Source organism: Erithacus rubecula, assembly GCF_903797595.1.
Source record: "Erithacus rubecula genome assembly, chromosome: 2".
NCBI classification, from domain to species: Eukaryota; Metazoa; Chordata; class Aves; order Passeriformes; family Muscicapidae; genus Erithacus; species Erithacus rubecula.
Window position 1 is genome coordinate 2825654 of NC_136685.1, and position 70376 is coordinate 2896029.

The 70376-nt window shown below is 47.8% G+C and overlaps 3 protein-coding genes across 3 annotated transcripts in view; 2 read left to right on the plus strand and 1 right to left on the minus strand.

Moving 5' to 3' along the window:
• Positions 1–10807: 10807 nt before the first annotated feature.
• FAM167A (family with sequence similarity 167 member A) lies at positions 10808–32046 on the minus strand. The gene is made up of 3 exons (XM_079298239.1): positions 31698–32046; positions 24044–24582; positions 10808–13495 (listed from the first exon to the last, which is right to left on the minus strand). The coding sequence occupies exons 2-3, from the start codon at positions 24419–24421 to the stop codon at positions 13232–13234; spliced, it is 642 nt and encodes a 213-aa protein (XP_079154365.1). The 5' UTR covers positions 24422–24582; positions 31698–32046; the 3' UTR covers positions 10808–13231.
• A 7084-nt stretch (positions 32047–39130) lies between these two features.
• BLK (BLK proto-oncogene, Src family tyrosine kinase) overlaps positions 39131–70376 on the plus strand; it is a 47091-nt gene continuing 15845 nt past the window's right edge. The window contains exons 1-6 of the mRNA XM_079298201.1: positions 39131–39521; positions 58243–58345; positions 60624–60672; positions 66434–66527; positions 67496–67594; positions 68618–68721. Coding sequence (XP_079154327.1) covers positions 58244–58345; positions 60624–60672; positions 66434–66527; positions 67496–67594; positions 68618–68721 — 448 coding nt within the window. The 5' untranslated portion in view covers positions 39131–39521; position 58243. The remainder of the gene's footprint in view (positions 39522–58242; positions 58346–60623; positions 60673–66433; positions 66528–67495; positions 67595–68617; positions 68722–70376) is intronic.
• Positions 45476–70376, plus strand: part of LOC306798267 (gallinacin-9) — a gene marked incomplete at its 3' end in the record, with an annotated part of 229457 nt that continues 204556 nt past the window's right edge. Inside the window, exon 1 of the mRNA XM_079298243.1 lies at positions 45476–45479. The remainder of the gene's footprint in view (positions 45480–70376) is intronic.

A 70376-nucleotide genomic window follows, 5' to 3' on the forward strand; every position in this document is an offset into this window, starting at 1 on the left:
GGGAGCAGCTTTGCTCTTCTCTGCCCCTCTGGCTGGGGAACAGAAGATTCAGGTTTTTCCTTTACCTCTAAGGGACATTTTTACTCCTTTTTCTATTCTTAGGGAATTTCTGAAGAAGCCATACAAAGGATATGCCCTCAGGTTTGTCCTAGAGATGGGTAAGTACCCTGGAGTGATGCCCCTAAGGAGATGATTTCCACCTGCAAACAGCATAAGAAAAAAAGAAAAAACAGGCAGTGACAGCAAAAATCTTTTTAACAACCGCACGGTGATCACAGATCAGGGTGGTCCCCTGAGGAAGACCCTATAATAACAGTCAGGTGTGGCTTCCTTTGGGGTGAAGGGCATTCCTGCAGCAGTGGAGCAGCATTTTTTTCACCTGTGGGACTCACAGAGCATCCTGCCTTAAACCAGCCTGGAGTCTAGTCCGTGCCTTGCCTGAAATCTGGGAGTGCAGCGTGCTGAGGATAAATCAATAGGAAGAGGGGAATTTCCCTTTTCAAGAAAAGCCAGGGTAGAGGGAATTTCCCCAACCCCTCTCTGATCCCTCACCTCACACCTGAAAACCCTTTTAAAGCAGCCCTTGAGCCCACCCATTTCCCCTCCTGAGGGAATAATCCCCTGCAGTGCATGGAACCCTCCAGGTACCTGGGTGAATTGACCCTTTAAATCCCTTATTGGCAGAGATTCCTCCCATTGGCAACCACTCTGGGACACCAGGCTGAGCCCCTGAGGAATCCTGAGCTGAAAAGAGCTTCCCAAATTGTGGCTAAGCAGCCCAACATCCTCTGGTGCCAGTGAGGGATGGCAGCTGACCAGAGCAGCAGGAACATCACCCCTGTTGTTGGAGGCTGCTGGGAACCAGGGAAAAAGCAGCCTTGAGGTCTGGCTTTTCTCAGGCCTTTATAAGGTGTCCTGGTTTGAAGGACAGGTACCTGCCAATAAAGGTAGAAGCTTCTCTTTGAAATGCAGAATGTAAACCCTCTCCCTACAAATTATTATTATTTTGAAATAAAGGGGCTTTTGAAATAAGGCAAAGATATGGGAATTAGGAGTAACAGTTCTTTACTAGGAAAATTAAAATAGAAATATAGTATTACAAAGAACAATCCCAAACCCTGCCAGAGTCAGAATCCAAGCTGACACAGTCAGTCAGTCAGGGTGGTGGCACAGTCCCATTCCATGGTGCTGCATCCTCCTGCAGGGGCAGATGTGGCTCAGCTGGAGCAGTGCTCCTGGAGAAGGTGCAATTTCCTCTGAAGGTGCAGGGATGATGTGGAAAGGTCCAGTTTTCCTCTGGAATCCAGTGGGAAAGGCTGCTCTGGTGTTCCAAATCTCAGTTTTTGTCTGGGTAGGAAAGGCTTGGCTCCTGCCCTGGCTGGAGCATCTCCCAGTGGGATGATGGAATTTTATCAGTCATGTACTGGGACTCACTGGCCTTGAACAGGAGATATCTCCTGGAGGGAGGATGGGCTGTGGGAAGATAAAGATGATTGCCCAGCTGGTTTAAAGATGGCCCATTAGCAGAGAATATGTGCCAGGAGATCAGGGGCACTGCCCCAGCTGGTTTAACAGCTGGGGACAGAATTCACATTGCTGGACACATCCTGTATTGCAGCCCAAGACACAAGGTCAACAAATTATAACAATGATTATGCACCTGCAGGGTGTGTGAGAGATGTGATATTTTGCTTACAGCATGTTTTTGAGGAGATGTTGACTTCTTTGACCAATGAGTCTTTTCTATTTTGTTTTGCATGAACTACCCTATATATATGTATATATGTGTAATTATTAGCGTGGAAACACATAATCACAGGAAGATTACATGCAGGTTCTTTTATTGAAGAGCTCTGAAATCAGGGGTACTAATCCAAATCTGACTCTGACATGGATTCAGATGGACATGTTTTATACCCTTTTCATTATATAACTATATATTAATTATTAAATCCATATTGTTCTATTGTATACATTGATCTTATCCAAGCATGTATTCTTGCAATTTTCATCAGGAACCCCTAACATCCTTTTTCTTCATTCTTGTTACGATTAATCAATAATTCTATTCAATTACCAAACAATCATTATATTTAACAATCGTATTATTTATCATATGATGATTATGCAGGTGCAGACAAAGCTCAGTGTTTATTCTCAGGGCCTGGTTCCCATTCCCAGGCCTACCAGACCTTTCTTTCCACCCCTGAATCTATTGTATACAATTCCCATGTTTTAGAAACATTTTAACTCTATGCTATCATAGTGTTTCTTTAAATAAAGCTCTCTTCTTTCATTATCCTTTTCGCTGCTCTTATACCCTTAAAATGCAACACACCACCTCAGCATCACCAAAAAACACCAAAAATCAAGCAATTCTTGGCAGTGGGACTGGGGCAGGGAATTTTTTGAGTTGCTGCAGGAGGGGCTTGGGTGCCTGGCATGATGCACTCAGAGTTCAAGTGGTCCTGCTGAAGGCTGGAAAGCTGCTCTGCCCAAAAATAAGCCTGAGCCTGCAGCCAGGGCTGGCTGGAGCCCAGGCAGGCACAAAGAGGGCTTTGTGTGAGAGGGATGCTCGAGGGGATGGGGCAGAGCTGCTCTGGGGAGTATTGAGGGAGACAAAACGGGGAGAAGCTCAAAGGGGAGTTTTCTTTCTTTGCTGTCTGGAAGGGAGCTGCACATTGGGATTAAAAAGCTGCAGGTGATCAAATCCCCATGCTGCAGAGTGATGGAAGGGGAACAAAGAGGCACAGGGGGAGAGGGGAAGGCAGAGTAAACACTCCACTGATCTGCTGGGGAAAGAAAGGAGCTGGGAGGGTGAGCTGAGCTGGCAAGTGCTGGATGTGCCAGTCTGGAGCCCATTGAAAGCTGTGATTCCTCCAGGATGTGATGCCAGGCTGGAGATGATGAAGGGTGAGAGGCAGGCAGGGGGATATCAGGGAAAAGCATCTCCCTGTGTCCTGTACAGGCTGGATGGGCACAAACACAGGGTGATCAGGTGTGTCCATCTGAAAATGCCCAGCTGAAGGATTGCAGCTGGACTCCTGGCAAGTGCAGGAGCTTGATTTCACAGAGGGGTTTAGGTGGGAAGGGACACTGGAGGTCACCTAGTCCAAGGTTCCCTTAGACCACAACTTAGGATTGTGTCCAGATGGCTTTTAAAAATCTGCAGGGAAGGATAAATCCAGAACCACAGAATGGTTTGGGTTGGAAGGGACCTTAAAACTCATCCAGTTCCACCCCTGCCATGGCAGGGACACCTTCCACTATCCCAGGCTGCTCCAAGTCCTGTCCAGCCTGGCCTTGGGCACTTCCAGGATCCAGGGGCCACCACAGCTTCTCTGGACACCCTGTGCCAGAGCCTCCCCACCCTCACACTGAAGAATTCCTTCCTAATATCCAATCTAAATATCTCCTCTTCTAGTTGAACACTGTTTCCCTTGTCCTGTTACTCTCTGCCTGTGTAAAAAGTTGTTCATCCTCTTTTTTACAAGTCCCTTTAGGCTCTGCAAGGGGCTCTGAGCTCTCCCTGGATCCTTCTCTTCTCCAGGTGAGCACCCCCAGCTCTCCCAGACTGGCTCAGGGCAAAGGGGCTGCTTGTCCTTCTCTGGACCTCCTCCAATGATTCCACATCCTTATGCTGAGACTCCAGGGATGGATTCAGTTCTCCAGGTGGGATGTCACAAGAGCAGAGTCCTTGGTCAATTCCTGTCCACATCCTGTGTGTTTGACTTGCTGTTCATAAAGGAGGAGGAGCAGAGGACAATTGGGGTCAGGGGTAGCAGGTGGGGCTCTCAGAGCTGTGAAATAACTGGATTTATACCAGCAGAGATGCTTGAGAAGCTTTAGGCTGGGGGCTTTGGATTTCAGGAGAGTTGACTTCAGCTTTTTGGGGAACTCTGAGGTTATTGTGAAAGGGAGAAGGTGTCCAAGACAGCTGGCTGATTTATTTTTAAGGAAAACTCATTCAGAGCTTGGGAACAAACCCTCCCTTTGCTCATGAAAATCAGGAATTTCAGCACAAAGCCTCCTTGGCTAATTAAGACACTTTTTAGCGAGCTGAGCTGTTAAAAGGGAGCATACAAGAAATGGAAATAAGGAGGGGAAATGAAAGAAGAGTGCAAATGCAAGACTTTGGGATGAAAGCTGGAGGTCTGAGGACCAGCTGGAGCACAGAGTGGCCAGGGATGCTGAGAGTGACAAAAAGGGGGGTTGCAAGTGTTTTAATAGCACACTTCAGGGAAAATGTGTGTAGGTTTTTGGATGGGGGGACAGCCTAACAAAGGGTGATTATGGCAAAGGTTGAATGCTCTTCTTTGCCTCAGTTTCTATAGGCCAGGCTGGCTCCAAGCTTCTGCACATAACAGCAGTGTTTGGGAAGGAGAATAGCCAGCAGCTGGGGAAATAAAAGTTTAGGGGCTGTTCAGTGAAATTAAATGTTTTTTATCCATGAGGATGGATGAGAGTGCACTAATGAAAGTCTGTGGTGGAATTGTGGGGCTGCTGCCTGTCATTACAAAAAACTCCTGGTGTCTGATCTCTGCCCACCCTCAGGTGACTCCAAGATTTACACACACCTTAAAAAAGGGGAAAAGGGGGATTTGGAGAGCTCTGGAGGTCAGCCCCACCTTAGACCCTAGAAAAATCATGGAGTGTGTCCTCTGAGAAATAATTTCTGGGCATGAGAAGACCAGAACTCAAAGATTCCAAGTTTAGTTCTCTGGAGGCTGGTGCATAAGGTACCCTGCAGAAATGGGATTCTAGGTGAGAAAAAGCACACAGAGCAATCAGCCTTTCTTCTTCTCTGGCAATAGCTCTGAACTGGGGTTGGGAGCAAGGCTGGCATTCAAGGATGTGAAGAAACCCCTTAGCAATTGAGTCCTGGTGCTAAATCCTTCCCTTCCCTGCCAGAACTGTGATGAAATCAAGAACAATGATGCAAATTTCAGCTCACCCTGTGGCACATGGCAAATCTCAAGGTGCAAATCTTGCACCAAGATCAGTCCCTGTCCTTGTTCACCACAAGGCTGGGATGGGAAAAAGGGGAAAAACTCCAAAAATGGCTATTCCCAGGAAATATGGCAGGATATATATAGCCAGCCCCAGGCCTGAAGTGTTCCTCTTAGCTTAGGACAGGGACTCAGCCTGGCTGTTGTGTGACATTCTGGCTTTTCCCACCCAGAAAGATTTTTCAGTGCTTGTTTTTTTTGCCCAAAGGAAAGGATTTCCAGGAGCAGCACAACCTTCCCAGAGGTGCTGGACACTGCAGAACCCCTGGGACATCCTTCCTCTGCCATCCTCTCCTCCTGCATGGCAAAGAACTCTCTGATAAATAATTCCTTTTTTTTTTTTTTTTTTTTTTTTTGGGTGATTGCATGCTGTTACTAGGAAACCTCCTGGCATCCCTGGGACTGCAACTCAGAGCAGGCTGGCAGCTAATGGATATAATTAAGATTTTATAGCCACCTTTCTGAATGAGCTGGCCAACCCTCCCTGTAGGGGTCCCAGAGGGCTGGAGTCCTCTGTCTGTGCTGAGTGGGCTTGGAATAGATCCAGGGAAGGAAAAATCACTTTTTCAGGACTTCCTGGGGCTGTGTTGGGACTGGGAGCAAACCAAAAAGCTGAGGAGCATTCCCAGGTGGATTTTAATGGTTATCACAGTACCTGGCATGGCTTAGGCATGGGACAACAACCCCCAGGCAAACCTGGGAGCTTTCATGGGTCAGGGATATTCCTAAAATGTAGTTTGGTGTGGCTGCTGTAATGTAATTAATAATATGGGCTTGATCAGATTGGGCACTTGGTCTTAGGTCAGAGGATGGGTCCTGGCTGCTGGTGAAGACACAGCTCCTGCTGTTCTCACCCAAATCATTCATTCCACTGCTGGGGGAGAGGTTTGTGTGTCACAAGTCAAGAAAACTTTGTCCCTGCAGCTTGGGCTTAAAAATTCACTGAGAAATTGTCCCTTTGTGAGATTTCTGAGTCCTCAGTGATTGCTTTCTGTAAGAAAGGATTATTGCACTCTGTCCTGGCTGGGTTTCCTCAGCTCTGTGGGTGAGCTGAGCAGCACCAGGGTCACTCCTGTGCCCAGGATTGCAGCTGGTACAGCTCAGACAGGTTTGGATGGTTAAACCCTCATGCCCCCAAAGAAGTAGCAGCACCCAGGCTGGCAGTTTGGGATAATCCCTGGCTCCCACAAGCCCTCAACCCAACCTGCTGGTTGTTGGGGTCATTGACCCACACCATGCCAGGGACCTTGTGGAGGAGGCAGAACCCACCCTTGGCCAGCCACATGCCAAAGGCACCAAGCCTTGGATGAATTGGCAGCTTGGGAGGGGAACAGCACACTCTGGAAGGCTACTGCTCTCACAGGATGAGCTTGAGAGAATTAAGAATGTGATTCCTCTGATCTGGTTAGAAGCCTTTATCCTGGTGTGAAGGACAGGTGTCTGCCAATAGAGGCAGAAGCTTCTCTTTGAAATGGAGAATGCAAACTCCCCCTCCTCTAAATTATTATAATTGTGAAATGAAGGGGCTCTCAGGCAAACATATGGGAATTAGGAATAACAGTTCTTTACTAGGAAAATTAAAATAGAAATACAGTATTACAAAGAACAATCCCAAACCCTGCCAGAGTCAGAATCCAAGCTGACACAGTCAGTCAGTCAGGGTGGTGGCACAGTCCCATTCCATGGTGGCTGCATCCTCCTGCAGTGGCAGATGTGGTTCAGCTGGAGCAGTGCTCCTGGAGAAGGTGCAGTTTCCTCTGAAGGTGCAGGGATGATGTGGAAAGGTCCAGTTTTCCTCTGGAATCCAGTGGAAAGGCTGCTCTGGTGTTCCAAATCTCAGTTTTTCTCTGGGTAGGAAAGTCTTGGCTCCTCCCCTGGCTGGAGCATCTCCCAGTGGGATGATGGAATTTTATCAGCCATGCACTGGGACTCAGTGGCCATGAACAGGAGATATCTCCTGGAGGGAGGATGGGCTGTGGGAAGATAAAGATGATTGCCCAGCTGGTTTAAAGATGGCCCATTAGCAGAGAATATGTGCCAGGAGATCAGGGGCACTGCCCCAGCTGGTTCAACAGGATGGGGACAGAATACACATTGCTGGCCACATCAACCCAACACACCTGCAACAGGCTTTCAGTTTTAATTCACCTGCAAGAAAACATTTTCCCTAAAATCCCAGTCTCCAAGGTGGTGAGGGAGGTGCTGAGCCTGCCCAGGTGTTCCCAGCTGGGAGTGCAGGAGGTGCTGAGCAGCATCTCAGGCTGAGCACCCACAGCATGGGCCATCCCTGCTGGAGTTCAGAATGCAAGAAATCCTCAAAACATTGGGCCTGCAGATCAAAGCCTGGGAGAGAACACAGGATTTGAACTGAAGCCTTGGGAAAAGCTTCCAAGAATGCAGATTTAAAGCTTAAAGCAGAGACATGATAAGTAAAGTAGGAAAAGATTTAGCTACAATGTTTAAGATACAGAAAGAATTAAGTAGTTATAAAGGTAACAGAATTGCCTTAATAATAGATCTGTGTATTAGAACAGGATTGAATGAGAAAGGTCACACTGTAATTAGGCAGAATTTCTTAGTATTGGATTAGAAACATAAATATCCTTGTTGGCAATGTTTTATTGGTTAATAAGTCCTTAAAAGATCTTGTAACCATAAGTCTTGTGACTTGTGGTCACACTCTCAACACCTGTAACAAGAACTCAGCTTTTCTGTAGAAGGTAAGAAAAACAAACCACCCTTTCAAAGCAGCAAGAAGTCCCATCTCTCTGCTTCATCTGGAATGAGAAAGAATTAAATAATATATCATTTTTCTCCTTATAACCACAAGATAACCCCTCCAATCACCCTTCTGGAGTGGCAGGAAGGAGCTGACCTTTGCAGGTCTCCACAGGGCACTGTCAGCAGCATTCCTGCTTCCCTCTGAGCTGCCTCCTTGGATACCCAGGCTGGAGCTGAAGAAGGGGAGGGCAACTCCCTCTGCCCCCCCTGAGCATTCCCTATCCAAGAGATCCCCTGGTAGCACTTGGCATTTCTGGAGCAGCTCCCTCCTACCCCCATTGTTCCTGGGAAAAGGCAGACAATGATCTAAGAATGCAAAACTCCTGAAACCCCTCCAGAAAGCTGAAATTTATGAGCAGCCTGTTCCAACTGGCAGAGGAGAATTTGTCAGTGGAACAAAAACATTGTGTAATAACCTCCCTCCTCCCCCTCATCCCCCTCTGGAGGGGAGCTGGGACAAGGGAGAGGGGGTTAGGGAAGGAGCAGTGATGAAGCACTGAGCATCCTCATGGAATCACAGAATGGATTGAGTTGGAAGGGAAAATAAAAATAATCTCATCCCAGGTTGCTCCCAGCCCTGTGCAGCCTGGCCCTGGACACTTCCAGGGATGGGGCAGTCACAACTTTGGCACTGCAGACCCCTGTCAGTGGCTGCCCCAGAGGTTTTTAAAGCACATTTTAGGTGCTGAAGGAACAGTGACCAGAATGGTTTGACCACAAGGACTCTGCAATTCCCACCTTTTGCAGGGATGGGGCCAGTCCAGGTCTTGGCTGCTCTGAATGATGGGTGAATGAAGGTGATTTCTTGATCCTGTTCATAAAATAGATTGAAAAGATGAAAGGCTGAAATCAGCAGTTTTGCCCAAATTCAATTGTTGCTCACCTTAAAATTCCACATTCACATTCCACCCTTTGGAACCTGGTGCTCCCAGGAGTGAGTGTGACCATCCAGGGCTCAGGATTGCCCTGTGCCTGGAGAGGGGAGGGAATTGCTGGTGCCAATCAGCACCCCAGATTTCCCAGGTCACATGGAGATGAGTGAGGATTTTGGGAATGGTTTGCACATTTTTGGGTGCTGCTCCTCCTTGGAGCTGCTGTGTGGCTCCTCTGGCAGCATCTGCTCTATAAGTGATGCCAGAAGGATTTTGGGATGTCTCACTCCCACGTGTGCATCCCCCCAGACACAACACTTGGTTGTAAAACGAGTCTGGCTCTGGTTCTGGTGTGGAGCCTGCCACCTCCTCCTTGGTTTTTTTCCTTCCACCTCCTTCTGTCTGCCTTGATCTGAAGGAAAATCCACTCAGCAGACAGTGTCAGGCTGTGAAATAAACCCAGGAGGTGCTGGGAATACTCCAGCTGGGATTTCCCCTCATCTATATCCATATCTGTATCATCTATATCTATAAAAAAAAGGTTAAACTGTGACAGTTTAAATCCTCTGTAGCAGAGTCAATCTGAAAATTCAGTTTTTAAGTCCTTAAATGTGTCATTCCTTGGCTTTCCTGGTGCAAGGGGACCCAGTGTGACATTTCTGTGACTGTGTCTCCACTGAATTTAATTAAGGTTTTATGGGGGTGATTGTGGGAGACCTCCAATCACTCACTGATTATGGGATGGCACTTCCCAGTGCCAAAAGAGTGAGGAATGAGACACTTTCCTGGGAACAATGACCCTTTTCATCATTTCTGCTTTGGAGCTGTGACACAGGAGCAAGGTCCTGTCCATTACTGGGTCGTGGCAGCCCATGCCAGGGAGAGCAGCAACTGATCAGAAAATAAAATGTGCAAAATTGCTTTGTGCTTCCTCTTCATTGACCCAAAGGAAGTAAAAAGAAAAAAAAAATACCTGGGCCAATTAATTTTTAACTGATTTTTTCATGGTAAAAATGTAGAGCTTTGGACTGATTTAAACTTCAGGGATTTGGTCTAGCTGAAAAAGAGAAAGTGGAAAAGTTTTATTAAGGTTCCTTCAAGGAAAATTTTTTAACAGTTAATAGAAAAACAATGTTTGAATGAAAGTGAAGTGTTAATGTCTCAGCTGTAATTGAAAAATTTTAGAACTATTTTTGCAGAATCCCAGAATGGTTTGGGTTGGAAGGGACCTTAAAAATTATCCAGTTCCATCACCCTGCCATGGGCAGGGACACCTTCCACCATCCCAGGTTGCTCCAGTTCCCATCCAGCCTGGCCTTGGACACTTCCAGGGATCCAGGAGCAGCCACAGCTTCTCTGGGCACCCTGTCCCAGGGTCTCACCACCTTCACAGGGGAGAATTTCCTCCTAAACAAAGAATTTTAAGTGATGTATTTAAGTTAAATATATCCAATTAAAATGCAAGACTGATCCCCCTCTTTCCCCCTTTAAAATTTGCATTGAGCTTTTGGAGATGAGGAAAACTAACCTGAAATTTTATCTTCCATTTTGCCTGGAAAAACCCACAGTGCTCCAGCTTGGGTGCCTAAATTAAAAATGCAGTTAATTATTCCCAGCCTGGCTCTCCCAGCCCATGAGGAACGTGTCTCACTGCTGGGTGGCTGAGGACAACTCTTGAATGAGTGCCCAGAGGATTCCTGCTTCCAAGAGATGGAGCAGCAGCCACTGTGCTCCAGATGGAGATGCAGCTTTGATTTGTTGTTTCCACATTTTTAGGATGGACTTCAGCAGGACCCACCTTGATTTCCAGCAGTTTTTGTCTCCTGGGAAAGGGAATGTGGCTCTAAGCCACAGGAGAGGAGCCACCACTCCAGGGTTTGAATTATCTCATTGTGGACACATGAGAGACCTGCAGGCTCCTCTCTGGGAATTTTGTGGTGGGACCAATGATCTGTCCTCATGTTTCTTGAATCTGACCCAACATTTGGGTGACTTTTTATTTTAAACAAAATTCGGCAAAAATCAGACCTGTTTCTATTTATTTTTCCTCCCTAGCCTGATATATTTTTAAAGCCTGGACCCACTTTTTATTTACTGACTAACATGAAACATAAATATATATATATTTTTGCTTTCTTTCCCATGTTTTTGTCCAAATACACCTCAAGTGATCCAACCTTATTTTCCTCCCATCTCTCCTGGACTTCCAGGTGGAGGTGATGGGTGTGAGTGGATACAAAAACCTGTCAGGAAAAAAAAAACCTGGCACACCTGTAATCCTGGGACACACCATCCTGGTGCTTCCCCAATGCAGAGAGAGACCAGAGGCAGAAATCAATACAGACAGAGTTTTTATAATTAAAAAATTGTGCATTTTGACAAAACAGCTGGCAGATACACTCATCCCTCATCCCCCTTAATGCAGAAAATACATGTCTGGAGCCCAGACGTCTGATTTTCTAATGCTACGTGTAATGACCCTCTGAGATTGTGCTTGAATTAACCTCCTGCTTTTGGCTACCAGACAAACTCGACTCCAGCTGACCCTAGAGAGACCCAATCCCCCTTCCCAAGGCATTATTGTCATGGAAAAACATAATTTCTGATTGAAAACGCCTCTGAAAATCAACATGTGGGACACAAACTGATTTATTTGTATGAAAAAAGTAAACAAAGAAGAATTTCAATGAGGTGTTGGTTCTTTTTTTTCCAAGATGTCCATGGGGAAATAAGGCTGTTCCTAGTAAACTGTGGCTTGTCCAGGGGCCAAGTGACAGCCTGGTCACAACCCAAAATAAACTTTCCTCACCTGGGGAGCACAAGATTCAGCACCCAGGCATGGTGCTGATGGTACAGACAAAGCTCTGGTGCCTAAAATTGCTCCTTTAGCAGAAGGAAAAGATACTCAGGAGCTTTGGGAGGCACCATGGAGGGGTTGGGGCATCTGTGAGCCCCTGAATTTGTTCCTAACATGCAGACCTGGCACATTAATTATTTGTCTTCTCTCCACCAACTTAAAACCCCAGGTCTGGAAGCCTCCTTGCACCTTCCCAGGCACGTTGGGGTCTCACTGGACCCCAGCTCCCATCAGGGTTTTTTGGAACAAAGGCATGAACCCAGTGCGGAGTGTCGCGGGCTCAGCTGCACACACACAGAGACTGACACACACACACAGAGCTCACAAACAGCTACAGGCACATCAAACACAGCCACAGCTCCCTGAGCAGGGGCATTGCTCCTCCTGCTGCTGCCCAGGCTTTGGGCTGGAGCTGTGGGCACAGCCAGGTGTGCTCAGCCAAGGGGCTGAGATCCCAAAAAGGTTTGGGTTGGACAGGACCAGAAATACCTCCTGGTTCCAGCCCTCCTGCCATGGGCAGGGACACCTTGAGCAGGATTGTTCCACTCTGACCAGGTCAGGAGCAGTGTGGGCACAAGGCATCCACACTTGATCTGTACTGTCCTGGCTGCCAGGTGTCCCAAATTTGCCATGGCAGGACCTCTGGAGTCCCTTCTGGGCAGCACCAGAGGTCTCTGCCCCTTGTGCCAGGTACAGGCAGCCTTGTGCACTGAAAGGCAAGAAAATACATCATCCATCTCACATTCTGCTGGGCAGGCAGGGAGGGAACCCCCTGTGCTGCTGCAGGTCCAAAGCTCATCACAGCAATTTCTCCCTTAAAATTTAAGTCCTGTTTTGAGTTCATTACCCAAAAGTCCTCTTTCTCCTCTTGAAGTTCCTCTCTTTGAAGGATGTGTGTTGCTACAGAGGACCCAAGGTTTGCTGGTGCTGCTGCTGGGGGGTGTCAGCATGGGGATTTCTCTGATAGGAGATGCCTTGGGTTCAACTTTTCCTTGTTTGCAAGAGTGAGCCACAGGGTGTCTTCTGGCTGACAACAGGATCCAATAGGATCAGAAATGTGTATTGCTCTGGGTGTGACTTCCAGGGCACACAGGAGGCTTCTGGTCAGCTGGAATCTCTGAATGGGCCCACAGTGAGTCCATAATCTACACCACAGCTGAAATGAAGCCATAGTGCACTGGATTTTATGGAGCAATCCAACAAGCACATCTTCTCACCACTTCTTGGGGTTGGTACCATTGGACCCAACAGCCCCATGGATCCCGTGCTTGGAGCAGCAGAGGCTGAGGGTTGGTGCCCAAGGGGACACCCATGGAGGACAGTGACACTGTTGCTCCAGCCTGGGAGGAGGGGAAGGGGAAGGGAAGAGGGATTTTGCTTTGTGGCTGATTTTTGACCCCTTCTTTGACCTTTTTGAGCACATCCACCCACACTGAGCTGCGTCCTGTGGGAGGAAGAGGAGGAGAAGGGACTTGACAAAGGAGCTGAGTGCATGTGCTGGGTCTGGATGCTCTCCAGGCTCCTTCCACGCAGGTCCTGCCTTCCCCTGAGCATCCCCAGGCCATTCCAGTGCTCACCTCTACGCTGCCACCACGAGCTGTGGGCTCTCTGCTGGCTCCCTCTGCTCCTCCTCGGCCTCTCCTCACCCACCCACGAGGCAGAGAGAACCCTCTCCCATCTCCCCCATCCTTCCCTCTCCTTCCCCTCCCCGTTCAGCACAGCGAGAACCGGCGGGAGTTGATGTTCATCTTGGTGACCCCGATGAGCTTGAGGGGCGTGGAGAGGCTGAAGGAGCTCACGAGGGGGAAGTCACAGAAGAGGTCAGCGAGCTCGTCCCTCTCCTCCAGCTCGTAGGTGGCATCGTTGAGCATGCGCTGGTGCAGGTGGCACGTCTGCTCGATCTTCAGCTTGTTGATGTCGCTGCGCAGCCGCATCAGCTGCCTGGCCAGCTGCTGGTCCTGCAGGCGCATTTCTGCCTGCAGCAGGGAGGGAAGAGAATGGGTTTAGTGGTGAATTTGCTGCCTCTCTGCTTGATATAATGGCTGTGCTCACTTTGCTGCTATGGTCCTGTGCCTAGAGTGAGTTACAGCCCAGGGACAGGAGGCCTGAGATGTGCTGTGTTGGGTTGTGATACAGGATGTGACAGCAATGTGAATTCTGTCACCAGCTGTTGAACCAGCTGGGGCAGTGCCCCTGATCTCCTGGCACATATTCTCTGCTAATGGGCCATCTTTAAACCAGCTGGGCAATCATCTTTATCTTCCCACAGCCCATCCTCCCTCCAGGAGATATCTCCTGTTCATGGCCACTGAGTTCCCGTGCATGGCTGATAAAATTCCATCATCCCACTGGGAGATGCTCCAGCCAGGGCAGGAGCCAAGCCTTTCCTACCCAGACAAAAACTGAGATTTGGAACACCAGAGCAGCCTTTCCACTGGATTCCAGAGGAAAACTGGACCTTTCCACATCATCCCTGGACCTTCAGAGGAAACTGCACCTTCTCCAGGAGCACTGCTCCAGCTGAACCACATCTGCCACTGCAGGAGGATGCAGCCACCATGGAATGGGACTGTGCCACCACCCTGACTGACTGACTGTGTCAGCTTGGATTCTGACTCTGGCAGGGTTTGGGATTGTTCTTTGTAATACTGCATTTCTATTTTAATTTTCCTAGTAAATTATTGTTATTCCTAATTCTCCTATCTTTGCCTGAGAGCCCCTTAATTTCAAAATTATAATAATAATTTGTAGGGAGGGGGTTTACATTCTCCATTTCAAAGAGAAGCTTCTGCCTTTATTGGCAGACACCTGTCCTCCAAACCAGGACATGTGTCTAGAGCTATGGCTCCATGGCCTTTTTGGCTGTCAGATTGTGTTCCAGGGAGGCAAGGAAAAAGGGGAGGTCTTTTGTATAGGATAAAAAGGATTTATTACTTTGGGGGCACAAAGGCAAACATAAAAGACAAACATGGTGAAGGTCTATCAACTTAAATAGGGGGGAGGTTCAAGGGGAAGGTACAATTTATTAGCAGATTGGAGGAATTCTTGGGTAGGGTTCACAAAGGCATTGTCCAATGACAGAGGTAGGGAGGAAAGCTGGGACACATGGACTAATGTGACCTGGAGTTTTAGGGGATTTCCAAAGGGGAACTTCAAGCAGGAGGTTGGCACAAAATAGAAATGACAGTGAATTCAGGATAGATTGACAAGGTAAGTGGGAGGGCACAGCTTGGACTAAACCATAAACTTAGGCAATAATAAAACACACTATTAACAAGAAGCACACTGCAGCACCTGCTGGAGGCTGTGCTGGGTCACTGGGAAAGAAGGGATGTTGAGGTTCTTGGAGAAGGGTGACAAGGCTGGGGAAGGGTCTGTAGCACAAGCCCTGTGGGGAGAGATTGAGGGAGATGGGGAAGGGGCTCAGCTTGGAGAAAAGGAGGCTCAGGGGAGATCTGATCACTCTCCAAAACTCCCTGACAGAAGGGTGCAGCTCCCAAGGGACCAGCAGCAGGATGAGAGGAGAGCCTTAAGGTGCTGCAGAGGAAGTTTAGGACATTAGGAGAAAGTTCTTCACAGGAAGAATGATTGGGCATGGAATGGGCTGCCCAGGTTTTGGTAGAGTCACCATCCCTGGAGGTGTTTAAAGAATGTGTCATGAATGTGTCATGGTCTGGTTGACAAGGTGGTGTTAGGTCATAGGTTGGACTCAGTCTCAAAGACCTTTTCCAACCTAGCTGATTCTGTGAACTCATCTAGAGGTGTTCAATCTGTGAGGGAGAGAGGGATCTTCCAAGCCAGCAATGCATCCCAAAAAATACCAGCTCAATTCACAATTTAATAATTGAGAAATTCTGTGCCTGCTCAGGTTTTCAAAGCACCAGGAAACTGGAATTAAAGCCATGCCAAGGCTGTTGGCTTGGGTATCTGTCAGGCTTCAGAGCCTCCATCTCAACATTAAACAAAGCCCAAATTAATTTTGCTCATAAGGCAGCAGCCACGGGGACACAGAGCAATTAGAGGTGGAAAGGACCAATTAAAAGAACACCAAATAACTGATCCCCAAATACTGAGCCTGGATTTTCAGCCTGCATAAATCAGAGCTGGTCCATGATAGACTCCACCTCCTCTGTAGCTTATTTTATCTCTGTGATTTGGAGTGGCTCTCAGGATGGGACATCCCTGGTTTCCCACAGGACAGAGAACTACAACCTCCAAGCTAATGATCTAAGTGTTTTGGAGGTATTTTTTTCCTCCCCTGGCACCTGGCTTGGAAAGGTGAAAGATTCAGAAGTAATGAAAGGAAAGAGGTCTTTTATTAAAAAAAAAAAATAAAATCGAACTCATAATTAAGAAAATTTATTCAGGATGCTGTGGGTAGTGAAGGAAGGAGGTGAACACTTGGTGTGGGACTCAGCCTGGCAAACAGGAGCAGGCAGAGATGGAAAAGCAGATCAAAACCAATCCCACTTCTCTCCATAGAAAAGCAACAAAACCACAAAAGATACAAAGAAAAGAAGGTGGGGAAGAAGCAGAACAGGCTCACCAGAAGGGGCTGGAACAGGGTCACCTCTAAGGTCCCTTCCAACTCAGACAGTTCTAGGACTCTGTGATTCTGTGTTTTGGGATAAACTTCCCTTTCCTGGATTTTATCAGCATGGATGTGATCAGACCATATCAGTTTCCCTGGAAATGAGCTGCTCATTTTGTGGGTGCAGATGTAGCTCTGGGGGAAGGAAGGGAGGCAATTATTCCTGTCCTGGTGGTCTATGCATGGAGTTGCAGAAGGGAAGGGAGGAGGGGAAGTTCCCCTTGAGAGACCCCCCTGAGACCCTGATATTCCTACATGAGACCCTTCCACGACACAAGGGCTGCTGCAAGGAGGGTGTGAGCCAAAGCAGCCTCAGGGTTGCTTTACCTTGTGCCACAATCCCTCCTCCTCCAGGCAATCAGAGAATCCCAGAACAGTTTGGGTTGGAAGAGACCTTAAAGATCATCCAGTCCCATCCCCTGCCATGATCAGGGACACCTTCCACTGTCCCAGTTTGCTCCAAGCTCATCCATCCTGGCCTTGGACACTTCCAGGGATGGGAATCTGTGACCTCACCACTCTCACAGGGAAGAATTATTTTTTTTTGTATCTAAATCCCTTCAAACCATTCTATATTCTCTGACACTACAGAGGCATCTTGGAGGACCTTGCCTGATGCTCCCAGCCAGCAATAAGACCCCACCTTGGCTGTCTGGAAAGGATTAAATCACATTTGTACCAATCTCTGAGTGAATATCTCTCTCTCTCTCTCAGGAAATCTCTCCCAAATTGTTGGCAGGGTTGTGGCCATTTATCTTTATCAAAAAAAACCCACTATTTCCTCTCTTACAACCTGTGCCCCCTGCAGAGCAATGCTACTTGGCAGGTTTTTATTCTCCCAGCTGAGTTACAATAAAAAAAAAAATCTGTTGATATTTTTCCCTGTTTCACAACAAATGCTGACATTTTATCAGAGAGGCAATCACAGGTGTTATGGAAGTGACCCTGGGTCATTCTTTCTTCTTTGTGTATCAAGTTACCTAAGAAATGCCAACAAAGGCTTTCATTGAATATTTGGAAGAAATGTGAGATTAAAAAAAGGCTCTGCTGAAAAAAAAAAAAAAGGATTCAAAAGAGAATTATGAGGCCATTGTGCAGAGGGGTGTAAGTTAAAGGTGATTTTTTTCTCTTGCAAACCAGCTTTACATTTTCTGACTGTTTCTTGCTTTCCCTCTTTTTTGAGAAATCTGTTTGATTTCACACAAGCTGGAAGGCAAAGCCCTCCAGAAAATGAGGATAAGGAACAAAGCCTGGCAATGGTTGGCTAAAACCATGTGGATGTGGCACCTGGGGACATGGTTTAGTGTTGGCCTTGGCAGTGCTGGGTTAAGAGCTGGACTCCATGATCTTCGAGGGCTTTTCCAACCTTAACAATTCTGTGTTTCCACGAGGGGATGAGGAGGAGATGGAAGATGGGATGAGGGCTGTGCCTGCCTCTGTTAGGTTGATGTGGCCAGAACTGTCCCCATCTGTTGAACCAGCTGGGGCAGTGCCCCTGATCTCCTGGCACATATTCTCTGCTAATGGGCCATCTTTAAACCAGCTGGGCAATCATCTTTATCTTCCCACAGCCCATCCTCCCTCCAGGAGATATCTCCTGTTCATGGCCACTGAGTCCCAGTGCATGGCTGATAAAATTCCATCATCCCACTGGGAGATGCTCCAGCCAGGGCAGGAGCCAAGCCTTTCCTACCCAGACAAAAACTGAGATTTGGAACACCAGAGCAGCCTTTCCACTGGATTCCAGAGGAAAACTGGACCTTCCCACATCATCCCTGCACCTTCAGAGGAAACTGCACCTTCTCCAGGAGCACTGCTCCAGCTGAACCACATCTGCCCCTGCAGGAGGATGCAGCCACCATGGAATGGGACTGTGCCACCACCCTGACTGACTGACTGTGTCAGCTTGGATTCTGACTCTGGCAGGGTTTGGGATTGTTCTTTGTAATACTGTATTTCTATTTTAATTTTCCTAGTAAGGAACTGTTATTCCTGCTTCCCATATCTTTGCCTGAGAGACCCTTAATTTCAAAATTATAATAATTTGGAGGGAAGGGGTTTACATTCTCCATTTCAAAGAGGAGCTCCTGCCTCTATTGGCAGACACCTGTCCTCCAAACCAAGACACTGCCTGTGCTCCTTGGAAAGCTGCCTGGTCTTCCCAAGGGTTTGGGAGTTCCTTGCCTGGTGGCAGGTCCTGAGGAGGCAGCTCTGAGGGGTGACAGCTGGGCAGAGGCTGGAGCACAAAAGGAACACAAAATTTTGAGCTGCTCTGCAGGGCACAAACTCTCTCTCCTCACACTCATCCCTGGGGCTTGGCCTGAGATGCAAACCCCCTGTCCTGCATCCATGGAATTGTCCCATTAAACACTGCCCTGTCCAAACCCTCCCAGAATTTTTAGTAGAATTTCAGCCAGAACCCAGAAATCCTCATTCTCCTTCCACTTCACAGAGCTCTGCACAAATACTGAAACCATTCCCCCATCCCATGCTGAGGACCAACAATCCTTGGGAAGGATGAGTGATCCCCCTTTGAAATCAGCACTGTCAAACCAACAGAACTCCACAGAGCTGCCTGGGGATGAATAATGGGATTACAGGGGCCACAGCATGGGAAGCTGTGGGGTTTTGGGTTTGCAGAGCTCACCCACAATGTAAATCCACCCTCCAGTTTATCCCTGTGAGGTGGCAGCAGGATCCTACACAGGGGAGCAGCATCCTGGAGAAACCTGTGGTGAGCATCCAGGTTTTTTTTTATTTCCTTCCATCTTCTCATGTCCAGGGCAGGAAGAACCTTAGGTGTGTCTTGCTCATAAAAACCAACTTTTTAACCCATTCTGCCTCTCTGCACACCCAGCCCCAGCTGTTTCTCACCAGCATGGCCAGGGAATGTTGTTGGAATGCACAGGATGCTGGGTTGAACTTCCCAGGGTGGAAAGGGAACCAAACTCAGATCTTCCCTGGCAGTGAAACAACTGCAAAGACCACAGGATCCTATGAACCCAGGGAGGATTTTCTGATTGGATTGAGCCTCAGAATTTCCCATATGAGTGAAGGAGAGAAAACTTTGGATGAATCCTTTCCTGTTTTCCAGTCCAGGTGGCTCCTCTTAAATAGTTACAAGCAGTTGCCTTCAATTTTGCCTTTAACACACAGGAAGACAAATAATTTCCCCATTTCCAGCAGCCCATCTTTTCTCTGCATTGCTTTTGAGGGATTTTTCAGCAGGCAGCCCCTCAAGGCATGGAGATGAGGAGCTCTTTGAGATTTCCCTTTCTTCCCAAAAAGAGAAGAGTGCCATGGATGGAGTCCCAGCCTGCTCCATGAAGCTCAGATGGATGGAGAGGCAGCTGCTCCCACAGGACCAGCCCTTTTCATTTCCAAAAGATCAAAAGAAACTGAAATGTGGATTGGCACTTTGCTCAGTGCAGCCTCTTGGATTCCAGCACAAAGGAGCACAGGCCACTTGCCAGATCCTTGCCAAACCCTTCAGACAAGTCCACATCCTCTGTGTGTTGGCTTGGGGCTTCTTCAAAGGTGCTCAGATGCCACCCAGTCATGGCTTATTTTAGGTGCTCACACCCTTGTGGTGCAATCCACAGTCCCAGGTGAGTTATCCCAGCTCCTTCTGGAGCACCTGGGAGTTCTCCACCACCACCAGGAGAGCTGGTTCATGCAAAGCCTGTCTTGATTCCCAAATTCTCACTCTTCCTCAGTGCTGTTTAGGCTGTGTTGGCTCCCCCTCTCCCCAGAACAGAGTGGCTGCACCCAAAAGGACCCTTGGGGATGGTTCTGCTCCATAATAAATCCTAAACTCTTCCCTAGTTTCAGCAATTTCACAGCAGAGGTCACAGAGTCACAGAATGGTTTGGGTTGGAAAGAACCTTAAAGCTGATCCCATTCCATCCCTGCCATGGACAGGGACACCTTCTGCTATCCCAGATTCCTCCAAGCCCTGTCCATCCTGGCCTTGGACACTTCCAGGGATGGGAATTCCACAGCATCTCTGGGCATTCTGTGCCAGGGGCTCCTCTCCCCCACAAAATGAGAAAATTTGGTGCTGCCTCATTGTTTAAACTCACTCAAGCACTTGCTCAGCACATATAAGTGTCCCAAATGGAAATAAAAGTGTTTAATATATTTTTTTTAAAATCTGACCAATGGGACAGAGGTGTTTCATGATTTCCCAGGAGGGACCATCAGACTTTTGTGCTCCTTTTCAAGACTTTCCTGCATTCTGGCTCACACGCTCCAGATTTCAGTGCCAAACTGGTGAATTTGAGACAGAAAACTCATTTTTCCTAAAAGAACAAAATTAGAACTGTTCTAAGATGTCCCTTTTCATAGGGTTGTACTTTAGCCATACTTAGGAGGGGGAGCACTTTGAGTGCCTAATTTTATAACTTGTAAAACCTATCCAATTTCAAAAACAAAGAGCAAAGTGTGACCCCTCAAGTCTGTCACCATCCCTGGGCTGGTGATGGTTTTGCTCTCAGCACAGATGAGGAGCTGCCACACTTGACAGTGCAAAGGCAAACACAAGGGCAGAGGAGAGGCAGGAGGAGCTGGGGAGGGAAATGCTCCAGCCCTGGGGCAGCTCAGCACATGCTGAGAGCTGCAATTTGCTCCTACACCTCCACAGAGCCTCTCAGCACAAAAACAAGAGCAGTTTGCATGTCTGAATAAATCAGCTTCTCGGGGCCAGCTTCTCAGCAGGGCCCAGCTGACGTGGGTTTGTGTCAGTCCTACAAACCCTGCCCAGGGTCTGGGACAGTCACCTGGGGGGACAGGCCAAGAAAAGCAGATGGATAATAAAACCTTGAGGTTTTTTTGTCTTTTGCTTCACTTCCCAACGTGAGCAGCCTGAACGTGGCTGAAGCCAAATCAAATTCTGGAGACACAGAGGAAAATTCCTTGCAGTGTCAGATGATGACTTTTGTGCAGATTGGGAGGAATAAGAGATAGGGCAAGAGGAAATGGCCTCAAGTAGCACAAAGTGAGGTTTAAATTGGATATTAGGAAAAATTTCTTCAGCAAAAGGATTGCCCAGCCCAGGGCAGAGGAGGAATACCCATCCCTGCAGGGATTTGAAAGCTGTGTGGATGTGGCCTGGGGACCTGGTTTAGTGCTGGGGAGTGGTGATATTCAATGACCTTAGAGGGTTTTCCCCACCTAAACACTTCTATGACAGCACCAACTTTATTCTCTTGACTCTGCTGCTTTTGGCTGGGGTAGAGTTAAATCCCAGACTGGGTGGTACCAATTGCCTGTTGGGAACAGTCCCCAGCATTTGCAATCTCCTGAAGCTCCAAGTGCTTGGCAGGATGCTCCCTGGGACAAGCCAGAACCATCCCAGGTGATGCTGTTGGAGCAGCCCAGCCTGGACAGGCTGGGAGCTGTGTCAGGGTTGGGCTGATGGAGCTGCACACTCTGCATTTCATCCTGCAAGGACACAGCTGCTGCTCTTCTTCCCTGCATGGAAAGAACCTCCACATTCACCAGCTTTGCCCCTTCATTGGATTGAATCCTGCAGAGACTAAATAACCATATTATGGAATCACAGAACTGTGGAATGGTTTGGGTTGAAGGGACATTAAAACTCATCTCATTCCAACCCCTGCCATGGCAGGGACACCTTCCACTATCCCAGGTCACTCCAAACTCCATCCAGCCTGGCCTTGGGCACTTCCAGGGGTCCAGGGACAGCCACAGCTCCTCTGGGCACCCTCACCACCAAGAATTCCTTCCCAATTTCCCATCTAAGCTGCCTTCTGGCAGTGGAAAGCCATTGACCCTTGTCCAAAGTCCATCTCTATCCTTCTTGTAGCTCCCTCCAGGAACTGGAAGGTCACAACTAGCTCATCCCAAAGCTTCTCCAGGCTGAACACTCCCAATTCCCTCAGCCTTTCCCACAGCAGAGCTGCTCCATCCTCTGCTCATCCTGGTGCCTCCTGTGACTCTCCAGCAGCTCCAGCTCCTCCCTGTGCTGGGTCCCAGATCTGGAGCAGCTCTGCAGGTGGGGTCTCACCTGAGAGGGACAGAGAGACAGAATCCCCCCTCCCCTGCTGGAGGATCACCCCAGGACCTGGTTGGTTTTTGAGTTTCCCCTTGCTCTGGATCCTCCTGAAGGCTTTGCTACCACAACAAGAGGAAAGCAAGAAAAAAACCTTGTCTGTGTTGGGATGTTTGGCAGCTTGTTCCTTTATTTGATAAAAAACCCCTGCATTTCACCCTTGAAGTGTAATGTGAAATGCACCTTTTGGTTCCTGGCAGCTCTTACCCACACTCGTGCCTCCAGCACTGCCATTTCACCCTGTGGTCAGTCAAAAAAAAAAATTGCTCTCTCTTTTGGGGAAATTGTTCTAAATTACCAGTCACATCCAGATCCAGCAAGACTGGTGTAATTAAGTGGCTGGGAAATGGAAAGTGAGGGACAAATTAGGGTTTGCCTTGGCCTTTTCTTGTCTTTCATTTAAACTTTCAGTTTTTGGCAGATGTTGGTTTAGATACACAACCCCAGTCTAAGGGGTAGAATCAGGCTCTGAGACAATTTGTACTTCCAGAGATTGAAAAAAAAAACCCAATCTTTTAAAACCCAGGGTTTTGAGGAAGGAAAATCTGCTTCTTATTCTCTTTGATCATCTTGAATTTGGAGTTACATCAAGTGTGAATTTAAATTGCACTCAGATCTGGAGCTGAGGTTTCTCCAGAGCACTGAGGGGTTGTAGGGAATCATCTCAAAGCTGTTCCTAACAGTCCTAAACTCCTGAAAGCCACAATCCTGAGAAAAAATTACCAAAGTGCAACATCCAGAGCCACCTCTGTAATAATTCCTCAGGGGACCAGTGGAGTTGGGTGAATACAGCAACAGAAAGATGACAAATCAACATTATCTGAAGCAAAAGTCACACAGAAATCTTTAAAACTTCTTCATTTATGTTTTCCTCAAAGATTTCAGGGCTTCTCACAAACAAAGTGTTTTTGACATATTCACAAGTGTTGGCCACAAGTGATGGCTCAGCCTCTGTTGCAAATATTCCTGCTGGGACTCTCAGGAAAAATTCCAACTGGGCAACAGAAACAAAGCCACGTGTCATGAGTCACTTCCAGTGATTTGGGCCAAATAATAAAGGCTTTTCATGCCAGTGGGGAGAAGGGAAGGATCCAGGAGGGAAGGATCACTGGAAAGTGTCCTTTTGGTGTCTGATTGCTTCTACTCATGTGAAGAGCACCTGAACTCAGTCTGCAGCTCTGACAGGGACATTTCCTCCTAATGACCTCCAGAAAATCAGAATATCCTGAGCTGGAGGGTACCCACAAGGATCATCCAGTCCAACTCCTGGCCCTGCACAAGACAACCTCAAAATCACTCTACGTGCCTACAAGTGTTTTCCAAACATTTCTTGAGCTCTGTCAGGCTTGGGGCATCCACCTGGGAATTATCCCCAAGGATCTCACTCCTGAGTTTGGCTGGGAGCTGGGTCAGGCCCAGGATAAATTTGTGCCAAAGAACAAAATGACAGAGAAAAGGTGAATTCCAGCCCTGTGCCCTGGCTCTCTGGATATTCCTAGCACAGGTTCCTAGAAAACACAAAGCAATTTTTTCCTCTTCTGTGAAATGTCCAGCACAAAACCACCAGAAATAAACTGATGTGTGAGACAGGGCCCAAAGCTGGGATGGGAATGGAAGGACTGAGATGTGGACTGGTTTGAATCAGGAAAAAGGCAACAGAGGATGGACCTGGGTGGAAAACACAACCAGTGATGGAAAACACAACCAGTGAGGGAAAACACAATCAGTGATGAAAAACACAATTACTGATTGTTGCCTTTCCACCTGGGGCTGAAGGCAGGTAGGAACCAGGAGTTTCCCCACTCTTTCATTTTTATCCCCCTTGAGAATTTGTGCTGACAGGGACAGGCAATCACTCACCAGCTCCTTCCTGAGCCACGTCAGAGCTTCATCAATGCTCTCAAAGCCACCTACTCTCCCCGAGGGGACAGTCCCCTTGTCCTGGGCAGGGCTCCCATTGAGGTGCAGCTGCACCTTCCTCATGGGGACAGTCTCTCCTGGGGTATTTTTGGCCTTGGTGGCCTCGTCCTCCCCATCTCCCTGGGGCTGGGGGCTCTTCCAAGCCTGCTCCTCCAGCTTTGCCTTCCATTCCAAGTAGGAAGGGCGCCTGGTCTCCAGTCTCAGCTTCTCTGTCAATGCCTTGAGGGTCCTCAGGTGATCATCTGGAGGAGGAACCCCCCCAGAGCCAGCATCCATGCTGTCCACAGCCTCTTCTATTTGGATTTGGGGCACAGACATCCTCTCTGGGGGTCCAAAGGCATAGAGGTGGAAAGGACAAAGGATGGAGATGAGAATCCTCAGGGTCTGAGCAGGTGTCACAAGGTGCTCAACACAGCTCCCTGGAAAACAGCTGAGGTGTGGGCCACTGCTCAAGCACCAAACCAGCCTTGCAGGAACACCTAGAAGGGAAAAAAAATAAAAGGTTTGTTTTTGAGAAGGAAAAGGGAGTGAGGAAGGAGAGGCGGCTCTTGCTGGAGCAGGGGAGTGAGGATTTTGGGAGAGGCTCATTGCCAAGGTGCTGCTGGGGAGGGTGACCTCAGCTCAGATATCTGAGTGCTCTGGACCAGGAACAGACAGGCTCTGGCTTTTACCAAAACTCTAGTCACCTACACCTCCAATCTTAACTCAAGGGGCCATGGAAGAGTTGCCAAGAAGGCCAGACACATTCCCAGAGCCCAAAGTTTCTGCAGACAGCAGTGGCTGCTGCTGATGTTGGGCTGTCTGGCTTTGCTGATTTTCTGCCTGGCAAACCCTGGGCAAATCAGGTCCAGATGAAATGGGACAACCTGAAAGAGGGGAAGTTTAGATTGGATAGTAGGCAGAAATCCTTCCCTGTGAGGGTGGTGAGGCCCTGGCACAGGGTGCCCAGAGAAGCTGTGGCTGCTCCTGGATCCCTGGAAGTGCCCAAGGCCAGGTTGGACAGAGCTTGGAGTGACCTGGGATAGTGGAAGGTGTCCCTGCAAATAGCAGAGAGTGGCACTGGATGATCCTTAAGGTCCTTTTCAACCCAAACCATTCTGTGACTCTGTGAATCCAAGAGTTTGAGTCTGGGAAAAGGGACTTACTCTTCCCCACACTACACCCCCCTGCAGCTTTACAGATCAGGGTTTAGTTCTGGCTTTGCTAAAGCTGCAGCCTGAGGATTCAGTCCCCTCCTGCCCCTCTGGCTCCAGTCAGGAGCACAGTCCCAGCCATGTGAGGAACTACTGAGGTGTTGGCATGGTTTGGGTTCAGACACCCAGGGAAACTTGGACTTGTGTTTTCCACCACTGGCCACATCCAGCTTGCCCAGTGGGAATGGTCCCTTCAAACACCCCTTGGGAGCAGAAGCACAGAGAAACCAGGAGCTTCCTCCCCACTCCTCCTCCTTCCAGCACTCCTGGGAGCTGTGCCCAAAGCTGGTGTGACAAACCCTGGCACCTGCAGGGGCAGAGGAACAACTCTCCAAGAGTTAAGCTCAGGCAGCCTCTGCATTCATTTGCCAGCAGGATCAGATAAGAGACATTCTCAAGGTCGTGTGCTCATCTATAGCTGAGCTAGGAATAGATCCAGAGCTCTCCTCTGAACGACAGGCACAACACAAAACACTTTTCTGCCTGCCTGGTGAGATGCCTGGAAAACCAGGCAGGATGTGTGCAGCTTCCTAGAGCTACTCAGCCATTCTTCTGCCTGCCATTCCCACAAAGGCATGTGCAGCTCTGAAATCCAGACCATAATTACGCCTCTCCAACCTTTTCAGTAAGAAGATTCAATTTAAAATAAACACTGAGTGAGAGCAAGACTTATCCCAACAATTGTGTGGGGGCACATGAGCTGAAGGAGGAGCTGATAGTGTACACACAGACAGTGTGGGGGTGGAGAATTAGTCATGTTGTGGTCTCCTTCCTGCTCCTATTTATGTTAATGAGAGTTTTACAGGGAGAGGGAGCACTCACAGACACTCTGTCAGGTTGAAGCCAACAGATCTCGTGCCTGGAACAGCAACAATTTTCCTTTTTCTGCTGGAAAAGAGAGGGGAAAGCAGTGGGCTGCCCTGCAGGGCTCCGGGCATGCTGATGGATTTTCCTTTCTTCCAGCTTCAGCCTCCCCAAATCAATAAAGGAAAACAAGTAATGACTCTAAAGACCTCATTTCTGAGTTTTGTTTTTTTTTTTTTTTCCCTGTCCTATGAGTTTTCTGTGGAAATTGCTGAGGGTGGCCCAAACCCATCAGCCCAAGAATCTGCTGCAGTTCCACACTGGGCTGCTGGATTTGCTAATCCCCAGCAAAGATCATATTTTAATCATTTTCTAAATGCCACAGCTACAAAGCAGAGCCCCACACCAACTCTTCAGTCCTGTTCTTCAGCATCTGTGGAACCCTCAGGGTGGCAATGGCCCCTGGTATTTGAGCCCTGGGCACAGCTCAGTTAACATTTGGAGCACTGGACCATGAAAACATGACAGCAGCTTGGAGCATCCCCTTTGTCACAGCCCTGCTGCCATCCCCCCCTCCCTGTCACCACAACTCCCAGCAGCTCTGGAGGGGATTTGGTGTTTCTACCCTAAAAGCAGCATTGGTTCAGCCCATCCCATCCTTCACTTTCTCTCTGGTGTAACATGAAACGTCTCATTCCCTCTCAAGCCCCTAAATTGGCAGCTCTCTTCCCCAGCCTGTCCAAACTCTGAAGTGACAGAAAGGAGCCACCTCTAATTTCCTATCAATATCTCAGACTTGGATCAAAGACCTGCTGTGGAGAAAGAGATCTGAAAGTTGTAAGTGTGTGAAAAATGCCCTTGTGCTGTAACACAAACCCTCTGGTGCCTGAGAGTTTCCAAATTCCCAGGAACAAACCTGCCTCTGGCTCAAATCCACACACTCCCAGTCTCCCTGCCCTGTGTGAGGGGGTTTAAGTGATTAATCCTTGATTTGTCTCACTGTCACACTTGCCACAGGGAGTTCCTGCCACCCCTCATTAGGGGTAATGAGTTCAGCCCCAAGCAGGGTGAGGGTTTGCTCACACCTCACTAAGAATCCCTCTCAGGGGTTCCCCCCTTACCTCAGATGAATCCTGAAAGCACAGAACACAACAGGTCACTGAGACAGCAACAAAAAACCCCTTTAATTTCTTTCTTGGATTAGGTTTCCATTGGAGGAATCAACTGACCTACCCCAAGGGATCAGCAGAAGCACAAGTGTGGGATGGAGGAAGAATAGGAATGTTAAACTGGGAGATCAACAATCAGCCAAGGTGGAGGGGTGGGGAGCAAATCGTTCTTCCTTCACTATCCCTGGTGGACTGTGGATCCCTGTAACACCATTTCTTATTGCAGAGGAGCAGAGTGACTGCAGGAGTCTGTGTTAGAGGAATTCTGCTCCTCTGGAGGCTGGGAAGACAAAAAAGCCTCAATATGAGACAAAGCCCCAGCTGACAGAAGCTCCTTTGGCCACACAGACACTTCTGGCATTGAGCAAACAGGGCAGAGGCAATGGTTCAGCCTGACCTTCAAAAAGCACCTCAGCCCCTTTGTGCCTCAGTTTCCCTCTCACTGAGAAGTCAGTCTGCACAATTGACTGTACAGCTTTTCTTCAGCTTTTCAAAGCTCTGAGGATTTTCAGAGATGTTCAGAATCCACCCCTGGTGTCTCCAGGGCTCATCTGGGTGCTCCAGGGGGTGCAGGGACACCCCCTATGACCCATGGAGTTTGGGATGTGCCTCCCCTGATCATTTGCTCTGAATATTTGCAAAGGGATCACCCTGGCCATGCAGACACCCCCTGATCCTATAGAGGAAACCCCTGGAGCAAATCCAGGCTGCCAACATCACTGTCCAGCAGCAGAGCAGGACCCTGAGCCTGAAAAGGTGGGATGGAGGAACACTGAGCTGGGGCACAGTGCCTGGTGGGCAGGGAGAGCTGTGTTTGCCTCCCTCCTGGCACAGCAATGACACAGGGATGGGGTGGGGGTGACTGACCCCCCTGCAGGTCCCTGACCCCCCCCGGGTGGCTGCTGCAGGTTGGGAGAGGGGCAGAGAGAGGAGAAGCCTGTGAGAAGGGGTTGCCATAGCAATGGAGTGAGGGAGGACTCTGCTGCTCAGGAGGTTGATGATGAGCATCCAGAGCATCCTCAGGGCAGCAGAGACTCAGAGGCCTCAGGAATGGGGTGAGGGAAGGAGAGAGCCATCAGGGTGAGCACTGCAGCTCCCTGGAGCTGGTGGCTGCCTTGCAGGGTGGCTGCACATCACTCACTCCTTTCCCCATGCCAGAATGAGCTCTGTCAGGAGAGCAGCTGCTGTGCTGTGGGGATCTGGGGAGTTGGGGGTTTCCTCACCCTGTCAGAGCCCCCAACCCTGCTGCTGTGCACAAGGGTCCTGCAGAGGTGGAGAACAAATCCCCAGCCACCCCACTGATTCTGAGGAGAGCTGGATTTTATTATTCAGTGTTTACCCACTCAATCCTTCTCTGTAGCAGCTGAAATCCTCTCCTGCAGAAAACCAGCCTGGTCCCAAAGTGACCTTCAGCTGCCCTCCCTTCAGAAGGACAAAATTCCAGCATCATGAAGAGCTGTCTGATCCCAAAGCCAGGACACTCTCCAGGGCTGGAATTTGTGCTGTCAGGATGAGATGCTCTCTGCCTGCTCAGGATGGTCAGGACAGGGTGGAAGGGGCTCTGCCCATGCTCAGGAGACATGGCAGAGCCTCAGTGACACTGAACAGGTGACAGTAGAGACCTTCAGGCCACACTCCTGCCTATGTTCCTTTCTCCATGGAAAAATGATTGCTGAAACCAAAGTGGTCATTGCAAGCATAGATGGCATTCACAGAAAAATGAGGAAAAGGGAAAAAGAAGGGTTTTCCATTCACATGTGAGCTGGAGCAAGAGGAGAGTTTGCTCTGGCACATCCTTCTGCCCAAATGGCCCCAGAAAGAGCCCTGAACACTGCAAGGGAGGAGGGGAGGGCAGTGGGGGCTGCAGAAAATCCATCAGAGCAGTGAGGGGATGCAGAGGTGGCTGTTTCACCCCTGGCAGTGTCCAAGGCCAGGCTGGACAGGGCTTGGAGCACCCTGGGACAGTGGAAGGTGTCCCTGCCCATGAGCTCTATGGAAGGGAGCTCCCTTCCAGCCCAAACCATTCTGTGACTCTGTGAGATCAGTTTGCACTCCCTGCCCCGAGGCACTTCTCCCTGGCTGATTTCCAGCATCAGCAGAGTCAGAACCTGTTTCAATAAACAATCTGCACCTTCCTGCCCGACTGCACCTCATCCCTCCTGCATCCCCCACACAGGTCCTGGCAGGCTCCTGGTGAGGGAGCGGGGCTGAGGCTGCTGCCTGCTTCACATGGACCCTTGCAGCTCCATTTCCAGGCCAGTTAGGCTCCCCTCCATCAGCAGATTTCCAGGCTTTGTGTGGAAATCCTGCATTTGGCATTCCAGCAAACCAGTCTTCCAGTCAGCTGGAAGTAGCTGCAAACTGGGGAGCTGAATGGGGTCAGTGCTTTCAACCCACCAGCCCAAAGCAGGTAGGATTCCTCTGAGGAGGAAAAGGACCAAGGAGCAGAAGAAAAGGGAAGTTTTCAGGTTCTTGGTGAAGTCACCACGTCCACCCTCGGTGTGTTCTGAGCTTTGTGAAGCCAGGGATTATGGGCAAGGGTTTCTTCTCCACACACTGCCCCAGGCTCCTGGCAGGTTTTGGAGCTAATCTCAGATGTGGCACAGCCAACCTGTTCCCAGAGATGCCCCCAGAGGATCTGTGCCTTGGCACAGCTGGTTGTTCCCCTTTTTGCCCTGCTGCCACCCCAAGCATGGCAGAGAGAGGCTGGGACCTCTGTGCCCGTGTGGCCAGGGTAATGGAAAGGGTTGGGATTGCTTGGGAATGAGCCAGGGCAGGCTGAGAAAGGCTCTCTTCCCAGGGGGCTGGTATGGGGAGTTATTTTTTCCCCAAATGCAGCATGCAAGGGCATGTTTTCAGAAAAGAAAAAAAAAAAAAAAAAAAAAAAAAAAAAAAAGAAAAAAAAAAAAAAAAAAAAGAAAAACCAAACAACCAAACAAAACAACCCTAACCTTTTTTTTTTTAATTGTTGTTTTGTTGAACTCCAATCTGCCCAGCACAAAGCTCAGCCCCTGCAGAGACAACACCAGGGCCAGCTCCCACTGGAGACCCCCAGGCTCCAAGTTACCATGATCAGGGGAGTGGGGTCAGCCCCTGGGTGACCCCCTAATCCCCTTTACATGCCCCCTGTCCCATCCAATTATCCAAACCATGACTGTCCAACAGACCTGTCTTCTCCCTGCTCTTCTGAGCTGCACTGTGGGATTTAAAATCATTTCAAACAGACCCTCCTCTCCCTCCCCCCAGAAGGGCTACGCTGCTTTGAGGTTGATTATTTTTATATTTTTTTTTCCTTTTTCCCTGCAGCGTCTCTGCTACATTTTGCAAACACCTAATGGCTGCAGGGCTGTTGCAGAATCCAGATTCCTCCCGTTCTGCTGGATTTTTGTGGTGCACAGACTCCCCCCCCAACCACGAAGGATGGGGAAGGGGAGGTGGGAATTTAATGGGGATTTAAAAGCAGAGAAGAGCTGGGATGCAAAAACCAGCAGCAGCTCCCGTGTGCTGAAATGATGGCTGGCACAGAGAGAGCCCACAGCAGCCAAACCAAGCTCGTTCCCGCTGGAAAGTGGGGAGTTCCTCGGATACGGGCAGACAAAGCCTGAGCATCCAGCTGGCACAGCTCCCCGCTGGAAACCGGGAACTCGCTTTTTTGATTTTCATCCATTCTCCCCCCCTTTCCTCCCCTGAGTTCCCCATGTAGAAAAGCTCCGGAGGGTGCAGGGTTGTGGAATTCCAGGGGAGATGGCAGGAAAGCGGGGAGGGGTGTGGGGCAGCCCGGAGGGAGAGGGTGCAGGCTGTAGGATGGGGATGGTGCCCTGTGTGCAGCATCCCGGGCAATTCGGGCTGGGCTCGCACACACACCCGTGCTATTATTCTAACAATTAGCCCCAAGATGTTACAAAGGGCACTGAAGAAGTTCTGGCTGGTTTTTTCGGGTTTTTGTTTGTTTTTTTTTCCCTCTCCTTGGTGCAAACGTGAGCTGCGAGGGCCAGACCCGAGCAGGTGGAGACCTGCTCTGCTCAGCCTGGTTCCAAAAGCCGGGGGAGCTACGCCCTGCGAGGCTGATCCCAACATTATCTGCACTGCACAGCCCCACAAAACTGCCCTGGTTTGCACATCCCAGCCTGGGGGCACAGCGAGCAACAGGTGATTGTCCCGACACCCGGCCAGCATCCCTGCCGAAAAATCCTCCTGGAGCCGGCGAGGAGCCCCACGCTGCTCCCAAAATCCACCAACATCATCGGGAGGGAGCATTCCCGATCTCCAGGGAATAGCGAGGAGATTGAGGCAAGGGGGACACGCTGCAAAGCCAGCACCAAAACCCATCCCCACCACCCTTTCTGCTGCTCCCCAGGGATTCTGCTCCTTGCCGGGGGTCCCCAGGGTGGCTCTGTCCCCAAAAACCACCGCCAGCGATTAACTTACCGGGGCTGGGATCAGAGAGGGGATGGCACGGACATCTCGGCTGCCTCCTGCCACCTCGGGTCCCCAGCTTGGTGCTGGCAGATCGGTGTCACCACCGCCTCCCGGAGTCTGTCTCATCCTCCTCCTCCGTGTCTCGCTTCAGAAATCCGTGTGTGTGGTGGTTGGTTTGTTTTTCGGGCTTTTTTTTTTTTTTTTTTTTTCATTTAGGGGACTTTTTTTATTTTTTTTTTTTTCTTTCCCCAGCGGTTGCGTCAGGGATGTTGCCTGGAGACAGGCGAGCTATTCCAGTTGGAGCTTTTCAGTGCCGATTTCCCCTCTCTCTCTCTCTTTCATTCATACCACCAAGCCCTGGACCCACCTCCCACCAAGCAATAACCCTGGAGAGACCTGAAAAGGGAGGAGCTGCACAGCCCGGGTCCTAAACATCCTCCGGCACCCAGGAGAGGGAGGAAAGCCAGCGATGCTTTCGGCGTGCAGAGCAGGGACGGAGCGCAGGCACCCAAGGCTTGCAGGAGATGCTCCCGGAGGAATCTGTGCCTCTTCCCGACACCATGCTGATCGTGTTTTTTACAAGGATATCAGCCCCACAAGGAGATTGGGGTCCTCTGGCACTGGGGAGAGCTTTGGGATAAATTTTTCTAGTGCTACAGTATGCGCCGAGGGGGATTTTGCAAGGATGCTTCAGCATCTCTGGGAAGAGCCAGGGTAGTGCCTCGGGGCACCTTGGCTGGTACCATCCATCCCGGGCAGAAACCAGCCTAGGGACCAGCCTGTGCCTGAATTTTGTGCTGGGGAAGCTCCTGTTGCTCTCACAGCTGCCCCAGCAGGGCTGAAAAACATCTCAGCAGCTTCCCTTCCCTTCCCTTCCCTTCCCTTCCCTTCCCTTCCCTTCCCTTCCCTTCCCTTCCCTTCCCTTCCCTTCCCTTCCCTTCCCTTCCCTTCCCTTCCCTTCCCTTCCCTTCCCTTCCCTTCCCTTCCCTTCCCTTCCCTTCCCTTCCCTTCCCTTCCCTTCCCTCCTTCCCTTCCCTTCCCTTCCCTTCCCTTCCCTTCCCTTCCCTTCCTTCCCTTCCCTTCCCTTCCCTTCCCTTCCCTTCCTTCCCTTCCCTTCCCTTCCCCTTCCCTTCCCTTCCCTTCCCTTCCCTTCCCTTCCCTCCCCTCCCCTCCCCTCCCCTCCCCTCCCCTCCCCTCCCCAGAAGTTGGAGGTTAACCTCTCAAAGCCTGGAGACCCCTCTCCAAAGCTGGGGGCTCACATGTTTGTAAAGCTGGTGCTCTAAAGGGTTAATCCTTGGCCAGTGACCCCCAACCATCCAGGCCCATCCCCTCATTCCCACATTCAGCTTTTGTGAGAGAAACCCATTCACAGCCTTTTTTCCTTTTTTTTTTTTTTTTTTTTTTCCACCCTCTCCTTCTCCTCTCTGAACCATCCCTCTTCCCCCCTGCAGGAACAGGGAGATTTACAGCCCCTTCCTGAGCTCCTCATGGAAGGGCTGGGGTTTCCCTCCTGCCTTCCAATGCCAGGGGTACCCCAGACCCCCACAGTAATTTAGAGGCTGTGCCTGCACAGGGTTTGGAAATTTGGAGTGCAAAGAAGGGGGGGGGGTGCCCTGGATGCAGTAATGCAGATTCAGAATGAACAGCAGAATTTCACATTTCTGATGAAAATGCAATTTTTTTTTTTTTTTTTTTTTTGCTTTGCCTACTTCCCCTCTGTTTTTTTTTTTTTTAGATTTCAGATCTGCATATGCAAACTCAGCCTGGTGATCAGCTCTCGCTGTGCTGCAGGGAGGCACCTGAAGGCTGATGATGATGGAGAGGCACCAAGGGAGATGGAAGAGCTCTTGCCTGAGTGTTAAAACTGTCTGACAGAGATCTACAGCTGCATGGGAACTCTTAACAAGGAATCACAGAATCCCAGGGATGGGGGAGATTGGAAGGTATCGCAGTGGGGTCAACTGGTCCCACTTCCCAGCTCCAGCAGGGCCATCCCAGAGCTCAGAGCACAGGGTTGTGTCCAGATAACTCTGGAATATCCCAGTGAGGAGACTCCAGACCCTCTCTGGACAATCTGTTCAGTGCTTGGTCACTGCACAGATGTGTTGGGTTGCTGTGGCCAGCAATGTGTATTCTGTCCCCATCTGTTAAACCAGCTGGGGCAGTGCCCCTGATCTCCTGGCACATATTCTCTGCTAATGGGCCATCTTTAAACCAGCTGGGCAATCATCTTTATCTTTCCACAGCCCATCCTCCCTCCAGGAGATATCTCCTGTTCATGGCCACTGAGTCCCAGTGCATGGCTGATAAAATTCCATCATCCCACTGGGAGATGCTCCAGTCAGGGCAGGAGCCAAGCCTTTCCTACCCAGACAAAAACTGAGATTTGGAACACCAGAGCAGCCTTTCCACTGGATTCCAGAGGAAAACTGGACCTTTCCACATCATCCCTGCACCTTCAGAGGAAAACTGCACCTTCTCCAGGAGCACTGCTCCAGCTGAACCACATCTGCCCCTGCAGGAGGATGCAGCCACCATGGAATGGGACTGTGCCACCACCCTGACTGACTGACTGTGTCAGCTTGGATTCTGACTCTGGCAGGGTTTGGGATTGTTCTTTGTAATGCTGTATTTCTATTTTAATTTTCCTAGTAAGGAACTGTTATTCCTAATTCCCATATCTTTGCCTGAGAGCCCTTTAATTTCAAAACTATAATAATTTGAAGGGAAGGATTTTACAGTCTCCATTTCAAAGAGAAGCTCCTGCCTTTATTGGCAGATACCTGTCCTTCAAACCAGGACAACAGGGAAGTTCTTCCTGATGTCCAGGTGGAACTTGCTGGAACTTCCTGTTATCCTATTGCTGGGTCTCACAGACTACAGCCTGGCCCATCAAGCACTTGGAGGTTCAACATTTTTGGCAACTTATCCTCCAAATCAAAACATGAACCAAAGAGCATCTGGGAGCAGACAGGCAGAGGGTGAAGCAGCCCCTGGCCTGTTTTTGGTGTGGGATGAGCAATCCCAGGACATGGCTCAGGAATGATCAGGACTGGGGCCACTTCCTGACAAACAAGCTGGGTTCATCCACCCAGATTTGATAGCCAGGAGTGTTGGCCACAGGGAGGTGGCCAGACAGGGTCAGGAGCAGAGCCCAGGTCCAGCAGGGTGAGTTTACAGCAGAGGTGTTTCTCCCAAGGCTGGATGTCTGTCTGTCTGTCTGTCTGTCTGTCTGTCTGTCTCCTCACAGGAACAGACCACACACTGTCACCCGCTCCCTCTTCTGTAAATGTTTATTTTTAATTCAGTTGTGTAATGGATTTCAAATGAGCTGCCATAAGATAGCAGTGAAAGGCTGCAGCCTCATCCCTCTGAAGCCAGTCCATGGGGTTTGGATGTTTTTTGGCCTGGATTTACTTGGATAAAAAAAATTAAAATAAAACCCTAGTGTGGAGCTGGTGAAGAAGAGTGGTGCTCCCACTGCTGATGCTCTAACATCAACCACCTGCAGTGGACACCTGGAATTAGGTGTGATCAGTCAAAATAAACATGTGTAACACCAGCACTGTCCACACCTATGGCTCAGTAATTTTTTCCTTTCCTCAGACACAAGGAATCCATTCTGTTGCATGCAGAGCTCCAGAGATTGCCAGTTCCCACAGCATCCCTGGGCACAGGACCTTTTCCAGAGGACTGTTGGATTCTTGGGAACAGACAGATCCTAGCCTGAGTTTTTGCTGGGATGAGGCTTTGCAAAGCCCAAGCTGGAATTGCTTGCTGTAGTGCTAGTCTGTAGAATCTTGGAAGGATTTGGGTTGGAAGGGACATTAAAGACCCTCTCATTCCATCCCCTGCCATAAGCAGGGACACCTTTCACCATCCCAGGTTGCTCCAAGCCCTGTCCAACCTGGCCCTGGACATTTCCAGGGATGGGGTAGCCAGGCTCCCTTGGGATGCCCTGTGCTGCTCTGAACACCACAAACTCTGCAAGATGCCTTAGAGCCCCCTAAATCTCACCTGGACCTGCTGAGCTGCCTCTTACCACCCAAAATGGGCAGAAATGACCATTCCTTTATCACAACAGCAGCTCAACCCAGTTTGGATTTGAACTTTCTGCTTCTTGCCCTTTTTGCTGGATTTGGGTGATTTTTTTTTCTGCTGGATTGGGGTGATTTCTCCCTGCAGGTATCCTTCTAACAAACCATGGAGAAGCTGGATCTCCTGCCAGGTTGTGTGACCATTCTGTGGGACTAGTCTGGAATCTTGCAGGAGCATCAATGGTTTCTTCTCAGCTGGTCCCCAAATAAATACTTTTCTCCTAAAGCAAAATCCCTGTAAAAAGTTCCTGAAGTACCTGAAGGAAATATATAGGAAAGGTGGAACAAGAACATGGAGTGACAGAACAAATGTGAAAGGGTTCAAATTGAAAGAGAGTGTCTTTAGATGAGATATTAGGAAGGAATTGTTCCCTGTGAGGGTGGGGAGGCCCTGGCACAGGGTGCTCAGAGAAGCTGTGGCTGCCCCTGGATCCCTGGAAGTGTCCAAGACCAGGTTGGAAGGTGGGATAATTCCACCTGGGATAGTGGAAGGAGACCCATGGCAGAGGATGGAACTGGATGGGGTTTAATGTCCCTCCCTACCCAAACCATTCAGTGATCCATTGGTTCCCTGTGGCTCAGCTTCCCAAGGATGGCAGGAGGAGGCTGTGGTGCTCCCAGCCATCCCCACCCCAGCAATCCACAGGGAGTTTGGCATGCCTGGAGGATCACCTGGGAGCAAATCGAGCTGGGAAGGTGGCAGAGGCACCTGCAGAGGGCAGCAGGTCTCCAGGGGATGCTGTCCCCATGTCCCCAGGGGTCACTTGTGCTCACCTGGCTGCTCATCCCCATGAGGGACCTGGCACTGGCCTGCTGCAGTCTGCACAGAACATGGAATGGTTTGGGCTGGAAGGGACATTAAAGAGCATCTAATTCCAGTCCCTTGCCATGGGCAGGGATACCTTCCCCCAGATCAGCTTCCTTCCTTGGGGTTTCTACTTTATTTTTCTCCGTGGGTTTATCCCAGGTGAGTCAAACATCAAAGACCAAACAAAGGATAATTGTAGCTGAGATCCCACCAAAGCCATGGTGGGAATTTTCAGCACATTTGGTTTTTTCTCCATTTTTCTCCCAAGTATCCATTTGGTGATTCCATAGCTATCTTTGTAATTGTGTATATTGAGTTAGTGAAATATTCTTCCCTCAACTCAAAAAAATTTCCCAAGACCTGAAGAGCTAGAAATAATTTCCAAATAAAATCAAGACCATTTTCAAAGATTTTGACTGATTTGTAACAGCATTCCTTTGCTAAACCTGCTAACCCAATTCATAAAAGTAAAAAGCATTAAAATCTCAGGACTGATATATGTTTTTTACACTTCTTTGCTGGAAAAAAAGGGATTTCAGTTCCCCTTTCACTCAAAATATTTGTTATCAATTAACTCCAGAAGTGCTAGTGAATAAAAATTCCTCCTCCAGTCTTACCTGTCCACCCAGGAAAGTTTCACCACCAAAACCCAAAGGACTGGAAGGGTTTTTAAAAATCCTGTGATTACCCTGAACTTATTTCCCAGGCTTTGTGAGGAAGGGAAAGGTAATAAAAGTCCATCTCAGACTCAAGCTTTGAGTTGGGGTGAATGAAGGGTGGAGTCCAGGCTGCAGCTTCCCTCCCTTGTCACCCCAAATCACTTTCTCTCACTCCTGCAGCAAGGGCTGGGTGAAATTCCCTGGATTTGTAACTGATTTTCAGCAATTGGTGGCTTGACAAACAGAATCTGGATAATCTCCTCAACCCAGGACAATAAAATGAAAGAACAATAATTGGATTTTTAGATTTTTTTTTCTTTCACCCCAGCTGTTGGAATTTCTTTTTCTGCTTCTAAACAAACTGACTCTTTTGGGGACATTAAAATGTGAACAGCACTTGGATTGTGTTTGTTATATTCCTCTGCTTTGCTGTTTGTTCAGACTGATGGATGAGCCATAAAATCAAATTTTTGCAACATTCCTAATGTCCAGAGAGAGCCACACTTTGGAATTTGCCTCCAGACAACCACCCCTGCAGAAACCCATCAGAAGAAGGGTGTTATCTCAGCCAGTGGTGATCCTTGAAACTGCAGGACCAAGAGTGAAGATCCAACCTTCTCTTAAATAACATTTTCATCCCTCATCTAAAAAAAAAAGCTGATAAACATCCCATTGCTCAGCCAGAACCCTGCTGTCCTGTTCAATGAGGCTCTGGCTGGTTTTCCCTTCCCCTTGTCCCAATGTGCTTTATCCAGAATCCAGCAGGATCAGGAGGTGACACTCACCATCTTCCTGCCCTTCAGAGGGGTTGGTGGGATTTCTTTTTTTTTTTTTTTTGGTGGGGATGAGGGTGAAAATGATGATGGAGTTTCACAGCAAAAACAGGAAGGACATGGATCTTCTGGAGTGACTCCAGAGGAAACCATGGAGATGCTCCAAGGGCTGGAGCCAAGCTGGGAGAGCTGGGGGTGCTCACCTGGAGAAGAGAAGGATCCAGGGAGAGCTCAGAGCCCCTTGCAGAGCCTAAAGGGGCTCCAGGAGAGCTGGAGAGGGACTGGGGACAAGGGATGGAGGGACAGCACACAGGGAATGGCTGTAAGTTGAAAGAGGACAATTCTAGATGGGATATTGGAAGGAATTTTCCCCTGTGAGGGTGAGGATGCCCTGGCACATGTGCCCAGAGAAGCTGTGGCTGCCCCTGGATCCCTGGCAGTGTCCAAGGCCAGGCTGGATGGGTTTGGAGCAACCTGGGACAGTGGAAAGTGTTCCTGAGCATGGCAGGGGATGGAATGGGATGAGTTTTACTTTCCCTTCCCACCCAAACCATCCTGTGATTCTCTGGTGCCCAAAGACCCTTGGGAATGGAAGGCACTGAAATCCCCCAGAACGGTGAGATTTGAGCTGGGGCCCACCAGGGCAGCTCCAGATGGGCTCTGGGTGCTCAGCACAGCAGTTAATTGAAAGAAAAAAAATAAAACTCACACACAAGTGATAAAGAGACACCAGGATGTGCTGTCAGCTGTCTCCTGTGCTCTTCCTCCCATGCCCTAAATGGCATCAGCTGTCTTGTACTCTTTGAAGAAAGGAGGAAGAACATGGCCAGAGCCTTTAGGTGAGATCTGAAGCAGAAACAGAACCTCAAATGGAAAGTGAGCGAGGTCACAGCCCCGTAAACCAGCTGATTACAAAAAAAGAAACTTCTCAGGCTCGAACCTGACTGGTGATAAGCTCTCTGAAAGCCAAGTGCAGGCAATAAATAACCCCACCCTTCAATTGGCTGCTCTGGGCTGTGAATGGGCCGATTTACACAACCCCAGACCCACATTTCCCCTCCCATTTTCAGACCAGCTTTATCCTCTGAGGCTCCAGGGGATGACTTTCACCTCACCCCAGCCTGAATTCAGGGCCCTGTTTGCAGCAGGACCAGACTCCTTACAGCCTGAGGAGCCTCTGTGGCTTCTTCTAAGGTAGACCCCAATCTAATATTAGCAGTGTGTGAGAAGTGTGGTCACACTGCCAGCCCTCCACTGCTATAAGTGCAACAAACCAGCTCCATTTGTCATTCAGCTGTTGGCAACAGGAAACCACCAACAGCAGCTCAACACCAAGAAGAATTAAAAGGTTTTTCTCTTTCTGCACGTTCCAAAGTTTGAAACTCATCAAAAGGAGCTGATGGCCCCAAACTGATGATCTGGAAGGGGTTTTTCAACTCTGGTGGACAGCTGGGATTGAGTGGGATATGATTTAATCTGCACACAGGACTCTCAAGGTAAGTGCAAATGATTTTCCAGCAGTTTTCCTTCCTTCCTGCTGCCTGTTTGTTGCCTGGTGCTCCACTGGGTGTTTTCCCTTAGAGTATTTAAATATTTGGCCCATCTATGGACCAGTGATTATTAAGGCTTTTAGGATTACAGTGGAACACCCAGGGAGCCAAACTGCTGCTGTGGACCAGGATGTGTCTGTCTTTCCTTCTGGCAGCTTCCCAGTGCTGGGATTGGGGATGCTCTGAGGTGGGACTGATCCTCACACAGTGTTTTTCTCTCAAGAACAAGTGAACTTTTTTTCTCTTAAAAACAGTGAAAAGCAGATGATGGCCAGGAGTGAATGAGTTTCACCCAAATGAATTTCTTGGAAATTAGAGTGAAATAAGGAGAATGTGAAATCAGGGACACCCAGTTTTGAAGCTGAGGTGGAATCAGCAAACTTTGGGTGCAGGGAAAGGTCAGATCTTTAATTCCCTGTTTGTAGAGATGCACATTTGGGATTTTTGAGAGCTTTTGCTTTCTTCCACCCCATAGATAGTTTAAATGGTCTCACTGGATGCAACATTTTGCTTTAACCTGCTCTTCCACTGAAGCTGGTAAAACCACTGCAAAGTTAATGCTGGTTGTGGGAAAAGATTCTGGCAAAGTTGGAAATCTCCAACAGACCTATAAGAAGAGTGAACTTGCTGCTTCTACCCTGGTCACTCCCCAGGATCTGCTCTTAGCCTGTAACTTTCATTCCTGATTAAAATTTAGGTCAGGCTCAAAATTCCAGAGCTCTAAGATGGAGCATGGATATTTCAGGATATCTGTGCTTGCTCTGGCACTTTTGGGAGGGAATAGCCCTTGCTGTGTTGTGGGGAATTTGCATCTCAGACCTCCTCAGGTGTTTCCTTGGGGCTTTGTGGCTGATGATGCCCCACTGAACACTCTTCAAAGTGCTTTACTTACCCCACTCATGATTTGGAGCTATTTCTTGCCTTTCCTGATGGGCTGCTCTGATATTTAATTGATTTTGGATCTTTAACAGGGCAAAACCAGGACACTGCCAGCAGTGAGAGCTCCTGCTTCATGCAGAGCACATGCACAGGGTCCTGGCTCTGGTATGTGCTGGAGATGGAGAAGGCAGATGGAAATGAGGAATAAAAAAAGGACAGCTGCAGGGCAGCCCAGGCACCCTCATTAGCATGCTCAGTCAGTCATTCTGTCAAGGTTTAAGTCATTTTTATCAGAAGATTTGAGGGCTGCAGAGCTTGTGATTTCTTGTTCATATTCTGCTTTCTTCTGCCAGACCTCCTGCAGCATTTCCATTATGTTGGTACCCAAAAGTCAGTGAAAAAACCCTTCTGGCCCATTCTTGTTTTGTTCTGCCAACACAGGGCTATTGCTGCCCCATGAGGATTGCAAAGTCAAAACCTGAATTTTCTGGTAGAGGAGGAAAGACACAAGGCATATTTTACGTGAAAATTTTGCAAAGGTGCTGCTGATTATTCTTCATCTTCTTTTCCATAAATTCCCATGTTCCATTTAATCAGTGTGGGGTGTTCTAGGATGCTGTAATACCCTGGGCTTTCAGCTGATATGGTGTGCTCCCTGCTGCTCATAACTAAACCCACAATGTCCCAGGATGGGCATCCCATTCCCTTTCAAATACAGCTTTCAGCTCCTTGATTTCTGCTTTGCCACTTTCTTCCTGACTGACCTTACAACCTTTAATTCTCTGTGGCACCTTGATGGGCACATCAGCATTCAAAAGGCCTTGAGGACATTTTCAGAAACAGCTCAGGTTTTTCTGTCATCTCAAGGAAGTGTGGAAAGGGGGAATTCACCTGGATGGATTTCACAGGGCTGTGCTGAGCAGAGCAGGAGCTCCTGGGCAGGCTGTTACTTCATCACTATTCACCATCCTTCCTTCCTTCCCCTCATTCTTTCCATTTCATCTGTGTTAAAAAAAAATTTAAAAAGTTGTTTCCTCATGGTTCACCAGTCTCTGGAGGCAACCAAGCATTGCCTCCATGTGGGTGAGTTCCCTTGCAGCCAATAATTTCCTGCAGGGGTTCTATCACAGGCAAAAAATCTTTCAGGACACCTGGGGCTAAATCCTGCTGGAATCCTCACCAGCCCCAAAGTTTCCATCCATATCTTAATTCCATGTGGTGCAAGTCAGCTTTTTTCATGAGGCTGACTCCACATTGCAAGATTAAAAGTAGCTGGTGGGGGTAAAAAAGGATGAAATTCCCCCTTGCAGAGGTCTTGGCAACAAATCACAGCCCCAGGGTCCTGATGCTGCTTGTGGAAGGAGAAGCTGCATCACTGGACATCACTGGGCAAAGCAACTATGCAGGGTCATGGTTCTTGCTTAAAAATAAATAGGAATGTAAACCAGAATTCCAATATTTCATGCTGGACAAGATATTTGCCTCTCACAGGTCAGCCTGTTTTTCATGCCAGGTTTAAATCCATCACAATATCCAGCCAAAAACCAAACTCAAACCACAGCAGCTCCTTGTGTTGAAGTAAAGAAATGGGTTTCAATTAGAATTTTTTCCAAGAAAAAGCTGCAATTGAGCAGGAGAACAATGGTCCTGTGGTTTCACAGAGCAATTTTGTCTTTGTTAATGCTGGTCAGTTTTAATTTCAAAAATGTTGTGGCCTTGGCTTTTCAAACTCCCAAACCCAGTGATAAATGCCTGAAGGAGGGGGACGCAGTTGAGCAAAGGTGTGAAAGGTGTGAAATTACTGCAAGAAATGATTGTTCCTTCATTTGCTGGAGACACAGCAAAGAGGGAGGGAATAAATTTGCTGTCCACCATGGAATGATGGAATGGTTTGTGTTGGAAGGGACCTTAAGGACCAGCTCATTCCAACTCCCTGCCATGGACAGACAAACTTCTGTTATCCCAGGTTTTTCCAAGCCCTGTTCAACCTGACCTTGGACACACCCACCATGGGCAGGCTGGGCAGTCAGTGAAGGAAATTAGTGGTGGTGATTAGAAAGTCATTTTAAGACTCTGGGAACTGGAGAGCAGGGATAGAGAGATGGGAAGCAGTGGGAATTTCCATCACTGAAAGCTTTGAAGTAAAAGATGAACAACCTTCGTGGTGCCAGTCCTGCATTCCTGCACCCTGCGAAACGCACGCGGCTTCTGAACTGAAATGTGCTTTTCAAAATCATCCCCCTGCATTTCCCCCTCTCTGTTTATTTACTTACATACTCATAAAATAGCTTTCCAGATTTAAGCCAATCTCACTGCTGATTTCTGCTCTTCCTGGAATGTGTTGCTGATCAAAAAGCAGCCAGCAGCACCCCTGGGGTCCTGTGTGTCAGGCACGTAGGAGACACAGCAGAAATAATAAACACATGGCTCACAAATGAATTCTTTGCTGCTTAATGAGCAGAGGAGAATGAAAAATTACTCAGTGTCCAGGATATCTGGTCTGCCTTGGTCATGGCAGAATCAGGAATGATTTTGGTGGATGAAGGTTGGGTGGGAAACTCTTTGGTGGAAAACTCTTTGTCCTTTGAAAGACACTTTACAGCCAAGAGGTAAAAGAGATGTTTGCCCCATGCCCAGGTCCCCAAAGTCCCAAATGATATTTTCTCACTCATGGAAGCTCCCTATTCTCCATGAAATCTGGGAAAGAAAATTATAACAAAAATCCTCATGCAGAGGAACTGCCAGACTCCTTTCAGCCCAGGCAGTTCCTCACCCAACACCTGAGCCATGGTGGAATCCAGGGTTATATGAACGACCTGGAACCATGAAATTTGGGACAGAAAAAAAATGTGCCTAGGGGAGGATGATGCTTGAGAAGTGGATTTTGAATAGAGGTTGTGGAAAAATCAATGTGTCACCTGTAATGGGGGAAGGAAAGAGGGAGAAGTGATGTTGTGCTAAGCACATGGAGAAATTGATAGAAAAGCTTTAAATTTATTTTTATCTCAACATTTTTTCCTGGCTGTTTCTTGCATATTTGGCCTTGACCATTTTAGAAGTAGAGGAAGAAGAGCACAGCTGCCTGAGACATTAGTGCAGCAAACTTGCAGGATTATTATTCTTTTTTTCCAGTGGAAAGTGCCAATATTCGTGGTGTTTCTGTGACAGAACCTTTTGAAAGGTGGTGATTTACCATGGAATGCTTTTTTTTTATCCCTGAAAATTATGGGGAAAAAGTTGGAAAAAGCATTCTAAAAGTCACTGAGTGGTCTGCCAAGGAATAATAACTGTGAGTGGAAGGGAATTGTGAATGTGAGACTCTGTACAAGACTGGTCTCAACCAGGTGAGAAGAAATCCTGGTTGTTTTAATGAAGTACTGCTGATGCCAGGCAGAGGATGGACAAAGCAAGAAACTTTTGGAAATATGATTTCTTCTGGCTCTGAAGCAATAAATTGAGGCCAGATCAAATGTGAGGTAACCTGAGAGTGGATCAGCCCCATAATTTCAGTGCCATAAATAATAACTTTCTGTAACAAACCTGGTTGTGAGGTTTGGCTTTGTTCTGCCACATTTCTGTCTCCTTTGAACACCATAAGGAGATTTTGATATTATTTTAATTCTGAAAATCGAGTTAATCTAATTTTGGATAAGGGATTTAACAGTATTATTTATGAACATCAGAAAGAAAATAATATTGAGACAAGGAATTGGCTGCTGCAAGCAGATAAGAATAGTCATGTTTGATTGTAGAACAAGCCTGGCAGGGAGGACTGGTCTGGGTAGGAGCCACTTTCTCTGTCCAAAAAGGCTTTTCCTCACAGGATCCTGACAAAATCTCTTTGTGGCAATTACTAGCAGAATATCTCCCAGTTGCCATCAGGCAAAATCTGCATTTTCATCCCAGCCCCTGGAGATACCCCTGCAAAACCATTGGGATTTGATAATAAATAATGCTAGTGAAACAAGAGGGACCCCATCTTCATCCCACACTCAGGGTGATCTGGTGTCTGAGTGTCACCCCAAACACAGGGATGGGACCAGGGAAAATCCTCTGATTTCCTTCAAACCAGCAAAAAAGGGATAAGCTGAGATCCAACAGGAGAAATCAGGATAGATTTTAAATAAACATAATAAACACCCATGGGTAAATATAATCCAGGAGGCACCACAGCTTCTGGTGACCACCAAATATTGAAGAGTGGGAAAGGAACACTGATATTGCCTGTTTCAAAAAGTCCTGGGAGAGCTCCAAAAATGGACTCTCAAAATGGAGTCTGATGGTTTGATTATAACAACTCATTATTATCAACCTCTTCCAGGACCAAGAGGACACTGTGAGTAAGGTTTTATTCTGCTAGAGGAGTGGGAACAGGGAGGTTCTGATGGTAAAGGGACTACTCATTCCTGAAAGGGAAGAGGAAAGTTTGGCCAAACCATGAAAACAATGAGGAAGAAATGAGCTGCCCAGCTTTTTTTTTTGCAGCAGCAGGATGGGGAACAAGTCCTGGGACCAGCTGGGAGATAAGAGGCACCTTCATCCTTCTTGGAGGGTTCAGAGCAAAGCTGGAGTCACCTGTGCAGCAGAAATCCCAGCAGCAATGCCTTTGGTTCAGTGTGGAATGGATAACATGCCCTGGGATGGGCATTGCTGCAGAAGGAGGATGTGCAGGGCTCACCACTGCAGGAGTCTGGCTGTGGGGTCATCCTGGTGGGCTTTGGGGGCATCTGGAGGGAGATTTCCTCATGTCCCAGGAATGCCTTCACACTGACAGAGAGTAGGTTTAGATGGGATACTGGGGAGGATTTGTTCCCTGTGAGGGTGGGGATGTCCTGGCAGAGGTTTCCCAGAGCTGTGGCTGCCCCTGGATCTCTGGTAGTGTCCAGGGCCAGGCTGGATGGGTTTGGATCAACCTGGGACAGTGGAAGGTGTCCCTGCCCATGGCAGGGGTGGCACTGGATGAGCTTTATTTTCCCTTCCAACCCAACCCAGTCTGTGATTGTGTAATTCCATGATTTCACACTGGTGCAGGGGCTGCAAGGATGCTGGAGAACATCTGGGGCTGATGTATGAGGTGAGAGCAGGGTGGAAGCCACAGCAAGCCCCTGCTTGGCTGGGTGAGATCCCAGCCTGTGCTTCCAGGTCGGGGGAACAGGGACAGATGGAGCACATCTGGAGCTACTGGGAGCTGCAAGTGAGAGACTTTCTTCCTCTTAGTGCCCTTTTTCACAAGCTTTCTCAGGGCTCCTCCTCCAGCTGCTTCCAGAGCACATCCCTGGGCTGAGGAAGCCAAGTGGGCTCCAGAAGATCCATCTCATGGCCTCCAGATCCCCAGGCTGGAGGAAACAGGATGAATGGATGTGCCCCAGCTGACACTCAGGATACCTTAAATACCAGAAAGGTGCAGAAGGCAAACCACACCACATCCAGCCATTTTTGTTTTTAATTCTTGTTTTTGAGCTGCCTGGGAGCTGCAGCTGCTGGGTTTCCCTGCTGCCAGCAGTGGGAATGTGTCTCAGACCAGAAGCAGGTTTCTGTCTGGAGCTGCCACCATGTCACCCTGTTCCCAGGATGACCTGCCAGGCACCACTTCAGTGCTCAGCCTGTGCTGTGGCTCCTCCTTCCCACCTCAGCAGCTTTCTAAAAGAGCAACTTCCCTTTTCAGAGGGGTAGGAAATGAAGCTCATTTAGCAAAGAGAGGTCACCCACCAAATGGTGAGGCCCTTTCCTAAAGCTCAAAGCACTCCACCTAACCTGGCCCTGTCCTCTTCTTCCCCAGCCCCAAACCTGAGCAGCTCCATCTCCATCCCCTGCCCTCAGCTGGAGGAGAGCTGGGAAGGGAAAATGCCAATTGGCAAGAGGGAAGTTTGGCAAATCTGCAAGGGCTTCCTCATTTCTGGCACACCTGGGTGTCTGTCCTGCTTGTATCAGTGTCACCCAGGCTTGCAGGGTGTCAGGGGATGGTGCCAGGCTCTTCCCAGCTCTGCCCAGCCACAGCATGAGCAGGAGTGGACATAAAATAAACCTAAAAAGCTCCACCTCAACCATGATGAAGAAATTCTTTATGTAGAGGATGGCAGAGCACTGGAACAGCTGCCCAGGGAGGGTGTGGAGTTTCTTCTCTGGAGAAATTCCAAACACACCTGAATGTGTTCCTGTGTCACCTGCTCCAGGTGACCCTGTCTTAGCAGGAGGGTTGGACTGGGTGATCTCCAGAGTACCTTCCAATCCAAACTATTCTGGGATTCTATGATTCTGGGATTCTGGAATTCTATGATTCTGGAATTCTAGAAATCTGGAATTTAGAGATTCTGAATTTCTGGGATTCTGGAATTCTAGAAATCTGGGATTCTGAAATTTGGAATTCTGAAATTCTGAGATTCTGGAATTCTAGAAATCTGGGATTTAGAGATTCTGGGATTCTGAAATTCTGGGATTCTGGAATTCTATGATTCTGGGATTCTAGAAATCTGGGATTTAGAGATTCTGAGATTCTGGAATTCTAGAAATCTGGGATTTAGAGATTCTGAATTTCTGGGATTCTGGAATTCTATAAATCTGGGATTTAGGGATTCTGGGATTCTGAAATTCTGGAATTCTATGATTCTGGGATTCTGGCATTCTAGAAATCTTGGATTTAGGGATTCTGGGATTCTATAATTCTGGGCTTCTGAAATTCTGGGATTCTGGAATTGTAGAAATCTGTGATTTAGAGATTTCTGAGATTCCGTGCTGACCCTCCAGGGTGACCCCCAAGGGCTTTCAGGCCCCTGTGTGAGGCCCAGCCTTGCAGCCCTGCATGGGGTGGTGTTCCTCTGCCAGGAGCACAGCTGCAGAGCCAAGGCTGATTCCCATGCTGTGCTTCCAGATGTTTCACCAGCCACGTGCTGGAGCTGCCACCCCCACCCCACACCCCATGGTGTCCTCAGCCTGTTGTCCTTGTGTCCTGTGGCTGGTGAAGGTTTTCTGCCATGACCTCAGCTCAGACCTGCCCTCTGAAGCTTTTGTAAACACCATCCCCAGTGTGGGGTGACCTTTATCATGTGCATCACCCCCGGCAGATGTTGGCTGGTGTTTGTGCTGCTCAGTGGGGGCAGATGACGTGTAAACGATGTGAGGTCATCCCAGCCTCCAGCTGGCTGAGAACAAATGTCCTTTTCCCTCCTGCTGCCACTTAGAACACAGACATGACGCCACACAATTACCCACAGAGGTGTGCATGGTGGTTTTTGGGGGGCCTTGTGTTTGTAACAGCTTCAGAAAACACACTGAGAACACCCCAGCTCGTCACACACCCACCATGGGAAGCCTCTGTAGAAACAAATCCTGCTTCTTATACAACATTTCCCTCCCAGGACGGAGTTTCAGTCTCTCAATTGAACATGCTGAGGCAAAATGAGAAAGTCACTTCCTCAGAACCACCCACAAGTCTCTGGCCAGGTCTTAATTCGTTAGACCACGCTGCAATGGTTGAGTAGGTTCATAGAGGGATGGGGCTGGCTGGAACAAGATGTATTTAATCAGTAAAATGTCCTTTTTTAGGCACAGAAAGGAAAGGTCATTGCAAAGCCAGTTTGTTGGGTTGTTTCCTAAAATTTGGTGGTTTGAGTAGTGGAAGCACAATCCATTCACATAATTTTCACTGTTTTCAGGGAGAGCTGTTAACAGCCTGTGGCATTTGCTGGGGTTTGTGTCTGGATTCTCTCTGTGTTTCTCGCCTTCCTCACTGTTATTTTCATTGGCCAGGTTGTCTGGGAAGTGCAAATCCCACCCCCTCCCAGGTGATCATTTTTAAAATCAAAATAGAGCAAGGAATCCTTAGGGGGGGAGAAAAGAGTCAGTTCTGACACAGAGACCTGATTAAAAAAAGAAACCCCATTAAAAAGCCTTTGCAAAACCAGGCTGCTCCTGCAATCCAGGGGTGCAAAGCTGCTGCTCTCGTGGATGGTGTGGATGTGGTGGAAGCCAGAGGGCTCTGAAAGAAAAATTTGGGGAGGGCCTTCAGCCCCATGGAGCATCTGTCATGGGTTCGGCCAGCGGCTCGTGCGTCCTCGGAGCGCGTCCCCAGGAGCAGCAGCGTGGGAAGCAGGCAAGTGGGAACATCCCACCCCCATCCACATCCCCCTGAGTGTGGGGAGAAGCCCAGCAGGTTTTTCTCTGCCTTCATCTGCTCTCCCATGCTTGTCCTGTTTCCTCTCCCCACCATCTGTGGGTTAAGGAGGTGATGGAGGCCCTTCCCAGCGCGCCAAGGGATGGTTTGCAGGGATGCTGTTCCCTCAGTCTGCTGCTAAAGGAGGTTTAGGATGGGTCTAGGAGAATGAGGCACATCCCTCTGGGTACCTGCAGCCACTCTGGGGTTCTTCAGGTGTGATTTATGACAAAACTGCACTGCCCAGCAGCACTTCCTGCAGAGCCTACTGAAATCACCAAACGAGCCCCTTTCCATCCAAATTCTGCAGTGGGTGCAACAGGAGAGTGTTTATGTGTAGGGAAGGCTGACAGGAGCTGGACACAGCTGTGATGAGTAGGGAAGTGCCCTGGCCTCCCATTGCTATTCCTGACATGCAGCTGGAGGTGTTCAGGTGGGGAATTGGAGATGTACATCCTCCCCTACAGCCCTTTGCCTCAGCTGAGTGGAAGGGAGAATCATTCCCTCCAAGACCTGATCCAAGGAACTGAGCACCAGCCTTCCACCAGGTTCATTTCTCCTCTTCCTAGGAAAATCATCCTCTGGGATGCAGGCCCTCCAGGAAGGGCAGAAGTTTGGGTGGCCACATACAAAGGTGTGGAGCCCATCCATCTCCTCATGTTCTCAGGGCTGGGAAGGACAGGACTGCCCCAAATCCCTACAGATTCCTGTGATGTGTCCTCCAGGTGCTGTGGAATGGAGATTCTGCCCAAGAATTCCATGTCCCTTGTCCTTGTCCCTCAATTCCCAACCTCCCATTTCCATAGGGTTTGGATGTCACATAAGGGTGGCCTGCAGAGGGGATTTTTCCCTGCTGTGCCCCAACTCACTCAGGACCCATATCCACAATTGTGCAGAGAGAGGTTTGGGTTGAAATTTGGGTTGAAATTCCAGGTTCTGCAGGAAGTGCTGCTGGGCAGTGCAGTTTAGTCATAAATCCTGTCACACCTGAGGAACCCCAGGGTGGCTGCAGGTACCTAGAGGGATGTGCCCCATTCTCCTGGAGCCATCCTCCTCCTCCCCACTCCAGTGCATCCCACCACCCCTGAACCCTGCAAGGGTACCAGGTCAGAAAATGTTCTGAAGAGCTGTTTTATTGTGGGAAAAGAGAATTGAATGCATCTGTGATGAGCTGAGAACTGGGGGAAATTTTTTTACTTAACTTCTTCATTCCTCTCTGATGCAAATCTGGATACTTAAATTATTGCATCTGAAGTGAATTGATTTCAGGAATTCTTTCAGGGCAGGGGAGGACTTGCAAAGAGAAATTCAACATTTAAAACCCTTGATAATAGTATAGATCTGCATTTTCAAAGTAATTTTTTAGGGGTTTTGAACCCATTTCCTTAGGGAAAAAAAAAAAAAAAGGAGAGACACATTCTTAAATTTAAAATTAATTTAAGTATTAGTGAGTTTCAAAACATTTTGTTGCACCCACTGCAGAATCTGGATGGAAAGGGGGCTCATTTTGTGTTTTTAGTATGCTCTGCAGGAAGTGCAGCTTTGCCATAAATCACACCTGAAGAGCCCCAGGGTGGCTGCAGGTACCCAGAGGGATGTGCCTCATTCTCCTGGAGCCATCCTCCTCCTCCTCCCCACTCCAGTGCATCCCAGCCCCCCTGAGCCCTGCAGAGCCATTCCCACCTTGCTGCCTGGGCTGAGCTCATGGGGGAAGCATGAGGAGAGCTGGTTTAAACACTCTGCCCTGCTGCTTTTCCCCTCTGCAATACCCTGATCCCTGCCTCTGTTTCTGGCCAGCAGCATCTGTCAGCTTCCAGCAGGATGCAAAGCTCAATGTAAGCAGCCATTTTTCCTCCAGACAGATGTTTTGATTAAGGAATGACCATTCTGGCAATAGGAGGCTGTTTTCTTCTTCTGGAATGAGCAAGAAGCTTTTATTATCTTCTTCTCTTTTTAATTCCCTGTCAAAAAAAACTTTCTGCGTCTGCTTAAACTCAAGATTTCTGGAATTCTGTGTGCTCCCACATCCCCCCCAGCCTCATACAGCCTTCTCCCATAGACTGTCCCAACTCTTCAAAAAGGCCTGGAACAGATGGATTTTCTGCTTGGCTCAATCCCCTGAGCCAGGCTCACCTGCAAATCATGGCCTAAGAAACATGGTAGATTTAGGGCAGATATAAATTGTAATAGAAATGAAAATCTGGCTTGGATTGTAGCAGGAGATCCTAAAATAAGTCTCTCTTTCCTGAAATGTGTACCCCTCACTTAGGGATAAATCACAGGACCACAAAGCTCCTGGATTTGTTGTCCATCTGCCCTGGGCTGCCAGGGAACAGATATTTCCAAGACAATTTGGCCACATTGGTTGTGCTCAGGACTGAGACCTGGACAGAATCCAAGCCAGAGGTGTGGGATGCACTGGAATGGGGAAGGAGGAGGATGGGCCAAGAGGAGGAGGCAGCTACAGCTGTTTTGGGGTTCTGGTATGTGAGATTTTATGATGGGTCAGCCCCAATTGACATCTCACCTTAGTCAGAGCCTGGCTGCTCCTGGGGGCTCTTCACCTTCCCTTCAAGGACCTTTGACATGGACCAGAGTGTTTGACAGAGCCCTCACTGCACAAACACAGCCTGGTACCCCCAGAGATCAGGGCTGGGAAGGGATCTGAGTGCTGCCAGTGGGATATTCCAGTTCTCCAGTGAGGATGCAACATGGAAACCCAACACCTGCCTCAGTCCCCAGCAAGAGCCACGGTGCTTCTTGCTCTGGGCCCTTCACAGGGACTCCCTGGAACCATGGAATCACAGAATGGTTTGGTTTGGAATGGAAGGGACACTTTCTACTAGACCAGGCTGCTCCAAGGCTCATCCACCCTGGCCTGGAGCACTTCCAGGGGTGGACCAGCCAGATTTTGGCCACTGTGTCACAGAGGATGGCTGTGGCCTCACCTTCTGCCTCTGAGAAACACCTTGCTCATTGTTTCAGTGCCCTTTATAGCCCAGCACCTTGGTTCAGAGTTGTCTTCTTACCTCCTCTTAGCAACAAAGCCCCAAATTATTTCAAAATATGAGCTAAAAAGGACTTAACTGAAAGCCAGCAGAAACAGAAAACAGTCACAGCAAAAACTGCTTTGGTAGCAAATCTTCCTTCTTATTTAAGGAGCTGATCCACCAAGATCTTCAGTAATTCTCCAATTTTGTGTCTTGCATAGCAATCCAAGGGTGCCAGGTCAGGAAATGTTCTGAAGAGCTGTTTTATTGAGGGAATTGAATGCATCTGTGATGAGCTGAGAACTGGAGGAAATTTTTTTACTCAACTTTTTTCACTCCTCACTGATGCAAAAATGCAAATCTGGATACTTAAATTATTGCATCTGAAGTGAATTGATTTCAGCAATTCTTTCAGGGTAGGGGAGGACTTGCATAGAGAAATTCAGTATTTAAGACCCTTGATAATAGTATAGATCTACATTTTCAAAGTAAATTTTTAGGGTTTTTGAACCCATTTCCTTTTGCAAATGTGTTCTTAAAGAAAAAAAAAAAAAGAGACACATTCTTAAGTTTTAAAATTAATTTAAGTATATTGGTGAGCTGTTAAAACACTTTGTTGCACCCACTGCAGAATCTGGATGGAAAGGGCTCTCATTTTGTGATTTCAGTAGCCTTAGGGGATTTTTTTTTTTTTTTGGAGCTGCCCTCAGAGTGAAACTCTATTGGCTTGCTTGGGTATTAACCTCTTTTTCCATGGCAGTTTCGTGGGGTTGAGGCAAATGGTGAGCCAAGACTTCTGCTTTTCTGCTCATTTTGGTGTTGTTTCCTTTCCTGTGCCCGCCCATGCAATCCCAAGGCTGCCTGTCAGTGCCCTCCACATCCCTCTTGCAGAAAGTGATGGATTCTCATCAGAAATTACTTCACATTTCCTTTTCCCTGGTAGAGGAAAGCAGCCAACAGCAGTAGGTGGTGCAGAGCTGCTCTCTGTAAAAATGAGATGGGCAAAGCTTTGAAATGACAGAACCCGAGGCAATGGTGTGAAACTGAGTCCAGGGAGATTTAAATTGGATATTATTGAAAAGTTCTTCCCCCAGAGGGTGTCAGGCACTGAACAGGCTCCCCAGGGAATGGTGGCATTCCCAAAGCTGCCAGAGGTCCAGGAGTGTTTGGACAACATTCCCAAGGATGCACAGGGTGGGATTGTTGGGATGTCTGTGCAGGACCAGGAGGTGGATCCATGATCCTTGTGGGTTCTTTCCAACTTAGGATATTCTATGATTCCATGATCTTCAGAGAGCTCCCTTTGACTCATTCCTGCAGGAGCACTTGAACCTCTCTGTAGCCAAAATGCCACCTCACCTACCCCTGTGAAGGCTGCTAAAATTGCATTCTTTCATTCCCCAATGTGGGCACCCAACCCATTTTAGAGGTTCTGCCCATACATCTGGAGTTCCTGCACATCTGTCCCACTCATTCAGGGCTGGCTGCACCCCAGAGCTCATTGTCCTGCTGTCCATTGGCTTCTTCAGCTTGGCTCTTGCAGGAACATCTCTGTGTCAAATATTTCTTACTCATAACCTAGCAGCTACTAAGCTGGACTCATAAATTTGTAGAATATCCTGAGTTGTAAGGGCTCCATAAGGATCACTGAGTCCAGCCCATGGACCAGCACAGGACCAACCCAAGAATTCCATAATTATGTTTCTAAAGCTGGTTTTTGCTAATTTTTTTTAAATGAATATAGAATCAGAAAATCCCAGAATGGTTTGGGTTGGAAGGGACATTAAATTTCATCCCATTCCACCCTCTGCCATGAGCAGGGACACCTTCCACTATCCCAGGTTGCTCCAAGCTCTGTCCAACCTGTCCTGGAACATTTCCAGAGATCCAGGGGCAGCCACAGCTTCTCTGGGCACCCTGTGCCAGGACTTCCCCATCCTCACAAGGAAGAATTTCTTCTGTATATCAGACCTAAATTTCCCCTCTTTCAGTTAAACCCATTACCCCTTGTCCTATCACTGAATTCCCTGATGAAGTAGGACATGGAAAAAAACTTTGTGTTGCCTTAAAACTTTTTTGCTCTTCTTGTTCTGCTTTGACTTTTGGCCACTTTAAAAAAAAACCTGGTTTTATTAATTTGGAGGCTTGAGGAAAAAAAGTTTCCCCGCTCTTAGTTAATAAATGAAATCAACATTTTTAGATGCGAAAAACTATAAATTCACAAAAAGAAATTTCCATGATTTTTTGAGTTATTGTGTTTTCCCCAGTGCTCCTTTCCACTGGAAAAAAAAAGTTAAAACAGGGTGGGAGAACTACTCTGAGTGGCTTTACTAATTTGTTTTTTCTTGTAAAGATAATTTTTAAAAACATTAACCAGAAGCGAAACATGTTTGCATGACGTACACACTCAACTCAACCGCCTTTGTTTGTGAAAATAAAATCACTTTTTAGCAATTGAAGGTTCCACCAGCTGTGAAATGGGAACCAGCAGCTCTCTGTATCCAACAATATTTGTCTGGATGACTATTTTGGGATTTGTAAAACACCTGCTGGCCCAAAGGATGGCGGTGCCAAAAGTGGTGGAGGCAACTGGGAGAGTGGGGCTGGTGGGTTTTGTAGGGACTGTGAATCCCCAGAGCTGTTCTGGCCCCTCTGTGCGTGGGTGGGAGTGAGTGACCTTTGTGGGAGGTTTGATTTGGGGTGGGCTGTGTTGTTCCCCTCTCTGAGCTGCTTTTGCACGGCTGTGACTCCGACACGTGCGTGGGGACAGAGCTGAGCCTGTGCAGGGTGCAGAGAGGTGGTTGCAGCCTCAGCAGGGTGCAGACAGGGCTGCAATGTCCCCACAGGGGTGCACGGGTCAAGTTGTGGTTCTCATTCCTCTCAAACTCTGCCAGAAGGGCTGGGATGGCCCCAAACCCCTGCTGGGGTTGATGTTCCTCCAGGCTTTTCCCATTCTGCCCCATCAGTGCTGCCACTGGATATCAGAGCAGCTGAAAGAAGATTCTTGACCCAGTGGAGAGAAGCAGGACACAGTGGTGAAGTGGGTGATTATGATTTATAGCTAATGCAATAAATATTGCCAGTGGATATCTAAATAACAGCTCCATCATCTGCTGCAATGTTTATAATGTCACCAGGCTGTATTTTCTCCTGTTGAGTCACGAGACCTCCTCTCTTTCTGAACTGCTCAAAGGAATCTAAGTGTAGCTCACTCCACTTAGTCTCAGATTTGATCAACAGCCTATGACTAAAGCATTACAATGTAAGCAACTTCAGCTAAAATGTACACATTTTTCAGCCTTTGGCCCTGCAGAATTCACAATTGCAAAGCACCTATGGAGCTACTTCAGGATTTATCTCTGTGCTTTTGACTAGAACTGAGAACTTTAGCTCACTCACCCAAAAGTGAGTGTTCCCCATCTTTGGGCTGGATGTCCTGCAGGTATCCCTGCCCAGGGTGAGGACCTATCCAGAAGCTGCCTCTTGTCTTGGAAGATCAATTGGTCCAGTGTGTCCAACCTCCAACAGAGTTTTATACCCTTTTGCAGGCCCCCAAACCATCACACACATTTTATTATAATAATAATAACAATAATGACAATAATAACAATAGCAACAATAATAACAAGATTTATTTATTTATTTGTTTGTTTGTTTGTTTGCTTATTTATTTACTTATTTACTTATTTATTAATTATGTCTTCCCAATAATTATGTGAGCACCTTGGTGTTCTCATGGTTGGACGAATCACGTTGCCCAGAGAGGAAGGGGAGAGGGAGGATGTGTGTGGGAGGATTTATTTGATGCCCCAAATATCTTTCGTTGCCATCACGCATTGAGAGCAGCTGAAAACCCCAAAAGAAGCATCCATGATCCCATAGATGATCTGTCAATCCTCCCATAACATCATCCTTGTGACACAACTGGCAGTCAAAGGAAATTGACTCCTGCTGTATCTCACATTCCCTAAATGTGATGAAAATATGGCAGTTGCATGAATTATCCCTCATTTGGGAGCAGAATATATCAAACATCCCAGAATTTTCCAGTGAGACTGTAACAAGGACAACAAAACAGTGTCAAACATGTAGGTGGATTTTCTGTCTTTCACAGTTGGTAATGAGTGATAGCTAAAACTTCCCCATCATCCAGCCTTGACTTAAAATCATAACCTTGCTGTTCCCTGCATAAAAAGAAAATTCCATCCACTCTCGTGGCAAAAACAATCCAGAATCTGAAATCCTGGCACAAAGTTTGAGTGGAAGAGCAGGAAAAACTCCACTAATAAATCATGTGCCATTTCACCACCAGATCTGCTAAGCAGAGCAAGCTCTGGGTGAAACCTGGAGGCTGCCAAATGAAAATGAAATTTCTGCAGGAGCTGCTCTGGTTGATTTAATAGGAGAAACTCCCTCTCTGACCATGCTGTCAGTGCCTGGAGCAGAGCTGAGGCCTGGGGACAGATGGATGGGCCATCTGTAAACCCAGGTCAAAGGAAATCTCAGAGATTAAAGAGTTTTGGATGGGGGTGAAGTGAGTATCAGGCTATCCTGAAATATTTCACCAATTTCTTCTATCTTGCACACCTTGTCAGTGATAATAAAATCAAAGCAGAAGGGAGAAGACATTAAAACAAAAATCAAACACCTTAAAATATTGTGATGGCTCCATTAGAAACCTAATTTCAGAGTCCCAGATTTTGAAATATTAGATCCCTGCTAGAAGCAAAAAATAAAAGTTGCTTTTACTGGAATATTTTTCCCTGTGAATCTGGCTTGCTGGGAGCTTTTCTGAGCACACTGGTTGGAGTTTGATTACCAAGACAGTGCCAGACTGACATTTGGGGGTGTCCTGAGGCCCCTGATCCCCCATGATCACTGCAGACCTTGGGGTGTTTTGGCAAGAACAGGAGTCATGTCTCTGCACAGCTCTGAGCATTCAAGGTTTGAATTTTGGGGTTTTTTGGGCATGTAGCCCACACCTTCCAAAGCCTTTGGTTCCAAGCAGGGGTGGGGCAGACTTTGGCACAGGATGCTGCACTTCAGCAATGCTGGCTTCATCTGCTCCCTCATTTTTGAGGCTCCAAGGAGAGTTTTGGCCATTTTAGCTACCCAGACCCATTATTATCCTAGAATTCCTGACCAGAGCTGAAATTACATTTCTAGGATGAAAGTCAAACACTCCTCAAGCCCAAGTTTGGAAACCTTAATGCAGACCAGATGATGATCCATGGAAAGGGTTTGATCCATTTCTGTCTAGCAATCCTTGAGGTGTCCAGGAGGTCTGAGATATCCATAGGGGTATAGGGAAACTTAATCCATGATTTCTGGGAGAACCACACCCAGAGCACATCAAAAAATTGTTTTGGTTTTAGTTTGAAACCGGGTGGAAACAATAATTAATGTAGTGGTTTTGGTTTACTAATTTGAAATTTTCCTCTTTTGAGTTAGGATTAGGAGGAAGGTGAAACAGGTTTAACTTTAAATGGTACAAAGAGAAACTTTATTACTAGAAATTACTAGAAGGATAAAAAAACCTCAGAATAAAACTTTAGGCCACTTTTCTTCTCTCTACATACTTCTTTTCTTTTACACTGAAAACATCCAGAAAACAACTCAGTTCGTTTAGTATCTCTAAAATAGTCTTTAATTTACTTGGAAGAGGAGAATTCCTTTTTTTGTTTATGGAGTTTTCTCTACAAGAAACAGTTTTCTCATGGTCTTGATGTCACAGTGATTGGTCGCCCAGGAGAATGGAATTCTGATCACTATTTAAAAATCTTTCAACTAAGTTTTTCCCATAACTATTATTGAGAAAAATAAAATGCATTGTCAATATACAATTATGATGTGTAAAAATGTACCAATCTTAAAAATCCAGCACTGATTAGTCCTTATCAAAAAGATTGCCCAGGTCTTGACAAGTAAAAATTTCAGCAAACCTTTACGAACCACCACATTGTACCAGAATATTGCAGACTGAGACAAACCCTCAGCCCACACTTTACAGGCAGGATGGATGTGAGCTGCAGCACATTCCTTGGACTTTTTACAGTGTTCCAAAGGGCCAAAGAGGTTCCTGGACAAAGCAAATGTGAAAGGTGAGGAGCGGCGGGGCCGGCTCCGCGCGCGGCACATCCGCGCTGCGTGGGAGGGACACAGAGAGCACAGAGCTCAGAGCAGCCTCAAGTGGCTCCTTCCTGGGCCACTGGGACCCTCCTGAAGGCCTGGTGCAGCTGCACAGTTCAGCACAGGGCTGTTGATAAATCCATCTTCATCCCTCCAGCTCTGGAGCAAGTTTGATATCAGGTCTCTGAGTTGGAGAGGGGACAAATAGAAAGCAATCATTTGAACCTCCTTTTTTTTTTTGTTTTTTTTTCTGGTGACTTATAGTGTCTGTCTGAACCTCATTTGGAAAGTGTGAAACACCAGAGTCATGTGGGAACAGAAACCATGGGGTTCACAAGGTCCAAGGCAGCAGGACTGCACACAGGATGGTTTTCAGCTCCTCTCTTCACTGTCCCTTCGCTCTGCATTCTGACCTTCTCCAGCTTGTTCTTCACAAATGCAAAGACTGTTTTGTCCCTCAGTGCCTGCACCTTTCCCCAAGAGCAATCTCATTAAAAACAATTTCTTCTTTTCCTTCCAGGATGGGGTTGTTTGGCAGCAAAAATCAGCTGATGCCCAATGAGAAACACATTTCTGGAGGCAACCCAAAAACCAGGGGAAAACCTCCTCCTGCTCCACCCAAGGTAAGCCTGCAGTTTTGTGTCCTTTTGGGATCACCCCACAACTCAGTTGGTGTCTGGAGCGATGCAGGCAATATTTAGAATCACAGAATTAAATGGGTTGGAAAGAACCTGAAAACCCATCCAGTTCCACCTCCTACCATGGGCAGGGACACCTTCCACTATCCCAGGTTGCTCCAAGCCTTGTCCAGCCTGGCCTTGGACATTTCCAGGGATCCAGAGGACATTTCCACAGCTTTTCTGAGAAATCTGGTCCTCCCAGCTGTTCCCTTTTGGACAGGGAAGGGCTCTAAGAAACCTTTCAACTATATTTAAACCCCCTAAAATACCGTATATTGGTACTTTGAAATATCTTCTCATCAGCACTTTGAAACCCAAGCTGATGTTGCTGACTTGCAAGATGGGTCAGATTCAGAGCTGCAAACCACAATGGAAACTTCAGCACTGTGAGTCCCCAGCAGGTTCAGCAAGGAGGGTCTGCAGCCAGTCTGTGCTGGGTGAGCTGAGAATCACAAACTCTGGGCTCCTGCTGCTGCCTCTGCATTCCCTCAGCCTCTGCTGCCATGGACACACAGCAGGAAGGAGCTGGAGAAGCATTTAGGAGACCTCAAATGGCAAATTTCTTGTTTAAGCTTGTAAGTCACTTCACCTCTGTTGCTGTCCAAAGGACATGAAGTTGTTTTGTCTTTCCTTGCCCCTGTCAGCACTGCAGCCAGCACAGGAGGAACTCGAGGTGCAACTCGTGTGAAAACCATCTCGAGCCCAGGGACAGGGGAGGAATTGTCAATCCTTGCTCTTTATGACAGCTGGAGATGTTTTTCACTCCTTCCCTTTCATTTCTGAGCTCTCCCAAGGCCATTCAGTCCAGTTTTCATGACAGCAGATGTCAGATTGACCAAGAAGATGTTATTTTCCTAAATTTCATTCTCTCCAGCTCACTGGAGAGGAGCCACTATCAGTATAAATACAGTATCACTGACCACCTTCTGCCATCTTTTGCCACAGGCACTCAGCTCTCACATGTCAGGGGAAATTCAAATTTCTTCCACTTAAATGAGAAATGGCAGCAGATGAGCAGCTCCTATCCCTCACTGCTGCAGAGTTGGGGTCAAAGGGTGGTGCAGGCAGAAAACACGAGGTGTTTTTAGGTCTGTGCTCTTATTTCACCACTTTTTCTCCAGTATAAAAATACCTGGTGTGGTCAAACACCCACCATTGGCACTGTAAGGTGGGTAAAGGCCATTTTCAAACTGTTATCCCCCAAAACAATCTGGTTCCATCCCAGCTAATTTGGAATAATCAGCAGAAAATTTGCCAGTTCCAGCAGCGGGGCCAAACCAAACAATGGGACAAAGTCAACATTTTAAAATTGTGCCCAGATGGGTTGCAGTAGCTTGTTGCTATTTAATTTCACAGTCTACAATTTCCTCCTGAGGGACAGTGGAGCTGCAATCTCTGCTCTCTGTGACCAGTGACAGGACCCAAGGGAGCAGCTGGAGCTGTGTCAGAGGAGATTTAGTCTGGATTTTGGGGAAAGGTTCTTCCCCCAGAGGGGGGCACTGGAAGGGCTCCCCAGGGAATGGGCAGAGCCCCAAGGCTGCCAGAGCTCCAGGAGAGTTTGGATAATGCTCTCAGGGGTGCACAGGGGGGATTATTGGGGTGTCTGTGCAGTACCCAGAGCTGGATCCGTGATCCCTGTGGGCCCCTTCCATCTCAGGAACCATAGAATCACTGGATCATAGAATATCCTGAGTGGGTGTCCCCAGGGACCATTGAATATTCTGTGATTTCTGCAGCTCTCTGATTAACTTGCTGTTGCAGTCACTGCTCCTTTTTGAATGTAATCTTGAGCAAAGGCTACCATACACCCACGATCCTTGGGACAACTGTGGCTGACAATATCTCTGGTTTTCTGCTTCCAACAATCCTGCAGTTGCCATTTCTCCATTAGACCATTCCCATATCATCCCTCACTGATCCAAAATCTGGCACCAGTGAGCAGGGGTTGGACAGAGCAGGCTCCAAAAGAGTGGGCAGCAGGTTCCTGCTTTTTTTAACTCAGAGGGAAGCTGAGGGCTACTCCAGCTTTCTGTGGAGGCAGCTCTGAGCACCTCATGGCAAAATGTGCCAAAACAAGGTGTGCAGCCAGGCACAGGGGCTGCTGACTGCTTGCAGTGGTCTCTGGACCAAACTCCCACTCATCTGTGAGGCTGAAATCAGTTCTTCCTGAAACACAGCAAAGTGATCAATATCTCCTTTTTCCTTTCTATTTCTATCACAGGGGAGACAAGTTATCAACAGCCCTCATCTGAACCAAGCCTCTGCACAAGGTAGGGTTCTGTTTTCTTTGCCTGTGGGGTTTTGCAGGGTGGGGGTCCCCAAATGTCAGGGTTTGGGGACAAGCCATGGTGTCACAGATGTGTGGTTTCTGTGTTTGCAGCTGTGCCAGGCAGGGAGTTTATCAGAAAACTCAGCTTACATCACCCAGTCCTTGCAGCTGCCAGTTTTCCCTTGCTCACCCAAGAAATCCAGAGGGAAAAGCAATCCCTCTGCTTTGGAAACAGGTGATCCTTGAGGTCACCTCCATGATTCCATGATTGGAGGAGCAAAGGGAGATCTGAGCCTGGAGCTGTGTGAGATTTCCCTGCCCTGTCTGCAGCATGCTTTATCCAGCCAGCTGAAAATTTCAGAGGAAATAGCAGGCATCAGAGAGCCAGAGAGGCTACAAAAGGAGGAGAAGAAAGGAAAGAACATAAAATAAGGATGCACAGAGCCCCTGCCTGGAAATGGGATGCTGGCTTCATCCACCTCTGCAATTATCTGTGGGTCACAGATGGTGTTTGGAGATTTTTGTCTTTTAGAAAGGAGCCCTCAGCTCCCTCTGCCCAGCCTACAGCAGCAGCTCATGTGTATTTCTGTCAAAGTTCTGCAGATTAAAGACAGAGAGATAATTAGAAGGGGAGTGGGGAATAGAGGAGGCTTGGAAGAGGGCAGTTAGCAACACATGAAAATTCTGCACGTGGATGAAAGGATAGGGTTAGGGGAGATGGAGTGAGGTAAGAGAAAAGGGGAGTGGTGAATAAATGGGATGGGTGGAATGCCAGTTTTAGATCTTCTTATGGGTGGTGATGGAGGATCCCTACCATGGGCCAAGCACAGACATCAAAATATTCTTCAAATCTGCCTTTTGTTTTGGAGATCAGATTTGTGGGAGGTGAAGATCATCAGCCACGTGAGCTGGGGTGTGTTTTCATGGAAATACCATTTTTTCCCAGAAACTACATTTTCTTTTTGCAGAATTGTTTTCATGGCACGTTTCAGCCCATGCTGTCCCCAGCTGAGCAGGGATTGGCAGATTTTCACAGGATTTTTATCACAGGGTTTTTATCACAGGATTTTTATCACAGGGGTTTTTCCACTCTGGTCAGAGTCATAGCAGAAATTGTGATCAGGGAGGCAGATTTTACTTCTCCTTCATGCCTGAAGGCAGAAGTTGAAAGATGCTAAAAAATGGATTAAGTACAATATTTGCCATTTGCAACTCTCAAAACTAATTTTGTTCACTAGATTCAGTTCCAGTTCTGGAGGAATATTCACACTGGCAGTCTGGAAAACTTCCTATTTTTCTCTGCCAGTGTCTGAGTTTACCTGAAATGATCTGACTGTGCCCTGTGTGGCAAAATGGGCTGATAAGAACCATGCAAGATATTTGAGACACCACAGATCTTCTTCTAAGTGACAGCAATTCAAGTGAATTGAAAGAGAAAGCACAAAATCCAGGCAATCACATCATATAAAAAAATTAATTCAGAAAGATTAATTAAATCCTGTGGGAGCACTTTAAAATCAAACAGGGAAATTTTTGGCTATGGAACCATGGCATATGATGTAAAATCAACCCTTTATTTTGCCTTTTTTAAAATTATTTTTGTGTTGTTTTTTGTGGGTTTTTTTTTTCTCTCTCTCCTTGTGTTTTGAATGATTTTTCTTCGTTTTTTTTTTTTTTTTCTGATCTCGAGTTGTTGAAATTGTTTCACACTTTCCAGCTTTCACACCCCATCTCAGAAATAATTTGTTTATTAATTTTGAATGAAAACCCAACTCCTCCTGACATTATTTATCCACATGGGAGTAACACAGAGGCAGACAAGGGGTGCAGATCTCTTCATTCAGTGATGTGGCATCACCAATCCTTTTCCCACTTGGGGTGATTCTTCCATGATGTCAGCTTCCCATTCATTTTAACACCATTCCCTGAGCAATCACAAAGTTTTTAAGGCTGTTTTTATGTCTCTGGGGAGCCAAAATTTTAATTTTGAACCCCCAAAGCCCCCAGCACTTCAAAGTCCTGGCCCAAATCCAAGAGCCCCATGGTAGAGCAGCTGTTTGCTTGCCTTGGATGGATATGACATAAAAAATAGGTGAAATAACCCCTGCCCTTGTCCTGCCAGCTGCTCACAGCTGGATTTAAATCCCACTGCTGGTTTTGGGTGCTTGTCCTCAGGCATTTTAATAACCTGTAACAGCACAAGGAGCTGAGCTCTCTGTGAAGTTATTTCTTCTGATGAAGAACCACAACTTCTTCCATCTCTTCACTTGCTTCCTGCTGACCCCAGAATATGAACAGGACTGAGTTTGAGGATGTGGAAGCTTTGCATGCTCTGAGCTTGAGGTCTTTTGCAGCATCTCTAAGTTAATGCTGAAATTCTTGGTCTTTTTTATTGTTACTTGAGTGTGGTTTTGCTTTTGAAAGAAATGCTGTCAGAAACGTGAGTCTGGGCTGGAGTGGGAAAAGGAAGGGTTGTTTCTACTGAAAAGGCTGAGTTTTCAGTGAGAAATTAAAACTTCTCATAAAAAATGTTTACCTTGATCTGGAGCACATCTGAGAAGAGGCTGAGGGAGCTGGAGGGGCTCAGCCTGGAGCAGAGGAGGCTCAGGGGGAACCTTGTGGCTCTGCACAACTCCCTGAAAACAGATTGTGGCCAGGGAGGGGCTCTTCTCCCTGGTAAAAAGTGAAAGGACAAGAGGAGATAGCTTTAAGTTGCACCAGGGAAGGGTTAAATTTGATATTAGGAGGAAAAAAATTACACAAAAAGTGTTATCAATCTTCAGATCAGGCTGCCCAGACAGTGGAATCACCATCCCTGGAGGGATTTAAAAGCCAGGGGACATGGGTTAGGGGTTACCTTGGCAGTGCTGGGTTAATGGCTGGACTTGATGACCTTAGAGGTCTGTTCCAAGTTTAGGAGTCAGTGATTCCAGCCAGCCAGGCTGGAACTGAAAGCTGACCCCATCTCCACCAGCAATAACCCATAGCTCAGTGTACCCAGCTGGCCAAGGGGTCCTGACACCAAGACCATCCCAAAAGGGCTCAAACCAGTGGGTGATGCTCTGCCTGGCTTTGTGGCCATGGGGTGCTTGCAAAGACCTCCCTTTCAGGATGGGCCAGCAGTGGGAGGGCTGGTTGAATCATTGCTGTTGAGCCCCCAGCCTGGCACTCACCCTGCTGGATCAGCCTTTGCTGGCAGCAGCTCTGAGCCAGGATGTGTTTGGCTCCCAGTCAAGGTCCTGGGGCTGGCAGCTTTATCTGCAGAGCTCCTCTCAACCCTGAGCAGCTTCTCCTGCCTGAGTGGATCAAACTGGCCCAGGCAGTGTTCTCCATGTGTTTCTCATGGATTCAGGGGCAGGAAGGGCTCCTTTCATCATGAGATGGCAACTCCTGCTGGCTCGGGCAGAGAGAGCTTTTCTTCTGGCTCATTTCAGTGTGCACTGTTCTCAGTGCCTATTTTGGGATAAGAGGTGATAAAGTATTTTTTTTTTTCAGCATACAAACCCTTTTTGTCCTTGCTGCTTTCCCTCTTTTTAATTTCATTTATTTTCACTTACGTCAGTGGCTGTGAGATCAAAACTCCATTTCCATTTTCTGCAGCACACAGCCACTCTGGGCTTGAAGATTTTTACAGATTTGCTCCTATTTTTCCAAGTGTGATCACTGCATTATTTCCCTGTCAAGAGGAGCAGGAGGGTGTGTGGATACACCTCACAGGAGGCTGATGCCCCAAACCCTTTCATGTCTGAGCAGATGTGTGATAACAACTTTCTCAAGGAGGCAGACAGAGAGTTTGGGTGCTTTGCTAATTCCAGCTGCCTCAAGGGGAAGCCCCCAACCGTGCCAGCTATTTTCAGACTTCAAAGCATTCTCCCTTGTGACTGAGCATCCTTTTCCCATCCTGGGAGAGAGGCTCTGCTGGAACCTCTCATGGATCTCTGATTTCCTTCTCCAAAGCCTGGAGGGAGCTGCTCAGGGCTCTGCTTTCCCTTCCTCCCACGCTGACCCTTTCTCCTCCCTAACAAATTACCATCAGGGCAGCAGCCAGCCTTGCACAGAACCCCAAGCTGCCCCAGAGACATGGTTATCTTGCTGTGACAAAGGGCCAGTCTGGCTCCCTTGCTGGTGGCATTATTTGGAAAGGTCACCCGAAGACAGTGGCTTGACAGGCTGTTTTGAAAAATGCTAATAATAGGCTGTCCATAGCTCTCAGTGCATCAATTAGGCTGAGCATGAGCTGAAGTCTTGCTGCAGCACAGTTCCCATTCTTTTTCTTTTTCTTTTTTTCCTTTTTCTTTTTCTTTTTCTTCTTCTTTTTTTTTTCCTTTTTCTTTTTCTTTTTCTTTTTCTTTTTCTTTTTCTTTTCCTTTTTCTTTTTTTTTTTCTTCTTCTTTTTTTTCTCCTTTTTTTTTTCCTTTTTTTTCTCCTTTTTTTTTTTTTTTTTCTTTTCCTTCTTCTTTTTCTTTTCCTTCTTCTTTTTCTTCTCCTTTTTCTTCTCCTTTTTCTTCCCCTTTTCCTTTTTCTTTCCCTTTTCATTTTTCTTTTCCTTTTCCTTTCTTTCCCTTTAAATTTTATTTTAATTTTTATCCTGTTTTTCTTTTTCTGTTTCTCCTTATTCCCCTTCTCCTCCTCCTCCACCTCCTTCTTCTTTGCCTCCTTCTCCTTCTCTTTATCACCACGGTTTGATTTTTGTGATCCTGTGCATGTGCTGATTCTTTTTATAAATTTCGATTTGCCCCAGAATAGCTGCTCTTTTCTGCTTCAGCAGCTCTGAGCGTGCAGAGCACAGGGGAAGGGCTGCACCACTTCCCCAAGATCAGCTCTGACACCTCCAGGGTTTGCAAACCAAGAGATTCAGCTCCAACCCACAGGGATCAGCCCTGGGCTGAGTCAGAGTATTGTGGAATGTGGACAAGGCTCAGAAAAAGGAGAGAGAGGCATTTTTTATAATGGGCAGATAGTGGTAGGACAGGGGGCAGCAGTTTTAAACTGGCACAGAACAGTTTTGGGTTAGATGTGAGGAAGGAGCTCTTCCCTGGGAGGATGGGGAGCCCTGGCACAGGGTGCCCAAACAATCTGTGGCTGCTCCAAGTGTCCAAGGCCAGGCTGGATGGGGCTTGGAGCCACCTGGGATAGTGGAAGGTGTCCCTGTCCATGGCAGGGGTCTGGAATGGGATGATCTTTAAGGTCCCTTCCTACCCAATCCTGTGATTCATTCTGTGATCTGCAAGGAAAAGTGTTCAAGAGGGAGGAATAACAAGATGAGCCCAAAACACAGACCATGAACCCAGGGAGAGCTAAATCCTAGAAACAGCCTCAAATAACAGAAAGTGCAATGTCTTTATGCTTTTTTCAATCAAAAACCCCACATTGTGACATTTCATTTCACATTCCACAGCCACCTTGGGAAGTGTTGCAGTTTTCATTTACCACTGTGTAAAACTCAGGCTGAACTCTGACAGGTCATTTATGGCCCTTCTAATTCCACACAAACCCTTTTCTCTTGTTGACAGTCTGGGTTTTGTGGATGGGGGGGTGGTTCTGAGTGTTTTAAAAATATATGCACAGGAAATGCTTTGCTAAATCAGTATTAGTCCTTGAGCAGAGGTTGTGGTGAGCAGGAAAGCTGGGCTGGTGGAAAGGTTGGATTTGGGGGTGAGAGGATGACAGACCCCTGTGTTTAGGGGCTCCACCATACCCCCAGGTGTGCTCCCAGCCACTCAAGAACAGTCTGCATTCAAAGCAGTTCATTCTTCTTTCAGATCAATTGTTTGTGGTTGCACTGTACGATTTCCCTGCCTCAAGTGACCGTGACCTGGAGCTGGTCAAAGGGGAGAAACTCCAGGTCCTCTCCAAGTAAGTGAGCTGCTGCCAGGAGGAAATTCAAAGAATGAGCCCAGGGAGGCTGAGAAAGGGGGAACCTTGGGGTCAGCCAGCACTTTGCAGCTGACCAGAGCTGAGCCTGAGCCTTGGCTTGGCTCCAGAGCGTGGCTGTGGGTACTTTGTTCTCTCTGTGACATTTCCATGGGTCACAGACACTCTGGGGATGGGTATTGTCCCTGCCTGGGTGACACTGGAACCCTCAGTGCCTGTGGGTGCAGAGGTAGCATAAATAACAACAACAGCAAAAAACAGCTCCTGTCCTGTGTTTGTGCTGATTCTGCTTCTGCAAAGGATGTGGGTTGGGTGTAGTCAGAGGAAAGGACAGAACTGAGCCAGACACTCGTGAGGTTTCATTTCAACTTCTCAAACTCCCCACAGAAGGGGCCCAGTCCATAACAGGGCAGAGGTGGCCTTGGGGCCCCCAGACCCTGGAGGGCTGCTCCAGTGTTGGCTGCTGTGTGAAGTGGCCTCCAGAGGTGACATTTCTCACCCAGATGCCACCTGTGGGACAAGGAGATGGAGAAGCCCCTGCATGGGGATGGCTTTGGGTCATGCTGGGGGCTCAGTCAGCAGTGGGACAGCAAGGTGGGGTGTCTGGGACACAAAGGAAGGAGCAGAAAGGACTCCAATGCCCTGTTGAAGACACAAATTAAACCCCATGACCCAGATGTCCCTCCACTCTCTCAAGGTGTGTGGCAAAGGTTTGGGTCTGTGGCTGCTCCACCTTCATGGAAAGAGATTGTCACCTCCACAAATCCCTGAAACACCAGCAGCCTCCCACCTGGTTTTGGTCCCAGGGAATCCAGAGGGAACTGCAGAGTGGATTATGGAGTTCTAGTCCATCTGCAGTGCTCACACCCCACAGTTCACACCCTCACAGCCCCAGCTTGTCACAAAACCTCCTCTGGGCACTCACAGCTTCTGCTCTGCTCCCTTTGCAGCGAGGGGGACTGGTGGCTGGCAAAATCCCTCAGCACTGGGAGGAAAGGATACATCCCCAGCAACTTCGTGGCACAAGTGGACAGCTTAGAAGAGGAAAAGTAAGTGGGAAAGGTTTTGAGAGGTCAACAAGGGTGCAGTGCCCTGGATCTCAACAAGACCTTTATTGATGGCAGGAAGCTGCACTGCTGGGCTGCATGGCAGGAGAGCTTTCCTCATCCCAAGCAATGCTGCCCAAAAGCTCAGGACAAGTTTTTAACCATCATATTGGTGTGGAAAGGGAAGATGAGGTTGTTATGGGGAAAGTGGGCAAAGGTTCTTGTCCCACTGATTGCACCCACTGTGGAAAACAAGGGTTTGGGAGGGGCAATGGAAAAGTTCAGGGACCATCCTCTGGTTCCACTGGGCCAGTCCACCCACACAAATGGTGTTAAACCCCTTCACCTTCCAATACAATATCCATATATAAACTGGGAATCTCTGGATGGGGTGCACTGATCCAGGTCTTGGATCTGCCAGGGACCACACCAACAATTTCACAATTTCACTGAGTGCCAGTGCCCAGCCCCACAGGGCTGTTTGTTAAATGAGGTGCAGCCTCCCTGCAAGGAAGATTGAATGGAAGACTCAAGACAGAGTCAAGAGAGTTTATTTTGCCTATAACACAGACAGAAGGAGAATTTTTTTTCCATGAGTTCTCTTCCATTATGGCATTCAGCTCTAAATTATTAGTCCTGCCTGCAATCTCTTCTTGGAGGGACCCAACCATCAATGAGTTCAGCAAATACTTAGCAGCTCACAGAAATGTGGCTGAGGCATAAAAGCTCTTTGTATCCAAAGCCTGAACTTCTCCTGTGTTTGGGATACTGCACATCCCATCTACTCCCCATGCTGTCTGATTTCCAGGCTGTGAAACAAGCCCAAAGTGACCCAAATCTGGTGTTAATCTACCCAAAACAATCTCTTACTGCTACTTTCCAGCAGATAAAAAACTACTTGCTGATAAAAACAACCTTCAGTTTCACACTGTAATGATTTTAAAAAATAATGAACTGGAAGGAATTTTTTTTTTTTTTTTGAGTTTTTCCTTTTCAAGCCATGTTTTTGCCTTTTCTATCTCCCAGGTGGTATTTTAGAACTCTGAGCAGAAAAGATGCTGAACGGCTGCTGTTGTCTTCTGGGAACAAAGTTGGCTCTTTCCTCGTCAGGGAGAGTGAAACCACCAAAGGTAATTCCTCCTTGTTGCCCTTGCTTGGAAAACCTTCAGCAGAGCTCTAGGAGGGAGCTGGGGGTTTGGAGAGCACAGATTTCCTCATGAACTGCATAAATTGCAGTTCTGGCTGTGGTGAGAGTGGCTCTTCCACCAGAGCTCATGGCAGAGACACAGGAACACAAATAAGCAGATTTTCCCAAATAGTTGAGGGGTTTTCTTTTCCTTCCCAAGGAAATCTCTCTCTCTCTTTCTTTTTCCCTTTTTTTTTTTTTTTTTTTTTTTTTTTTTTTTAAGGTATTCTTACAAGGTATCCGTGAAGGAATATTTCTCCTGTTTACCACAGAAACTTGCAGAATTTTGAAAAAAGTTGTTTTTCCAGGGGAAACATGCTTTTCCTGATTGTCTGTAGAAAGAAGAATTTATGCAAACCAGAACTTTTGGAAGGAGAGTGACTGGAGCAGGATAGATGGATTTAATCCACTTTCTTTCCATATGAACATGTCTGACTTTTGAAAAGGGGATGATGGAAAGGCCAGAGGATTGAGACCACTCCTCTTGGGTAGTGGATGTAGTTATTAACCACATCCATTTAATTTCAATTTCTTTGTTCCATGCTATTAATTCATAGAGTTTTGAAGTTAGTTTAGGTTGTATCATGGAAATTCCATATTGTTTCTTTCCTGCTTTTTCTCCTGGCTTCCTCTGGGCCAAGATGTGTTTTTACAGCACAGAGGAAATGATGATCATGGTGGTCCCATCACTCTGTTCTGAACCAGATCCATGGAGCAGTTCAGGAAAGTGTTTCAGTCTTGCTGCCAGTTGGTTCCTTTCCTTTCAAATGGATGCAGGAGTCTCTCCTTAACACATGGAAGAAGGTGCTTTGTGTCTTCCCAATAGAATTAAGGAATTGTTTAGGTTGGAAAACCTCTAAATCATGGTGTCCAACTGTGACTGATCAGTAGGGAGTTGGAGCATCCATCTGAAATCACAAGTGCTTCCAAAGGGCCAGGCCAAACAGTAAGAGAGGGAGCAGTGGTTCCTCCATCCTGCAAAAGGCTCTTGCCTACTGTAGCACCTCCTTCTTCCTTTCTTGTCTCTTTTCTCCTCCTATTCACAAGGGAAGTCTCCAAGGCAGTTCCTTCCACCAGGGAGCTGTTCTTTCCACCATCACCAGAAAATTAAATAGTGCCAGGTCTGGATGCAGCAGCTGGAATCTCACCCTCCTGTGTCTGCCTCCCTCCAGGCAGTGGGGCTGTGTCAGACTGTGGCATCCTGCTTTGAATTTCCCCCTCTGCCCCCTGCCTGGACTCACCTCCACACATCCCTGCTGAAGCAGGAAGGCTGCTATCCATAAGGATTTGCATCTTTCAGAATTTTTAGGGAGCATTCAGCTCAGGAAACATCTAAGGGATCTGTTTCTAAGCATTTCATTTTATAAATCACCTTTTCTGATGTTTATCAGTTTCCCTGCTACATTTGTGGTGCTGTTGCAATGATCAGGCTTGGACTCATCACCATCTGCTGCTCTCCTGTTTCTCCCATTCCCACTCTCCCTTTGTTTGCTGGGATATTTGGGCAGCTGGTGTGATTGTTCCTTGCACCCAGGAGGAGAAGGGAGCAGCACAAAGCAAACCCTCGTGTGCTGTGCCTGAAGCTCTGTCCACACATGA

Coding starts and splice junctions, on each gene's coding strand:
- FAM167A (XM_079298239.1), bottom strand. CDS start 24,421: ATGTCTGTGCCCCAAATCCAAATAGAAGAGGCTGTGGACAGCATGGAT. Junction 13,496..24,043: donor CGTGGCTCAGGAAGGAGCTG/GTGAGTGATTGC, acceptor TCCCTGCTGCAG/GCAGAAATGCGCCTGCAGGA.